The 72,089-nt window shown below is 40.1% G+C and overlaps 2 protein-coding genes across 2 annotated transcripts; one reads left to right on the top strand and one right to left on the bottom strand.

Annotated features, from left to right (window-relative positions):
• Positions 1 to 21,028: 21,028 nt before the first annotated feature.
• Positions 21,029 to 38,610, bottom strand: Taz (tafazzin, phospholipid-lysophospholipid transacylase). Its single transcript, XM_071584362.1, has 5 exons — positions 38,404 to 38,610; positions 38,067 to 38,195; positions 30,205 to 30,353; positions 27,864 to 28,076; positions 21,029 to 26,749 (listed from the first exon to the last, which is right to left on the bottom strand). Exons 1-5 carry the CDS (start codon positions 38,516 to 38,518, stop codon positions 26,552 to 26,554), a joined length of 804 nt encoding a protein of 267 aa, XP_071440463.1. The 5' UTR covers positions 38,519 to 38,610; the 3' UTR covers positions 21,029 to 26,551.
• Positions 38,611 to 38,769: 159 nt separating this feature from the next.
• Positions 38,770 to 68,165, top strand: Cog2 (conserved oligomeric Golgi complex subunit 2). Its single transcript, XM_071584361.1, has 12 exons — positions 38,770 to 38,974; positions 41,310 to 41,537; positions 41,630 to 41,896; positions 46,513 to 46,841; positions 49,427 to 49,547; positions 49,972 to 50,111; positions 52,237 to 52,449; positions 52,721 to 52,805; positions 58,970 to 59,234; positions 60,959 to 61,289; positions 66,633 to 66,819; positions 67,886 to 68,165. The coding sequence occupies exons 1-12, from the start codon at positions 38,870 to 38,872 to the stop codon at positions 67,982 to 67,984; spliced, it is 2,370 nt and encodes a 789-aa protein (XP_071440462.1). The 5' UTR covers positions 38,770 to 38,869; the 3' UTR covers positions 67,985 to 68,165.
• Positions 68,166 to 72,089: the final 3,924 nt, after the last annotated feature.

Genomic DNA, 72,089 nt, shown 5'->3' with positions numbered 1-72,089 from the left:
TTAAGTATAGAATAATTGAAGCTATTAGAATTCATTTTGATCCTAAAATGTGTGCAAATACCTTCTAAACAACGCTTCAAATGCTTGCGTGCCTCAAATTTGTTTTATCCGGCGTACAGGTAACTTTATGTAATTTGCATAAAATACTGCAATGAAATGAAATAATTGGCTTTTTAATTCAACGCACTTGATTTAAAAACACGATCCAGGTTTCGACATTACAACATCATCAAACCTGATGATAACGTTTAACGTCGAAACCTGGGTCATACTTTTAAATATAGTGTGCTGAATTACAAAGTCAATAACAAGTATTTCGTTTCATTTCAATATTTAAGTGTATACTGACTTATTTCAATAATTATGTGCCGTTTCAAATTCATGGATCAAGTTTTCAATTATTAATATACACGTAAAAAAGACCGATAAACCAAGGATCAACCCGAAGGTTGGGTTTACAGGAAGGAGGGTAGAAGAGGTTCGCTCCGTGCTATAAGTAAGCCCTATGCGGCGTGTGAAATTCACACACCAGCAGGGTTCAAAGGGGGGCCTGCTCCTTTCCCTGTGCCGCCTATGGTGTCCCAGGGATTAGACAAGTGTGTAGTCTGGTAATCGAAATATCACAAAGCTTGGGTCAAACCCGGGAATCGAACTCGGGTTCTTCCGGAACCCTTTACCCACTGGACTACTCCGCTCTTTGGATTTTGATTTTGTTAGTATATCCATAATTTATTCATGCGATAGCATTTTCAGTTTTTTACAATAAGAATGATTATCTATCTATTGCATCCCTTAAGTTATTGGTCCATAGTTTTATTTCCAAAAAAATATTTAGGAGTTAGTTGTGGAAATTAATAACGTCATGTCTGGAACTTCCGTTGGTTGGGTATGATTCGAACACATGTCCCAGCAAGAACAGTCAGCATTCACTACCTCGGTGATGGTTAGAGCTAAATGCATTGATGATCTATCTCAATAAAATTACTTAGGTATTCATCACTAGTCATAGCTGTTATCATGTTATTCACAATTGAATTGGTAGTGGCGCGTTGCATATATTAATTGACAGTTTGTATGTGTATTGCAGAACCACCTCTATTGTGTTCCACAATCTACTTAAGTGCTGGAATTTCAAGTGATTTTTCAGTTCCTTAAACATATTTGCATTCATCAAAACCTAAGTTTTCAAACAAATTGTAAAATGGTATCATGAACAATCACATACATGTATTCAATCACTTATTCTTTCTAAATCTCTTTCACCACCTGTGGCTCCTCAAAACTACTATATTTCACTTGGTTTGGTGTGCAATAAATGCCAGAATGGCAAATGCTATGGATTTCCTAATCGTGAGATTGAGTCTTCCAGTTCTGCATCAAATAATTGTATCGTATCACCCGGATATACGTATTACGCTGAGCCCCTGCCAACTGCTTATGCAAGCCAAATCTTGCAAACAGAAAAAATCAAGAGCATTCGCTTCAAATTTTCCCAAAAGAGTATTCTACGATTTTAGCAAATCAAAACATAAATTTTGAACATTAATAACTTCAAGAAGAGTACGAGGTCTGTAAATTAAGCGAAGAGACTGATTTTTTTAAATTTTTTCAATCAAATAGAGTTAAAATTTTGTATCGTCACCATCAAAATAACTTCCTTCTGAAGCCACGCAGCGCTGGAGACGGTTCTTCCATTCCGCATAGCAGTGCCTCGAACTAAGATATTAAGAGCCGAAAGCCGAAGGTTCGAACCACTGAGGAAAAATGGAAATATATCAAAAAAGGGATATCGAAAGCCACAAAGGAAACCATAGGAATTGATAATAGGAAAAGGACAAGGAAACCATGGGTCACGGATGGGATGTTTGTAAATATAGATAAGAGAAAGAAATGGAGGAATGTAAACATAGACTTAGGCAGAAGGAGGTACAAAGAGTTTGATAATAATTTGAGACGGGCAACAAATAGAGCAAAAGAAGCGTGGTGGAAGACGAAGTGCGAGTATATGGAAAGTTTTCTGAGGAAGGATAAATTGGTGCACTATGCAAGAAGGTTGAAACACTATCGGGAAGTAAGAAAGGAAGATCTGTGTTAACAGTCATAGATTATTCGGGTAAGATATTAGTGGGAACAGAAAAGCTCCAAGAGAGATGGAAGGAATACATAGAGGAACTTTACTCATATATAGAACTGTATGGTAAAGTATTAGGCCAACAAGGTTAGACATAGAAGGAGAATAGGATGTAGATGAATATAGCATATGTCCAAACTTACTTAACAATGAGATAGAAAGGGTATTAAGGTGTACTGATTCGTAGTATCTATGAGGAAGAAAACTGGCCGGAAGACTTTGTGATATCAGTGTTGGTTCCCATTCCGAAAAAGGTAAAGGCTACATCATATGAGGACTTAAGGACAATAAGTTTGATATCCCATGCAGCTAAAGTTGTTCTCAGGATCATCAACAAAAGGATAGAGAGTAGGGCAAATGATTACTTAGAGGATGATCAGTTTGGGTTTAGGAAGGGGAGAGGCACGCGTGATGCCATTGCAGTAATGAGATTATTAATCGAGAGGAATATAGAATACGACCAGGAGGTATTTGCCTGTTTCATAGATTTCGAAAAAGCGTTCGATAGAGTGAATTGGCAAGAACTAATGAGTATATATCAGCCAAGGGATTGCAAGCATTGCTGAGTGAATTGCAAATGCAGTGCGATATATATGAGATGAGAATCAATGTTAATAAAAAAGGTTATGCGATTTTCCAGAAAGAGAAAGGCTGAGTTAAACGTTTAAATAGCCGGGAAAAAACTAGAACAGATGGAACAATTTACATATCTCGGCAGTTTTCAGGACCAAAATGGTTAAAATGGTAGGGATATGAGGAGAAGGATAGCGGAAGGAAGGCAAAGAAGCTTTCGCAAGGAGGATAGAATTAATGACAGGGATGTTGAGTAAGAATGTTTAGAAAAGACTCGTTAAAACTTTGATATGAAGCGTAGTTATGTACGGCGTTGAATCGTAGACCTTCAGGCAGGATGACAGACGTAGATTGGAGGCTTTTGAGAGGTGTGGGTGTGGAGAAGGATGGAGAAAGTGAAGTGGACTGAAAGGAAAACAAATGAGGAAGCGCTAGGTATGGTGGGCGAGGAGAGGGGATTGTTGGGAGAAATCATTAGGAGGCAGGAAAAAATTATGCAAATGATATTGATCGGCAATGGGATGTTGAAGACTGTGATAGAGAGGAGAATGTTAGGCAAACGAGGAAATGGCAGGAATAGGGTAGATAGGGATGTTGGACGGGATGAAGTATGCGAAGATGAAGAGGGACTTGTTTTAGAGTCGGATTTTATGTTGTGCTTTGTTGGGATATATAAGAGAATTATTTGTTAGTTGTTTCCATCCAAAACCTACCTCAACCTATTGAAATTAAATTAAAGACTTTGTAATTTAACACACACTTTTTGTGTGGAATTCCACACAAAAAGTGTATGGAATTACAAAGTCAATTATCTCATTTTATTTTAATATGCTATGCAAATTCCATAAGGTTATTCAGACGGAGACAACAAATTTTATTCAGTGCACCAGTAACGCAGTTTAGGCAAGCCTCTACAGAAGAAAGTGTGTGTGGAATTACAAAGGCAATTATTAAATTTCAATTACATCTACTTAATACCACGCAGGCCACCGCATTGGCGTGCGGTGGGGGATGTTAGGGTACCATCCATAATTAAGAAAAAAAACCGCATGCAAAAGCCACAAATTCACACAGTCCACAAACAAAACATTGTATGTATTCATGCAAAAACCCTAACATCCCACACACATGCAAACACACAAACTACCAACTAAAATGCACATGCGAATTTCATTTCAATATGTTGTGCAAATTCCATAAATTTACGCCGGAGACAGCAAATTCTACCTCAACTTGTAGATTACCTAATAATAATAATAACTCCTTCCACTTTTCCATCCAAATTGGATGCGTCCCGCAAACCTCCTCTTCATTTATACGTTGACGGCAAATCAGTAAAATTTACACATTATTTATTTGATTGAAATATATACAGTCGCTTAAAAATTAAAAATAAGCAATTTGTATTAATTATAGGGATAACCTTACCACCCCCAGAAAAGGGATGCCTTTTTTACTGAAAGATTTTTTTTTCAAATTGCAGTAACCATTTTTATTTATGAGGAACTTAAATTTCGTATTTGGTTGGACAAATGGTTTCCGACGAAAACATCACCAGATTTATTCGATGGAAATCCTAAGTCGTCATAAAAGGCCGCTTTAAACGATGCCTACTTCAGTTACTGATATCAGGCTGATCAATATTGGATGCAAAGTCGGTGCTAGCACACAATCCAAGGCCGTAATTCCGTCATTCATCCGATGTCACGAATTCTTCGAACGGCGTCGTCATTTATTCTGCAAAAGCGTCCGGCATCACCATCGGGTACGACCGATGGTGCCATTTCTGATGATTCGGAAGCCTACTCTTTAGCACCCTGCAAGCAACTTATAGGGTGTGTGGCAGGGGGTGAATACAAATCAGGCTAATTTTGACCCGAATATTTTCACCCCTACCGCGGTCGGACAATGTTATTCTCTTCCCTTATCGCTCGTTGAAAAAATGACATATTAAATCTATCAGTTATACACTTAATCTCTCTAATTTTACAGACATGAGGTCTCATATGTTGGACGGGATGAAGGGAGGAAGGAAATACTCAGAGAGGAAGAGGGACCTGATGTAGAGTGGGTTGCTGGATTTTGTGTTTTGTTAGGAGTCGCAAAATATTTATTTGGTAGTTGTGTCCATCCAAAACTTACCTTAACCAGTAGATTACTTAATGATAATAATAATTAGCACCTTGCAAGCAACCGCTAGGGTGTGTGGCAGGGGTGAATACACGCCAGACTAATTTTGACACGAATATGACCCTACCGCGGTCGGACAAAGTTATTCTGATCCCTGGTCGTTCGTGGAAAAAAATAACGTCTGAAATCTATCTGTTCTGCACGTGATCTCTCTAATTTGATTGGTATGATCTCTCCTACCGTGGTGCGATGGGGGCAGTAACACATTTTCAACAATACCGCTATAGAGACCTCCTTCCATTCTGTAATTTAACCTTCGCTCTTTTGAGGGATTCCCAGCCTACCAGCACCAATATATTGGACACGCCACTAAGTTTATCTTAACGACGATTTACAAATCTAATGCTGCTCTACGCTGCACGCGATCTAATGCGGCAATCAATCCAACCTCGTTGAGAATCCCATTAATAATAAAAGCACATGAGGCCTAACCAGCGACAGATAACATTTCCCTTTGACCTTTTCATTACATTGACCCAGTCCCCTTCTAATAAATCCTAATTTTTCGCTATCTTGTCCACATATTCCCCGCTTACTATGCTTCACCCAGGAGAGGTCGTGAGTGAGGGTGACGGGAAGAGTTGGAAGTTCGTACCTCGTGGATGACGTTTCGAGTTGATGGAAGTTTAAAAAGAGAAAAATGCTTTCTTTCTATGGATGATACGATTGGCTGAAATCAGTTCCAATCAATGAAAAACAGCAGCGGCGGATCATTTATGTTCCTTGAATAACTTCCGAGTTTTCTCTACATAGGCATTGGTTAAATTTTGGGAGTCGTAAAACTCATATTAACCTTGTGTATTTCATGATTAGCATATTTATATCATGGATTGCTTGTGTTAGGGGATAGTCTGATATGACATTATGAAACAAGAAGTGTCCGGTACAATTTTTTTAAATAATTCAAACGTCCGGTCATATACATTTGCCTCTGCAAACACCACTCACGTCACAAGGGATTTAAGAAATTAGATTTCAATGCGGAAGTGCATCAAAAAAGTGGCAAGCAACTTAAGGTAATCTTAAAAAGTTTAGTCATTTCCATTATGTTTGTAAAAACTCATGCCTTGTTTACTGGTACATATTCGTCATAAATATTAGTCTGAGCGAAAGTTGATTTTATGGTCCAAAATGCTATTTGGTCAAATTTAGACTACAATAATGGAATTCAAAACCCATTCCGCAAAAAAATTCCATGAACTGATTAAGTTATATTAAAAATTAACTTTCCTCCATACGCCAAATAGTAATAATAATATTATTATGCAGTGATAATGTTACAGATTATCATGTGCTATGGAATATATCTATAAACTTGGCGTATTTTTGAGCTAAAAGTCGCGGATAGGTAAAATCCGAGGCATCCCTCAAACTGATGACAGATGTGTATGTTATAGGTATATTAGTCCATAGTAATAGTGTAATTTTCGCTATTATTATTGCTATCTAATGGTTAAGGTAAGCTTTGGATAGACATAGTTTATTAAAAATCAAAACGATACATTTATAATATATTCCAACAAAACATTACCTGAAATCCGTAACTACAAGAAACCCCTCTTCAAATCCGCATACTACTTCTCCCCCCTTCATAAAAGCCAACATCCCCGTCCCATTCCTACCACATCCTCGTTTCCCTAATGTTCTCCTCTTTATCACCGTCTTCAACAAGCATGCATGTATTGTAGTGATGTTCGTATGCTCAAGTAAGTCCGTGCATACGTACCAAGAACTCGAAAACAGCGGAGATAATCTTCGCCGCACAGCACGAAATGGTCTGGTTGATTCCGTAGCCTTCTCTTTAGAATTATTGCAACTCATCGTTTTACAGCCTGTAGCAAGTGGATGAAAACCGGCTCTGAATTATACTTCAATTTCACACTAAGAGTATACGTCGTATGGCGACTCAATCCTTGATGCAATTTCAGCGATGCCATTAAGTAAGGCCCTCGACAGCCCGACGCTCAGATGGCGTCCAGAAATGGCATATTGGCACTTTTACGGAATAGCTACTAATGCCATTTCACGTAACCGATGCCATGATGGCAACTTAAAGCAAATAGGAACGGGCGACATCGTTAGGGAATAACTCCTTTGCATGGATTCATGGTATTAAGCAATCCAAAAACGAATAGTTCCATTATAATTTGTTAATTGCCAGAGTAGAAGTTATTTCTAGTCGTTTTAAACGCTAACCTTTCTCACGAGGGACCAAAAGCGTAGGCATTATAATTGTTGGAGCAGAAGCAGGTATTGCATGAGAGCATCTCGATTTCAAGCGGAATTACATCGTGTCACGCGTATAGATACAGGGTGCGTTCCAAATGTAATGCAATTGAATTTCCCGCGCCCCTCCTATTGGTCGGAGTGAGATCAAACCACTTGGAGTAGGTGGGGGAGGGACGCTAAGCCTTGCCAAAAAACCATCGTCAGTGCTCTCCATGCTGTGGAAGCGGCAGGACGTCAGTTATTGTAAACCTCTGCGCGCCGACCGTGTCACGAACAAAATGGAACCGACAATTGAGCAATGTTACGTGATTGCTAAGTTTTGCGCTTATCTGAAAAATTCTCTCTCGAGGAGACAAACAAAATGATTCGCGGGGTTTACGGGGACTCCGCTCTGTCCTACTCACAAGTTAAAGGAGGAGGTCAAAGGCCTTCATAGGAGGGCAGAGGGAAGAGGTTCACGACGAACAACGATCTGGGCGACCGTCAACCAGCAAAACCGACAACAACGTGACTCGTGTTCGACAATTTATGGACTCTGACCGTCGATTGAGTACCAAGATGGTTGCCAATGAACTGAACTTGTCGTCTACTGTTGTGAATTTCATTGTTACTTGTTAAAGGGGTCATGGGGACGAGGAATGACATCTCCGCTATCTGGCAACTCCATCACGACAACGCGCTACGAGTTCCTGGCCAAACACCAGGTGCCCCACCCCTTCTATAGTCCTGACGTCACCCCAGCAGACTTCTTTTTGTTCCCTCAGATTAAGGTAGCTGTGAAAGGGGCCATTTTTTCGTCCATGTTGAGATCCAATCGACCGCGACGAAGACCTTTGCGAGAGGTCCCCGAAGACGCCTTCCAGGGCGCGCACCGGTCATGATAGAGTCGCTAAAAAAATTGTGTAGAGGCCCAATGACAGTACTTTGAAGAATTTTAAGTGTTTGCGCAAATCTGTTCAATAAATTACTATTGGAAAAGAATTCCATTACTTTTGGAACTTGCACTGAAGATTAGGTACATAGAAATCGATTGGCTTTTAAATACATAGATGCCCATTTCCCAAGCTGTTATTCATGTCCATTTTTACTTAATTGTTGTCTACGGCAGCCATTAGCGAAAGTTTCGAAAAATAAGTAGTAACAATATATTTTTCCATAATGTATCGGCAAAGATGAACTAGAATGGTTTCAAATATCATCGTGTTTTTTTCTGCGTACAAGAGATTCTAAACGGTTCGCCGAAAAAGTATCACGATTTTCATGCACGGAGAATTCAATTGACTGAGAACAACATTAACTTTAAACAGTTCCACCTTAATATGCTTGCAGTTTCACATTCGGCTACCCCTAAAGAACCAATTAATATGATACATCTTTCGATTCAAACCGCAAATTTTAACAATTTTAAAATAATCGGCGTAGAGTCGCACAATGATATTTCCCGCCGATAGGGTATACCATCACATTTACGAAAAAATATACGACTGGGAAAACGTTTCGTGGGAAATTGTAATTGATAAAAAACAAATGAAGCCTCATGGCATTTCCCGCGTCCGTCAATCAAGTCTTCATTGTAGTTGCAACCAGGGGAGCTGTAATCGGTGATTAGTACTCCAGTCTCATTATACATATGCGGCAGTTTAATTTCGAAGAATTAATGCATAGGAGGAAATGTATTTTGATCATTTTACCCCCATATCCCCCCAGCAAGCCAGAGGGCAGCAGTGAGCCGAGTGCTGGGTGAGGGAAACATTAAAATGGCGAAAAATGGATCAAAGTAAAGGGAAAATGACAGAATGGATGAAGACCAGAGAGATAATGCATAATTATCGTACACCAAAGTTGTGTGTTTCAAGGAGAACCCCTGGCGTGGTCACAGAACCTTCACGCAAATACTAGAGATGGCATTAAACCACCGTCGTCTCCAACCCCCACTCCCCCCGTCTGAGCGGGCGATACCTTTGCGGACAATACTATTCACAAAAAATTCATCTTGGCCTAATTCGGATGGCGTAGGCCCAACTAAGGCAGGTCAAGTCGAGAGGTTTTGGTGTTGTTTGTCGCCATCTGTATTGAGACCTGGAGAACTACTTCCATCTGCACATGTCCCTTAACATCCGGCGGATGATGTGATTTGCGAGGAGTCATCTGTCCAGCTTGGAACAAAAGTGCAACAATTTCAGAGTGTAAAAATCATTCACCTTGACCGGGATTCGAACCCGGATCCCTCGATGTCCGCCCTAGTGCCAGTGAAGCTATCGAGGCGTTCCCTTAAACTCTGAAATGTTGGGGGAAAGGAACAAGATGTTGAAACGAAAACCATAATCACAATGTCACAGGAATTCATTCGTAGTCGTGCGCGACGCGTCACAGTCCACGAGGTCAACTTTAAAATCTTAGGCTTTTTTTACCTTTGACAAATTCAAAGAAACTGCAGGAGATGCCGCAACATTAACTGTCAAGGCGAATGATTTTTACACTCTGAAATTTTTGCATTAAGATGCATATTAGCGGATGACTCCGTTAAAAGTTACTGCAGCGCCATCTCCCGCAATTTCTTATAATTTGGCACAAAAGTGCTGGTTGACATGATACGAAGTTAATAAAATCCTTCCAGATATTTTTCTTTGATAGAATTATTGAGGACCGACTGCTTACACGAAGGAGAGGCGCGTTCTGTATTTATTTCGTACTTTTTGGCACATCTACGTATTTATGCAATACATTTTTTCAGTCTAATTCAGTTAAGTCAGTGAGCTAACGAATTTGCCACGACAGCAGATGGACTGGACAAATTATTATTTCAATTAAATAATTGTAATAATATGAGTATGATATATCAGGATATGGATTTGTACAAGATTTGAATAAAAAGTATCGGATACAATTTTTTCCTGGCGAGGTCGTGAAGTGCTGAATTCAGACCGTCGGTTAAGTGTGCGCATTATCACAGACATCATATTATTGGCATTGATAAGATGACAGTACCACCATTACCAGTGAAAATATGACGATGCGAAAGATCTGCGCCAAACTCGTCCTCCCGAAGGTCTTGACGGACGACCAAAAGCAGAGTCGAGTGTCTGCTTGCGAAGACCTTCTGAAACGGCATCGCGATGATTCCCCAACTCCTTACAGTCTCAATTTGGCACCAGCACAGTATTACTTCTATTCCCATGCGCGAAATCCTCCCTCCATCAAAGGACATTACCATGGGGCTAAGTCAAAGAAGCTTGTGCGCGTACCCTCAAGGGCCTTCCGGAATCCGCCCACCAGGGAGCCTTCGACTCGTGGAAAAAATGCTGGTAAAAGTGTTTCAACGGTCAAGGGATGTTCTTGAAAGTTTTCGGTAAAGCAGATTTTATTTCAGATATTGCAAGCATGCCTCAGAATTTTTCAATTTTTCCGAAACTTTTCCCAATAATGTTAATAAAAAACCATGCATGTTGGGAATAATAAATCTATGGCTCATGTCATAGGTATAAGCTTCACTTTTAATACTCAAAAAACCCAAAATATATTCTCAAATAGAGGTAAAACCACTATCATGAGACCCATAACAAGGGAAGGTTTAGAGTTTCCAACTATCTTGTATCAATTTATCAAGAGTTTTCTATCTTGTATCAATTGGCATGGTATTTGCACAGGCTCAGGAGAGCAAACATGTTTTTCAAGTTTTTTAGGTAATTTCCTAGAAATTTTTGAACAATGCTTTCCTAAAAAAAATACAAAACTCTATGCCCACTAAAAGTAATCTCTGGTACACTGGGGAATTGTTAGCTCTTAGAATTGATTTACTTAGTTACTATCACTCTTACAAAACAAGTGGAACCCTGCATGACGTGGCACCGAGGCCGTACCACAGGCCTCTGTGCTTGGCCCAATACTTTTCATCATCATGATTAATGATTTGCCCTGTCATATGAAACCTACATCTGTTTTATATGCTGATGACACTACTTTAGAGCAAAAATGTTAACATCTAGAAGATGCAAAGGTATGATCTAGCACTACGTAAAGACAGGCTAAGGAATGGTTTAATGTTAATCATTTAAATTAAAATACTAAGAAAACTCAGCATATTGTGTGCAGTCTTAAATAAAAAATAACTGATGTTGAAACTGTTCAAATATTAGGAATTTATATTGATACAAAACTTAACTGGGAGACTCACACCAGTCAGACTTGTAATGAACTGAGTAAAGCTATTTGTATGTTAAGAAAGCTCAACTTTCTCATTTCCAATGAGTATCGTTTAACACTTAGCCATGCCTTCTTTCAATGTAATTTGAATTGTGGTGTTGAGTTATGGAGTCATTCCCCACATGTTAAACAAATTGTGCTACTATAAAAGAGCTATTCGCTCTCTTGCTAACATACCGCCGGCGTGATTCCAGCAAACCCTTTTTTATTGGGTATGGAATCATGACGGTATTTAGTTTAAATATCTTTCAATTCATGGCTCTATTCATGTAAAAGTTAATCTAGAAACTTACCAATTAAGATCTAATATCCATAACTACTCCACAAGAAGTAAATCAAATCTAAATACTACTTATTGTAGATTGTCATCAACTTACAACACATTTCATAATATGAACATACGGCTGTTTAACTATCTGCCTACTCAGTTGAAATCAGACGGTATCCAGAGTTTCAAGAATAGAGTATATACCTGGTTACTTGCTCACCCACTTTACTCATTGGATGAATTCTTTTGTGATAATCTTCATTGCAATTAAGAACTTACATTTGTATGATAAATAATATTTATATTGACAACATTTAATTTGGTTGTACCATTTTTCAAAATGAATTAAGTATTATTATTATATCTTGCATTGCATTGAACGTATTTATTGTTGGCACTAGCGGCGTGCATCTGGGCTTTCGAACGAGGTGTAGGGGCGATTTATCAGGCATGTTTTGTGGCGTGGTTTTTGACCGCTCGCGTACCGCATGGAGGGATCCTGTGGGATATCTGTGCAAGGGAAGGGTAGGAGAACACTGAGAAGCACACATTACACATCGCATCCCTCGCCCGTTTTTGAACTCATAACGTCCATTCCCACATTAATCATTTCTCTCCTTCTCCATCCCCTAACTCGCTCTCCTAATACCACCACAACTGTGTGAAATCAAACTTGCTGTTCCATTGTCTTCACATATGCCTGCCTTTCCCTATTTTGCAATGGCGACTCATACTGATACAACGAAACCTTCATATAATGCTTCATAGTCTACATATAATGAGGTCCTTGATGTCTTTGAAATAAAAGCCCATTCACAAATGAATATTTTGCAGTGACGGAAATAAGATCATCTGCCGATTCCTTCTTTATGGTCAGCGGTTACTTTCCACCGAGCCACGATATTGACGAGTATCTCACGAAACTACAAATTATATCAGCAAAATTCACTAATAAACCACTATTAATATCCATAGACAACAACGCCAGAAGTGAAACTTGGTTCAGCACTCACTCAGACCTAAAAGTTAAAATCTTCGAAGAAACCCGAACTACCGCAAATTTGTAAATACTTAAGCAACCTGGTGAATCAAGCACATTCCACAGTCTAAACGGTTCCTCCAACATTGATTTTGATAAATGCGGCAATCGTGAAGCGATTGAAAACCAGTCACGAGCTACCACCGACAAGCAACATGGAAATACAAAATGGCAAAAATAGTGGTACACATATTTGTGAAAGGTATATAACTTTGGCAATGTTAACTGGTCAAAATTAAACGATTCTCTCCTGTAAAAGCTAGTCAATATCGACAGAGAATTAACTTGTATCCCACTCTCCTGAGCATAATTGACAAAAGAGTGGAGAGGTTCACAGCAGGCATTCAAATAACCTGCAGTGAAAATTCTCACCGAAGCAGGGGAAGGGAAAATCAACACCCATGGTGGAGTGCCACATAAGAAAAACTGAAAGATTAAGTCAACAAATTAAGGTTGGCCTATCAGAAAGTAATTCCAGGTGGCAAAGATATCCTCCATTACAGATTTCGGAGGAAACTTCGGAGGCAGTAAAAGTTAAAAGTGAAAGAAAACAAAAAAGATCATGGGAAATGTTCGGCTAGCATAATTTAAAGCCAACACGTGAGGATTTGTATATAAATTGTTTACAGATAAGGTCAAATTACCATCTATTCTCGCCACAACTGAACTTACAGATGGGAGAATGCCCCACATCGAGGAAAATGTTCAAATGTCGAGGAACTTCCTTCTACCAGATGACACCGTGGACGACAAGGAACACCGGAGAATCAGACTAGATTCAAACATGTCCCCAAGCACGGCCAATGGTTAACCCTTCGTGGAGGACGAAGTCCTAGAGGTGCTGACATCGATCAAGCCCAAGAACATGATCAGATCCCCGAGATAGTAATCTACAACCTTTCACGAACCTTACTTCCCTTCCTATTATTCAATGACTGCTTGCTTGTATCCTACTTCCCAGACTACTGGAAAATCGGTTTATTACACGCAAATTTAAAATCAAAAGATAAGGGCACATCAAATTCAAGCTCGTTCCGTCCTATAACTCTGCTCCCAGAACTGGGGAAAGTGCTTGAAAGAGTCGTAAAAATTAGGATTCATCTACATCAATACCCTGCAAGCCACCAAAAAGGTGTGTGGCAGAGGGTGCAGCACCAGGAGGAAAGGGTAAGGGATGAGGGGTTTATGGTTTTTCAAATGGATGGGGAAAGGTAAAGGGGAACCTGTAAAAAAAAATGTAAATATAATCGTAAAACCATGCGCAGTCGCTACCTTGTAGGTTAATTACTTATTATGCCGAGCCAACTCATGGGGGATTTCGATTACAAACATTCTGGTCTCTTATTGTTCTTGGAAAAAATGACCATTTAAATCTGTCTGTCTTGCAGTCAATCTCTCTAATCTTATATTCGTGATCCCTCCGCCCGTAATACGTTGGGGTTCGTATTATGTTCTTGATGTCATCGGAAAAGGACCCATATTTAAATGTTTTTAATAAGTTTAATCTATATTGTAAACGCCGCTGTGTAAGGGAATCCCAGCCTAAATTTTCTAGCAAAGTAGTTACGCTACTGCGTTGGTCATGACAATTTTTGACAAATCTAGCCCCCCTCCGCTGAACTCGTTCCAATTCCGAAATTAAATTTATCTCTTGAGGATCCCGTATACTGGCAGCATACTCTAGGTGGGGCCTGACTAGGACAAGAAAACATCGTTCCTTCACTTTTTCGTCACATTTACCCAGCACTCTTTTTACAAATCCCAATTTTTTATTAGCACGACCGCATATTTCCCGTATGTGCTTTCCCCAGGACAGATCGTGAGTAATTGTTACACCCAAGTATTTAAAGGAATCTACCCTCGCGATTTCTGTTTGCTTCACTTTGTAACTAAATGGTGGGGTGTTACTCTTTTCCCAAAAATGTATTACTACGCATTTCTTCAAATTTAATTCCAATTGCCATGTATCGCACCAAGTCTGGATTGCATTTAGGTCGTTTGCTAACGTGACTCTGTCATCGCGACTTCGAATGTCCCCATAAATCACCGCATCGTCAGCAAAAAGACGGAGCCTGCTATTACCCACGGCGCTGAGGTCATTTACGTAAATAAGAAACAAGAGGGGTCCTATGACACTTCCCTGTGGTACACCCGACGTGACCTTAACAGTATCGGATGATACACCGTCCAGGACGACTGTTTGAACACGATTTTTAAAAAATTCTCTAATCCAGCATATAACACTCCCGTGTATTCCATAAGTTTCCAATTTCGCGAGTAACTTGCAATGAGGGACTTTATCAAAAGCTTTTTTAAAATCTCGAAATATCGCATCAACTGGAATATTACTTTCATCGGAATGCATTATATCATGAACAAAGAGTGCGAGTTGAGTTTCGCAGGATCTACCTTTACAGAACCCGTGTTGGTTATTAATCAACAAATCTTGGCTATCGAGGTACCTCATTATGGAACTAACAATGATGTGCTCAAAAATCTTACAGGAGATGGAGGTGAGCGATATTGGGCTATAATTACTGGGGTCCTCCCGGTCTCCATTTTTAAATATGGGTGTCACAGAAGCTATCTTCCAGCCGCTTGACACGCTTTCTTCTGCTAATGATTTCTTAAATATTATATTAAGATAAGGAACAATTTCAGACGACAGTTCTTTATACACGCAAGCCGGTATCTCATCAGGTCCCGGAGATTTGTCGTTTACAGCCCTGTGATCACTAAATCCATCAATAACTCCTACATTTAAGACCCTTTCGGGTATATTAGTAGCTAATAGATCAAGAATGTTCTTTCCCCTTGTTGGTGCAGTGACTAATTGATGTAGGGAATTTGAGGTGAACGTCAAAATGAGGGACTCGCATAAATCCTTGTCTTTACCTCCATTTATGAAACTGTACGACTCCCAATCTACTGTGGGAACATTAAAATCGCCACCGATTATTGAACTATGCTCATTGTTGTGGGATGTAAAACTTTTTATCTGCCTTTCTAGATCTAGTATTGAGTTAACACCAGCAGGATTAAGACAATATACCACAAGCCTTATATACCACAAGCCCTATACCACAAGGTTCCTGCAGGCGGAAATGGACAACAGACGCCATCCAAAATTTACTGAATAACCTAAACAACAACAGTAAATATACAGTGGTTATTCCCCAAGGTTTAGTCCTTGACCCTATGATTTGGAACCTGGTGATGAATTAACTTCAGAAAAGAATTTTCAGCAGGTACTGAAATAACTTCTTCAGATGATAAGGCCCTTTGTATACAATCAAAACCTCTCTCCGTTGGTTGAGTCAAAATTCTAGAGGTATGGGAGACTATAAACAAATTAATTATTTCCACAAAAAAAACAGAATATTTAGGCTTCAGGAAAAATTAAATAGAAACCTGACAGTAAAAATATATGGCCGCAATATTAAATGGGTAAATGCATTTAAATGTCTTGACATCATGTTGGAAGAAAAATTAACACATCAAGCTCACACAAACTACATCATGAATAAAATGAAAAGGATATTTCAAGCTACCCGTAGATACTGCAAATGTACATTTGGCTTGAGCTCAATTGAAACCATCTACCAAGGCGTCGCAATACCAATAATTTCCTTTGGCTGTACAATCTGGGGCCATAGGGTTAATCTATCCAGAATAGAAAGGAAGCTGCAGGAGGCTCAAAGACCACAATTCATTTCATGTTAATGATCAATGATTTTTCTGAATTTGATATTGCATGTGCATGTTACAGCCAATGTTCATGGGTTTGTGCCAAACGTTTATGTAACTACGAGCATCATTTCTTTTATGTATCTTAACTGAGCCTGTGTCTTTGCTCCTTTGTGATGTGCCTTATATCATGTACATACACCACCCACCTGGTCTTTTTGTACTGTGATCTCTGGGCAAATGAAACGTAATAATAATAATAATAATTGCTTCCTAGCCATTTCAAGGGGGTATGCTGCCATTAGCACAAACTCTTTGGATGATTTCGAACTAGCCACCACTAAAATACATAATTCTGGGGAGAATCATTTTAGGAAAAATCAATGAAGGGACCAAGGTCACATGTTATGATGATCAATTTGAAAATAGTAACATAATTAGGAAAAAAGAAATTAAAAATAGGCTAAAATGCCAAACCATACATAAAGTATCTTCGCGGACATTAACAAAAGACTTTAGTATACCTTTCGACTTTTGCAGCCTAATACAAATCCTATCTGGACATGGAAATTTTAAAGAATATATTCATATAATCAAGAAAACACCAAATAGTCCATGTGAAATATGCTCAAACACAGACTCTGCAAAGTATAGATTGGAGAAATGTATAAAGTATAAAATATTAAGGCATGGGATCTGGCACAGTGTACCAGAGAAACAGGGAGCAATGCGGGATATCATCCTATTTTGCCTCGTGTACCATCAAAAACTCTTGTATAACTTTGTAAACTTAAAGTTTTATCATAAAATATTAATTTCTTAAACTAATAATAATCTCTAAATGTGATAAATTTAGGTTCTACATTACTTTTGTGATTCAATGCTATTATATCATCTTGTTTGATATATCTTTTTCTCATGTTGTGCAATTGATGTTAATTACATCAGAATACTAAAGTGAGGTTCAGTGAGACCAGGAACTCCTTCAACATATGTTTTTTTTGTATTTGCTTCTACAATAAATAAAAGGAAAGGTGTCATTGGAGAAACTCCTTCAACACATTTCCTTATTATTTTTCACCGCCTTATTTGATTTCCATTCCCTTTCTATCGCGCCATCATGTCTGGACACAAGTTATGCTCATCTATGACTAACCTTGCTGGCCTAATGTTTTTACCACATAGTTCATCAATGTATTCCTTCAATCTCTCTTGAATTTTTTCTTGTTCAATTATTAATATTCCTAATTTATCTTCGATTGCTTGCATGGGTTTCCCTTCCTACTTCCCGAGTTCTTTCACCTACCTATTAACTAGTATTGCACCCATTTTTCACAATTGCCCATAACCTTGCTCTGATCCCTGCACCACAATTATTTCATCCTCTTACTTGTACTTGACCCTACCTCTGTTCACAATTTTCCATTTCCTTCTCTTGTTAATCCTTCCAATCATCTCATTCGTAATCAAATGGTTTATTCATCCCTTCCCTATTTCTTTTCCTACAATTTCATTTTAAGGTTATGATATCCCTGTTTTGATACATTCCCATTTAATTCTATTGTACTCTTCTTTCTTTGCTCATTCACAATTGTCTACATAGCCTGCTGATCTTCATTCTTATAGCCTAGGTTAATGATCCTGGACTCAATTTCCTCAACATTCTTTCCAAATAAGTTCCTTTTAAATCTGGCATTTCACTTCATTATCATAAAATTATGATCTGAATCCGTATCCACTTTCAGGAAACTACGAATTGTTCAAGCTGCCCTAAATTCTGTGCCACAGTTTAACTCTATTTTGGGTATTTTCTATGCATGCCTATTGTGGTGTTTAAAACACCTGTTGGTTATTAAATATAAATTAAATAAATAATAAACAGATACTTCAAATGCAGACATAAAAAATATAATACTCATAGAGGTTCTTTCTGAATTTTCAGCAGATGCACAACCACAATCTTCAGAAGGGGAAAACTGGAATGAAGGACCCTTTCCTCCAGGAAGAAGGAACAATGGGCAGTGCAGAGAGAAAGACTTGAGGATAGAACAGAGGGGAGGAGTGCCTGGAGGGGGAGAGTGCTGGGAGGGGAAGAGCATCATGGGAAACTGTTGTGGGTGGAGGGATCCTTCCCAATAAAAAATAACTCTATGCAACAGTCGATGCCGCAGTTCCATTACCCATTAACCAGGCATCTAGTCACCCCCCAATGCCTCCTCAAATTCCTCCTCCCCCTCACTATAAACCATCAGTAGATCGTTCACCAAAACATACCAGTACATCCTCCATACAAAAGGTAGGGAACCCAATTAGAGCTCTGAAATCCCTATCTGACCATGAGAAAACTCAGGGGAGTTCCTCCATACTCGGAAATTACAATGGAAAGTATGCTTTGTATTAATTGAGGATGTACTCATAATTTGGGATCACAGCAAGGAGCCATTACAGACAATTCTCCCCGAACTTAATTGTTTCTCATCCATCCGCTTCACCTCCATCATGGATTCAACTTCCTTCATTTAGGCAATCACTAATGTGAAGAAAACCACAAAGACACACCAAACCCACAAAATAAGCAATTTTACCAGAATTGCAGCAGCTGTCATGCTATTACACATGATAAACATTTCCAACCCATAAGATACCTATGATGATTGCATTTGTGATACTTGAGTGGTATTAAATGAATATTTGAAGAAATTACCGAGTTCCCTCACCAAATCCACATCACCCAAGACTACTATTTAGTAAACACATTTTACCATCATCGACCAAATTCCCTCCAAGCAACACGAACATTAATATTAATAACCTCAATTTACACCCAACAATGCACATACATGCTTTCATGCATTACAGATGTCTTCCCAACCGAGGCACCATGCTCAATCCCAACCCTTCTCCATCACACAATTTCAACACAACCCTTCTCCCCACCAGTCATCCAGAAACACGAGCATCAAAGACTGAGATGGGGAAACATGCCCAAGTTTTTGATGGATCCCCATAGTTGGCAGTCCAAACAGTAACATTCTGTACAGAGTGTGCGCAACTGGTGCTTGAACCACACCCAATGTGGCATATCTTTTACAGTGCCGAACATGCCCTTTGTTTCATGCAGGGGAATACACCACACCCCTACCATAACACATCGGTGACCATAGATCTTTGTGCTAGGTATTACCAGCCCACACCCATGCCCAAATTCACAACAAGCGTTCCATGACTGCTTTACCATTTCCATAATCCACTCCCAACCAACCAGCACACCTATGAAGGTCTGTTCCCAAGAGACAGCAACTACAGGGTGCGGTGCTTAAATCCAGACAAGCACGCGTTTCCTCGAATTAGATTTCCTTGCTGGGTTAGCGAAACCTTCCCCAGACTTCTTCTGAAGCATTATGTCACAATATCGTGCAATACAGTTGTTCTGGGGTACCACTGGAAGAATCAAGCTATTTCGAAATATAATGCCTGGCGCGAACACTTTCGATAACAGTGGCTCTTCGATTGTACTCCACACTTGTACAAAACATCTCGGCCATTTTGAGGTTATGACTGTTTACTAGATGCCTCCAGCATTTAAGAGGTGCCAATTGCGACCTCCAGCGGAACTATGATATGGCGGAAAATTCAAATTGAAATTTGTACAGATCCAGGCGCTGCACCCTATTTATGAACCCTCAAGAGCTTTTGATTGGCCGTGATTGAACATTACGAATTGATCACTCATGGTAGTTTTATTTATGGGAGGCGACCGACAGCTGCGGTCACTTATGCCGTTAAGGATGGACAGGAAAGGATGAAGGGTCTAGAGAAACCCATCTTCGGCATAAGCCTACTCTTTTAACAAAATGCACCAAGGGGTATGCAACTTAAAATCCCATTCAAAGGACAGCATACTCACTCAAAGTGCCCACAAAGCACCTCAAGCAGGGATCGGGAACCCACTGAAAAATATCTTCCACCTCCGGGATTCGAACCCAGGCCCTCTGGTAGGGAAGTCAGCCTCCACGCCATCTTGACCCTCTCCATCTGCCATCCAATGAATAAAGCGGTAGCAGCAGGTTTAGCAGAAGCGAATTACAGCTAGGGTCATTAGAGCCATTTGGGATGGATGGGAAGGGAGGAGAGAAACCTGGCGTCGGCCTTAGGCTAATCTTAAAGAAAGGTGCCAAGGGGTCTGCAGTTAAATGTTCCATCTGACGAACAGTGTACCAACTCAAAGTGCTCTCCACAAAACACTTTAAGTAGGGAATGGGATACCACTTAAATATATCTGCCATCTCCAGGATTCGAACCCAAGCCTTCTCTGTGGGATGCCAGTCCACCAGTCACTACACCATCGCGATCCCTCCAGCTAATTCATTCTCAACATTCATCATTCACTACAGCCAACACACACACATTCGCCTCAATCTTTTCCCTATCCCCACCTTCACCTGGGGCTTCAGAAATATCTCTGGAAGAAAGGACAACTTAGTGTAAGCAAAAATGTAGTTAACATTAAAAAGACCAAGAAGCCTCAATAGGAATTAGGGATGTATACTAAATTTAATGTTTCAAAGGAGAAATCCATTCAATATTCAATCTTATGAATTCTGAATTAATGGAGCAAACTGCTTCAGCCTTTTCATTTTGGTATTTACACATCATGGTGTCAACTAAAAATCCGTGTGAAAACCACTTAATGACTTTATTGATACAACTCAGATTATTTACTACAAGATACATATGACGCTTCTGCAAAGGATGGAGTGCAAGTGCCAATGAAGGATGCATACAGTGCCCCACCAGGCCATTGTTATCAATGCTGAAGTCTTCATTCAGCCAACCACACGTATCAACAATTTTGAAAGAAATTGTAGGTTTAATGCAGAGAATATAATCATATAAATTAAGCCAAAAGATTTTTGTATATATGCTTGGAACAGCTAAACAGTGGACAGCCCAAAACTTTACTTCTAAAAATGTTAACATCAGGTCACTTGGGTACCTCAGTGCATGCATATCCTGCCAACTGAAACATACATTTCAGAATTTTTCACATGAATTAATTTCCCTTACATGATGGAGGAGGAAGGGCTCATGTGTTCTGATGATCCCTAAAGCTGTACTGGTGCTCCTGGTGGGGACACTTATGTTGAGGCTGAAGGGGTGATGAGTTTAATTTCGCATGCAGCATAGGCAATCCTGAGAATCATTAACAGATTGTCTAAAATAGAGTAAACAACTGAGTACCTGGGCAAAGATCATCTTGAGAGGTGAGCATGAAGCCAATGTGAGAACATTGGTAGAAAGGAACATCGAATATCATCAGGATGGGTAATGATTGGCAGGGGAGGGAGATAAGGTTACTTGTCATTGCTGGTACATTTCAAAATACATATATGGTCAGGATATGTTAAGGGCACCAAGAGAAGAGTTTACAGCTGGCGCTGGTTTGCGGGTGGCGAGATGATTGATTCAGGTTTGCAGATGGTCCAGCAATAGTTAGTCAGCCAACCAGTAAGATTGCATGCATTACTGAATATTTAACAGGAACAATGAGAAGTATAGGAGGCTGATTAACCAAAATAAAACAAAATTAATTATATTTTCAATAAATAAGGAAGCAAGGTTCAACATTAGAGTAGTAGTAGTAGTAGTAGTGTTGAGGGGAGGCGACCGACAGCTGAGGTCATTTGCGCCATAGGGGATGGACAGGAAAGGATGAAGGGTGGAGAGAAACCTGGCATCGGCATTAGCCTACTTAAATAAGGAAAGGCGACAAGGGGTCAAACAGTTTAACGTCCCATCCGACGGACGGCGTACTCTCTCAAAGTGCCCTCCACAAAGCACCTCAAGTAGGGATCGAGATACCTCTGAAAAATATTCAACACCACTGGGATTTAATGGATAGCTCAAGTGGTTAAGAGCCTCCGCCCGGCAAGTGGAAAGATTCAACATTAGAGAAGGAGGGAGTTAACTAGAGTAGCAACTAATGAAAGAAATTAGATGACAACACCTCACACAGGATACAAGTTAAAATATTCAAAATCTGTTTTCCATCACGTTTAAAGCATTAAAATTCTAAGACAAATTGAATTTGCTAATCTTAAATTTGACAAATTCCAAGAAACTGCGGGAGATGCCATAACAGTTACATTTAATGGAGTCATCTGCTAAGTGTGCATTACAATGCAGTGATTTCAGAGTATAAAAATCATTCGCCTTGCCTGGGATTCGAACCCGGATCCCTCAATGTCTGATCAAGGGCTTTACTTGCTTAAGCACTCAGCCAGACATCCGAGGGATCCGGGCTCGAATCCCAGTCAAGGCGAATGATTTTTACATTCTGAAGTTGTAACCTTATCTTAAATGTGATAAAAAGGTTTTCTTTACTCCTTCAAACCTCTTGAAAATTCTTTACATAGTATGGAAATATTATGAAAAATTCACTGCAAAAGAAGAGACAAGCAGACAATGCAATAACAACTACAACTCAATTGGTTTACAAATAGATGGAAAAAATTCAATAAAAATAAAACCATTTCCTTATATAATACACCAATCAATCTTATCATACCAACCTTGGCAACCAGTATTTGATACCTATGTCAAATATTTTGGACCATCTGGGCAACAGCAAGAAAGGAATTTTTTGGTGAATTGGATGTTATTTTTGTTTGCTGCAAGTGAAGAAAGAACTTAAAGTTGAAACTTTATGGTTTATTGCATTTCAGGATAAATTCCATTTTCTTTTAACATGATAGGAACTAACACGGCTGTCAATGATGGGTAGTAAACATGAAAGAGGCACAAAAGTAAACCTCATGAATCAAGTGAGGTGCTTTTAAAAGTGAAAGGTAAGTTTTGATTGTTCATCACATTATGTCCACGAGTACCACCATAAAGATTCACAATCTAGAAATGCAGAAGACCCTGAGTTAAGAGAGAAGACTGTGATTGGTATAAGCAACCCAATCACTATGCACACTTTCACAACCACTTTCATGTGGAATTCAAGGCTTCAGAATTCACAGAATTGATTTCAGGAGGATCATATTTTGCTTTTATAAAAAGTAAAATTTTAGCAATAGTTCCCGTGCGACCCAACAGCAAGCCCAGTAATATTAGGACTGCTGTGGAGTGGACATCTACACGGAGGGTCAATAAGTGTGAAAGACATACACGCCCAGAACTGGACGCATCACCTAAATGCAGCAGAAGAAATACTGAAGAGACAATGCACGTCAGACCCACCAATGCTACTCAACAAACTACAATCCCCTGCCCAACTTTTCCGGTAGACTCCATCACCAGAGAGGGCGACACATTTATAAGGAGAGTGCCGAAAGAGTGACGGCAAGCATGGCATCTTGCAGTAAGGTACCACAAAATATGTACAGCATGCCAAATCTCTAGAACGGTTAAAACACAAATCCACTGACATTGGGAAATGGTAAGGAGCTGAAGCAGGAGAAGCACAGACAGAAGACTCACAGGGGGAACAGAAACCAAGCAACAGGGGTCAAAACTTTTGAAGAATACCCCTGCAGCCACTATTCAATGCCAATGCCAGTAATAAATGAAATATTCAGTGCTCCCACTGCATACACACAATCACTTGCACATGTACAATACACTTATCTGTCCACAATTCTTCAACCTTTGAACGGCCATGCCCTTGCGAAAGGCATATTGGCTGACAAAAGCAACTACAGACAAGAGCACAACATTCATGAATAACTGCATTCGTGGTGTCCTTCTTGCCAAGTGAACCTCTCATAGCAATCAAAATTGAGCAACAGGGTCCGAGAATCATTTATATGTCATACCTGCATGTGGTTAACAATTAACGTGCTCCCTTCAGTTGACTTTCAAGCATTTAATGGCAAACAAAGACAAAAATCATTGAAGCAACATAATGAATTGCAAGATTTGATTAGAGAACTTATAGCTTTTAACCATGGGTGTAAATTTTACAAAATTATTCATTGGAAAATGTAACCAAGCACAACTATTAGTTAAGAAGCAGATGCAAGCACGCATATTGAATATCCCGAAAGTACAAATTCCCTATTTAATAGGTAAAGATCCTAAGCCAGCTTCAAAAAACATCCCAACATTGGTCACTGAGGGCATCACTTCTTTCGCTAGAAAAGTGAAAATCAAGCTATATATTAATGAAAAATCTTCCTCACTATTTAAATTTTAGAGATGATAACAGAGGCACTCTGAAGTACCATTGGCGACATAAAACAATTTGGATGGTTGAGAGCGCAGAGCAATATACACACACTTCAGCTGCCGAAGCAGCATGGAAGCGCAAAATCTCAATCTTCCTTCTCACACCACCAACTCCCACCCATGCCAAACGGACTGCATTCAACACCCACAGCAACAAAGCCCATGTGTGAGGAGTAGATAAAGCAAAAAGTTGGCATCAGATACTGCATCAAACATGCCAACCGGGCACATTCGAAAGGGGAAGCAAGATGCACTGCAAAATGGTAAGGGGGCAATTGTATCCATCAGCAGGAACCACACTCTCATTCTATCTCAGAGTTACCACAGTGATGGCAAAGACCACTGCCTGGGGTGTTAACAGCAAGGGCTAAGCACATTTCAACCACATACCTGAATGAAATTGGTTTCTTCCAAAGGAGCCATAAGGTTAGATTTTCAAGATAGATTATCTCTTCCTTGATCGAATAGCTTTCAAAGAATCCCAAGGGTTAATCCCACAAGCATTTTTGAAAGCTTGACCTTAAAAAATTAATTCATAGCTACAAAAAAGTGAAAAATTGATAAAAACCAGCACATACTCCCAGAGAAAGTGTGTTTTTTCTGAAAGTTGACTAATTATCTCTGAATTGAATTAAGCCTCTGAATTGAAATTCTGATAAAATACTCTATGGGAAGTACATAACAAGCACTCTGGAATCATCAAAAAGACAGTGACATCAGGGACATATAAGATGCAAGGGGTTGCCAAAGAAAGATCTGAAGTTGTCTGAAATAAAATTGTTTAAAATGATTTGAGGCTAATGCTTGAAGATTCAACTGCTTATTCTTGGGCAACCTTCATAGCTCATTAATCAACGAGGCATTCACATTACCAATTAATATTTAAAATTGAAGATGGGTCAAACTAAGAGAGACAAAGATGAATAAGATCATTTTATGCACAAAAACCTTGGGGAACTAGAAAATGAAACACTGAAGCTTACATTTCTCACACATGACACATTTTGGTAGATAACGTATGTTAATCGACTAGCATTCATATAGGCAGACATCACTACAGTTACACAATATACTTGGCCAAGTGATGTAATCCCAGAATGCGCTTTTCTTAGATACAATATTTTAAGAATAAAAATTGGGCACATGATTTATGGACCTACAAGCCACTCCTGGTATAAAATCATCTTTGGAAATTTTAAACTCTGCCAATGTCATGGATGAAACTAAAGGTCAAAACTTTCATTAGCAGTCCACTAATAAATAATTTAAGGGGTGTGAATACAACAAGTTTGACTTGCATTTCATTTCATGATCTAAATAAACAATGCCTGTTAACACTTAAAAATAGTTATAAACCAATTAGCTAACAATGTAACAAAAGAAGAGTTCCACCATTAATCAAGTTCAACTGATCGATGGTGGTCATCATAGACAATACAACAAAATGGATGCAATAAAAAAGTGAAAATATAACAGAATAAAACAATAAAACCCAAATTGACCAATGATATTGACCATGAATGAATTCCGTGTGTCCATAATGAAATGCATTGAAATCATTTACATTACATCACATGCAGATATATAATGTATGTATGTATGCATGCATGGATACGAATGTGCACACATGGTTAACTCCACAATTTAGGAAAACTCCTGGCAAAAGCCTTGTCTGCAGACGTGGCGGTGGGCACCCACGAAATATCCACTCCCACATTCAAACCACAAACATTCCTTTCAGCCAATTTTGGGAACTTATTAGACAGCATCCAAAAAAGGATGCCATTGGCATGACAACCAGAAAAATGTACTTCTGGAAAACCAAATTGGACAGCTATGGTGACCACGAGGAACTCTCCATTTCAGCAGATGACAGAGCAGCATGGAGCGGATGGAAGACTCCCTCGCGACAACACATTTTGTGACGTGTGTTTTGGTCCATGTGAGTGTTTGTGTGTGGGCGTGTATAAGTGGTATGGGATGAGCACCACGGTTTTCATCACGATGAGCTTTTCTTGCTTGGGCTGCTTGAGTGGAGCGCTTCCGTTTGCCCCTTGAGCAGACGCAGTTCCTCCTGGATGCGATTTGTCAGCTGGAGCCGGGCCTCCTCTGGGCTGGCACCCTTGGCCCTCAGGGCCCTCACCTCGCCCCCCAACTCCAGGGGCTGGCCCACATTCAACGTCACACGGCGCCCCACCTGTAGAGCACCAATCACACCCCCCCCATCAATAGCCACATCAAAATGTGAGCATCTATCATATTTCCCGGTCCATAATGCACACTTTGTTTAAACTACAAAAAGGCTCTAAAATCAGCAAAATCTTATGGGGTGCATGGGTGTAACTTTAACCTACAGGTATAAACTGTATAAACACAAGCCGAATCGCCAGAAAAATACTTACCATTGAGTATTTTGTCCTACCTCAGGCATAGAAAATGGTTGCTTTTATTTAAAATTTCAATAAAATCACTGCTTTGAGTCGGTAGTTAGTAACATGGGTTTAATATTTTGCAATTAATCATAAATGTATACAGTGTAGTGCGTTTAGTCTTATCTCACATGTGGTGCTGCTGCAAAACTTTATGTGCTTAGCGCTAATGGGGATGTTGCCCATTTTCTAATTAATGCACTGTATCTCTCCCACTATAATTGCAGGGTCTACAGTCATTCAACTTCAAGTAGCATGAGAGTGTTATTAAAGCATAGAAAACGGTTGCCTTCAATAAATATTTTGGTAATACCGAAATATTACCAGAAGCTAAGCACAGCACCACTGTCCTCCCAGAATCAGCAGTGGCAATTGGCTGAACACCTGGAAGTTCCAAAGTGCCAAGAAATTGCGGGAAATGCCGCAACAGTAGCTTTTAATGGAGTCATCTACTAATATGCATTTCATTGTAATAATCAGCATTCGCCTTGACCAGGATCCTGGTCAAGGGGAATCATTGTTACACTCTGAAATTGTCGCATTGACCTGGAGGTTGGTAAATATTTGATTGCACATTGCCCTGGCTAAACCAAGCGCACTAATTACAGAGTCAATTCCTTCCCCACCAACACCAAGACACTCCTCCCTGCCCCCATCCCCTCTCCATCCTAAACCAACTCCCTCTCACCTTCAACCCAAGAACGCCAACCTTCTATCCCATACGTACAATGGTGGCCTGACCACTCAAACTTAAAATATCTCCAAGCAAGTCCCTTTCCCACGTGTGTCCATGTTTCAAAATAGAATCTCTAATATGCATTCTGCGTTGTCACAGCTTGGCGTTTCCTTCAAGAGAAGACTTATTTATAAGAGGTGACCCACCTGCAAATAGTATGGCTCCTGGTTGGGGAGGACGGAGTCCATGCCCACGTGCCAGAGGGGTAGGATGACGGGCGGCTGCGGGGAGTCCAGTATCAAGCGCCCAACCCCCCACTTGAGGCGCATGGCCTCCTGCGTCATATTGACGCGCCCCTCAGGGAAAATATGCACCCAGCCACCCCGACCCAACTGCTCCAGGCAGAACTCCATCGCCTCCTGCAAACACACACGCCACGTCAACCAGCATCAACGAGTTGCCACCAATGACGTGAACATTCCCTGCTACTTGCTAGATTATTAAGCTCAATACTTTTGCCTTTCTCACACACGTTGGACTACAGGGCAGTTCATGTCAAAGTGTACTTTTCAGCCAAAAATAAATTGACTCAAATGTGAGTTGAGAGTGTGTCAAGGGCAAGTAAATGAGCAAACGTTAGTTATGAAATGGAATATGAATCAATTAAGGTTCATTAATTAAAATAATTACTTAAAATAAAAGCAGGAACATATTAAGTCAAAGCCATCTAGTTCTATGTACAATGTGGTCTCACTAATGCTGGACACCCACTCAATCAGGAGGGGGCCCAACCATGCAGTGGTCCCTCATGAGGTCACAAGATGGCAGCACTATAGCACCAGGCCAAAAAATACATTCTGCTCATAAGTTTCTTTAGATGTTGGCCTTTTTGACAAAATGTCCCACCAACTTATCCAATCTTTTAATTTCAACCAATCCTCTCATTAAATGCCCGCCCCATCCCAAAGCCACTCCCGGGCCCTGCAATAAAACAAGATACAAAACGGGTCCTATATTCAAAACCCAAATCCCATTCCTCTCCCACCCACTTTTTGCACCCCCAGCTATCTAACTTTTGCAGCACTTTAACAAAGAGGGTAACGGCTTTCTTGCAAGAACTGTTAGAGGAGATGGAACCTGGGCCCATTACCACCGACCCTATACCAAGAGAGCAAGCAAGGAATTGGTGCCATTCCTCAGCACCAAAACTCAATAAGTCCTGGGTGCAACCATCTGCAGGGAAGGTAATTATATGACTCTCTTTTGGGATGAAAAAGGCGTTATCTTGAAACACTCCCAACTAAGGGAACCACCATCATCTGTGCCTCATATTCTGATAGGTTGAAAAATCATCTTCGGCCTGCAATCTAATCAAAGCAGTGAGCAAGGAAGCATTTCGTGAGATGACAACCATGGGAGCCTTGTCTCTTCCACTGCCAGGCATGACACACAGTTGATTGGACCGAGTCTCATAGTTGCCAGGATTCATATTCTCTATCCTGTCCATCCTTCAAATCTTGGGAATGATAGTAGAATGATTTCCCATTGACTTCCTCAATAGTGTTTTTAATGTGACACCATCACTCAATGGCCACCTCACTGAGGAACAGACGCTGCGTCAACTGCTTTTCGTTTGACTCCTAACATTCTACCTATCTGGCATGATTGACCCTACCAGGAGCAATTATGATTGCTCCCACCAGCACAGCTCTAGGGGTCATTGGAGTGCACAAGCCCTTCCACCACATCAAGGTTGTAGTCCACAGGGAAGAAGTAGAAGGGATATAAGATGAAAGTTGCATTATGCAAAAAATTTTTCATGAGAAGGAGGGAATTGATGACAGGAATGATGATTAATGACATGGAACATGGTATCGTAGATTTCAGGAACTTGGCCATTGAAGGGAGATGATAGGCATAGATTGGAGACATTTGAGATGTGTCCGTGGAGGAGGATTGGAAAGGTAAAATGGTCTAAATGGAAATCAAAAAAAGAAAGTGTTAGGCATAATGGGAAGTAGAGGGGATTGCTGGGAAAAATTCAAAGAAGGCTGAAAAGTTGGATGAAGAGCATTTTGATTGGCAATGGCATACCAAAGGTTATGATAGAGGGGAGGATGTTAGGAAAACAAGGAAGGGGCAGGAATAAGATAGGGATGTTGAGTAGAATGAAGGGAGATAAATGTACACAGAATCGACGGACAGATTAATTTTGTGGTGGTTTTGTCTCGTTAGGTAAGGCCAAGACTGTGCTAAATTAGTGCTCATCCTAAACCTACCTTAAATGATAGATTCCCCATATAACAATAACCAAAATTTAAAATTTTGTTAACTAAAATAGCTTGGTATTATTAAGCTACTTCTCCTGCAAAACTCACAGATAGAGAAAGAAATGGACTTTGAAGGAGGATATACCTCAGTGAAGTTTGAATAGAGTCATAAGGACCAGCAGAGTAATTTCTCCGGCAAACATTAGCCAAAGGGGATAGCAAAAATAGCAAGATATACTGTAAATTGGGATATTGCCACTCAGTTGCACACCATTACCTGATAGACTCCTTCTCCCCTTATAACCGGCACACACTTCCCCAGCATGAAGAAGTACGAATGGAAGGTGTTGGTGAAGCAAATGTCATGGGCTGTCAGGGACCATCGCATCTTGTCACGCCAAAACAACTGCTGAAAACTGAGTGTCCCTGAGAAGGGGGAGGGGGATGTGAGAAAGAGAGAAATACTGCAAACTGATGTTTTTTACAGAATATATATTCCTATTTACACTCATCAGATCTACAACAAACATAATGTAATTAGAATAATTTAATATACTTATAAGTAATAATATACCATTAAACATAATGAATTTAATCTGAATTGATAATGTTTCATTCATTCACATTTCCACATACACAATTTTTGCTAAAAATGCTCATGTCAACAATATGGAGAAGGCCTAAGTGGCCAGGTATTTCCCTCACCATGTGGCCATGGAACTTCCGTTAACAATATCCCTGACTGAACACTTGAAAACACTTCCCCATATTTCTACTAATGGCCAGTCCCTATCTCTCTCCAGTCTTCACTGAATGCTATCCATGGATGATGCCTCTTGAAAGAGCCAATGCCCCACACCTGAAAGGCCCAAGCCACTGTATTTTTATCCCTTTTGTTGGTCTTCCGCCCACCCAGTGCCTGTGTGCCTCAGTTTGGCACACCGTGCAGTTCATGTGTGCGGTAAACCCAAATACTGCAATATTTGAATACAATGTCAACATCCTGGAAGGGCAAAAGTTCTTGCATAAAGCAAGATTGCAATGCATATTTCCAAAACATAATAAGCATGCCATTCAAGATTATGTACACCTAGGTAGACATAATACCTAGGTAGCTACTAGCTAGCGCATAGGTATACATGGAAAATACCAGTTGACTTCGACAGGTATCTGTTAGATTATATTATGATTAGGCACATATTTTGACCACTGTGATCAATTCACTGAGTTTCCCAAGGGCAACTGCGGACTCTGATCACAATTTAGTGCTCATGAAGTGTAGCCTCCAATTAAAAAATATAAGGCAGGGGAGGCAGGTAAAGAAGTGGGCTGTAGAAACATTAACTGGAATGGCAAAGGAAGGAGTATCAGCAAGCTATTGAGAAAATCATGAGTGAGCGAAAGGAGCCGAGTGCTATTGAGTAAAAATGAAAATACATCAAAAAAGGGATTTCGAAGGTGCAAAAGCAACTATAGGAACTGTTTATAGGAAAAGGAGAGGGATTGCGGATGAGATGATTGGAAAGACAAATGAGAGAAGGCAATGGAAGAATGTAAATACAAGGTTAGGAAGAGGAAAGTACAAAGAGTTAAATAATAAATAGAGACGAGAAGCAAATAAAGCAAAAGAAGCGTGGTGGAAGACGCAGTGTGAGGATATGAAAAGTCTGCAGAGGAAGGGTGAAATCGGTGCACTATACAAGAAGGTTAAAACACTATTGGGAAGTAAGAAGGGAAAATCTGTGTTAACAGTTAGAGATAAGTTGGGCATAATAATAGTTGACGCAGGAAAGATCCAAGAGAGATGGAAGGAGTATATAGAAGAACTTAGGCCAACAAGGTTAGATATAGAAATAGAACATGACGTAGAGGAAGATAGGTTAGGTCCAGGCATACTCGATGATAAGATAGAAAGGGCATCAAGGGAGATGAAATCAAATAAAGCCGTGGGGATAGACAACAAACCTGTGGAACTACTAAAAGGTTTAGGAAAATGTGGGAGGAACAGTTAATATGGACTATCTATGAGGAAGGACCTGGCCGGAAGATGTTGTTAGATCAGTGTTAGTTCCTATTCCCAAAAAGATAAATGCTACACCATGTGAGGACTACAGGACAATACGTTTGATTTCCCACTTATCTGAAGTGGTTCTCAAGATCATCAACCAAAGGATAGAGAGTAGGGCAAAAGATTACGTAGGGGATGACCAGTTTGGGTTTAGGAAGGGGAGAGGTACGCATGATGCCATTGCAGTAATGAGATTACTAATCGAGAGGAATATAGAATACAACCAGGAGGTATTTGCCAGTTTCGTAGATTTCGAAAAAGCGTTTGATAGACTGAATTGGGAAAAACTAATGAGCATATTGCAGAAAATAGGAATAGATTGGAGGGAAAGGAGGCTAATCCGCAACCTTTACATGTCTCAGACTGATCAGGTGCGGGTGGGGAACGGGGAGTCCGGATGGGCAGTATTAGGAAGAGGTGTAAGGCAGGGTTGCCGATTATCACCGTTGCTGTTCGACCTGTATGCAGAGGAAATGATTAAATAGGCATGGGAAGAACTGGAGGTAAGAATGAAAGTTGGAGGGAATTTCATAAAATCAGCTAGGTTTACTGATGGCCAGGCTCTAGTTTGTCAGTCAGCCAAGGAGTTGCAAGCATTGTTGAGTGAATTTGATATATTGGACTTCAGTAGGATATATATGGGATGAGAATCAATATGAATAAAACAAAGGATATGCGATTTTCTAGAAAGAGAAAGGCTAAGCTAAACATTAATATCCATGGGCAAAAACTAGAGCAGGTGGAACAGTTTACGTATTTCGGAAGTGTTTTGGACCAAAACGTTCAAAGTAGTATGGACATAAGGGGAAGAATTGCATTAGGCAAAGAAGCTTTCACAAGGAGTAGAGAACTGATGATGGGGATGTTGAGTAAGGACATTAAGAAAGGGCTCATGAAAACTTTGACATGGAGTATGACTACATGATATGTAGTTAGATGGGAGAAAAATGGGAAAATAGAAAAAAAATTTAAAAGCTCTTAGTTTTCCTTAAGTTTACTTTGTGGCATTCAATATTCTTTTTTGAAATGCTCCCATTTTTCCTCTACTTCACCCATCTCTCTTTTCTTGCTCACAAATATTTCCATTGCCCTCTGGTACTTCTCCTTTTGATCCCAGGTTATACTTCTGAATTCTGATCCCTCAACTGTCTTACCTGTTTAATCCTCTTGAATCTGATGTTTCACTTTATTTATACCAAATAATGAACTGTAAATCAATTAAACTATTGCTAAATATGTGCCTAACCATGATATACGAGTAGTCTAACTGATATCTATCTAAATCTCTGACCATTTTCCATTAATGCCTATTGTTGAGTTTAAAGCAAGTGTTTGTTAACATTAAACCATTTTTTCAGCAGAAGCATATTGATCACTCCCTGTGGAAAAGGGCCTAGCCACGTTGACACACCACTGCCCATTAGGCGTTAGGTAACAGTAGGGGCAATACAGGGTGCGGTGATTAAATCCGGACAAATTTCAATTTGAATTTCCTGCCATATTATAGTTCCACTGGAGGCTGCCATTGGCGTTCTTGAAAGCTATAGGCATCTAGTAAACAGTCACAGCCTCAAAATGGCTGAGGTGTTACGTATAAGTGCAGAGTACAATCGAAGAGCCACTATTATCGAAAGTGATCGCTCTGGGCATTATATTTCGAAATAGTTCGATTCTTCGGGTACGCCACAGATCAACTGTTTACAATATTGTGGCTGAGTATAATGCTTCAGACTAGTCTGGGGAAGGTTCCAGCAAGGAAATCTCATTTGTGGAAACACGTACTTGTCCGGACTTAAGCACCGCAACCTGTATATTCTCAGCCTTGCACGTGAGACGTTAAATAAATAAATCAAAGTTAAGTGACATAGGCCCTGGATGGAGGGCCCATGACCTGGAGGGAACTCGATGACCTCCAAACCTTTACCTTTCTGTTCGCAAACTTGAAGAAATGGCTTGGAGGTCAAAGATTTTCCAACCCTGAAGACGTGATGTTGGCAGTTAATGGCTATTTTGAGGAGCAAGACAGTTCTTATTATAAAAAAGGTATTGAACTTGTTGAGCATCGCTGGGAAAAGTGTATAGAGCTGAAGGGAGATTAGGCTGAAAAATAAATACATTTTTTTCCAAAAGATTTGCGTTTTCTTGGTTGGGTTGGGTACATCTGGGACAACCCTCGTACTAATGGGCACTTCAAGTAAAGATCGAAGAGGATATGAATACATAAATAATTCTCTTTGGGAAAAGACTTATTGTAACCTTGATTTGAGATGGCCAGGACAAATTATTCGCCATTAGTATCAATTGTGCGGTATGTTCATTTTGAAATGACATTTGAAACTTTAAGACTCATATTTTTAGTGTTTCACAATAAAAGTGCTTAATTTGGAAATAAACAGGGAATCAGAGAACCCATCGCCCATGAATAATATAAGTATTTCTTGCAATAAGGCCCTGAATTAGTTTTTTTCAGATGAAAAGAACCAAAGTTTTTAAAAATTGTATATCCCATTCCAATGCCTGAACATCTTAAACAATGGTGTATTCATGTAACATTATCAAAGTTGGCAAAACATTGAACAAGCAAACGTGTTACTTCATGGAGAAAAAAATTTGCCTTGGCAGAGTCAGTTAATTTCCTGAAATCTTTCTGTATTTCGATTGGGACTTGATGAAAACAACTTTTGAATGCACTCACTCACATCTAGAAGTCGAAAGCGCTGGGATGTGAGGCCCTCCATGAAGAGGAATTAAAGATCCTATCATGTAATTTTATTGCAACGGAAACAAATAGCTAGGATTAAATTACATTATGCGACAATTAAATCTGGACAAATTTCAATTTGAATTTCCCGCCATATTGTAGTTCCACTGGAGGTCGCGATTGGTGTTCTTGAAAGCTATAGGCATCTAGTAAACAGTCATTCCCTAAAAATGGCTGGTATGTAAGGTAGAAGTGCGGAGTACAATCTAAGAGCCGCTATTATCGAAAGTGTTCACGCTGGGTGTTATATTTCGAAATAGTTCGATTATTCTGGCACCCCAGATCCACTGTTTCTGATACTGTGGCTAAGTCTAATGCTCCGGAGAAGTCTGGGGAAGGTTTCACTAACCCGGCAAGGAAATCTCATGCTAGGACATGCGTGCTTGTCCGGATTTAAATGCCGCACCCTGTACATGAAATTAAAGGGGTGTATTTCAAGTGTCCAACTGTACACCATGAAAATGTTTTTATTCATAACTATATATATTTTAGTGATGGAAAAACCTCATTTGAATACAATATTGCATGAGATAATATATAATTGAAAAAAATTGGTGTTATCTTAAATCCTCTTATCTTAACCTAACCGAAATAATAGCATTATCAGTACTCACTAACAGATAAGATAATGAGTTTAAGCAATTATATGACATCAATTTAAAACAAACGCTTTTTACTCTTGATCATAACGATTTGCTATATCTTATAAACCTAAATGCTGTCTCATAAAATAAGTCTTTCCCAGGTTGCAATGGAGATAAATTAAAGGCATTAACCATAACATACAAATATTCCTCCACAGTTCAAAACACACAAATTACTTTCTGCATGCAGGAAATCACAAAGAGTTACAGTTTGTTAGTATTTAACTTAAATTTAAAATTGACAGGGCACATCTTACACAGATTTTTACTGTGTGTGTAGCCAAAGAGAAAATGAGAGAAAGCAACCTGAATGTCTTTTCATCAGCTGTGAACCTATGGCAACAATCCCCCACCTTCATCACTCCCACAACTGGCATTGGCTCATGTCTCCCATGAAGGCACATGCCTACCTCTCCATGGAAATCCTCCTGGGCATTATCCAGGCAATGGCTCAACATTTAGTCTCGCTTATTACTAAAGACTAGGTAACACAGTTAATGCCTCCTTGACAAAAGCAGCACTATTTTAACTCCATGAAGATGAGCCTGGACAATTGAAGCCCCCCCCCCCCACCTATCTGGGACTTGAACATCCCCATGGAGCTGATCAGTGATAGTCTTTGTCTCTGTGTAATGGTCCTTTTCTAGGAAAAGCCATAAACAAGGAATGGTTTTCATTTTAAATTCACTTCTGCAGTCATTATACAGTGGAATATTTTCAAAAGCTTAAAGGCTTATTAGGAAGAACCTGGAGGGCTAGAAAAAGTGATGTGACCATTGTTACCTGAAGGATTGCGGTAAAGGTATGTCCACACAGGCGTACCAAGTGATTGTACAAGTGCACATATGTTCATCATGGTGAAATGTTTAAATTATTAATGCCAAGATTGTTTTACAGCTCTTGGCATCTTCTTCATTTTTAACAGACCTTTCATTGGATTCACTACTTTAATCACGTTGAAAAAAAGATGTCATCCTTATCTAGATATGTTCAAGTGACTTCTGGAATCTTTGTTTTCCAATGAATAACCTCAACAGTAACTAGTTTACTACGTTAACTTAAAATGACTAGAGCTAGCAGCATATTTCTTTCATTAATCCTATAACATTAATTGCACATAATGGTTGCCAACAGTACTATAATTAAATACATCACATGTAATGATAATGAAAACTGAAACTTAATGACAAATGTAGCAACATTTGTCATTAAGGTTAGAAATTCCTTAAAGGCTGCTATTTGGGAATGCGCCATGCTATTGTGATTCAAAAGGGTAGAGGGAGGGTGAGGGACACAAGGTGTCTAATGAAAAAGATCAAAGGAAAGGAGATAAAAAAACCCTTTTCCTAAAGAGGCCTTGTTCCCATCACAACCATTCTCGCCCATACCCTTGCACCAAGTTTTTATACAGTTCCTTTACACACCTGTAGTTTTGAAATTTATATGCAAAAATTATTTTCCCATCCTTTTGCCACATATTGTTGCATTTAATAAGAATTAATACCACTAGCAAAAAAAGTATATCTCACCTAACAAGTTAGGAATGCAGATATCACTTCAAGGAGTATTTTAAGGCAAATATATATTATTAATCTGGAATGTGCAATTTCAGAAACAGTCATTACCTGGAAAAGCACTGTAGCCAAAGATGAACTTTAGTTGAGATTTCTGACAAAGAAGTAGTCAAACCTAAGACGATTAAACCAGGATCATGAATTTGAGTGATACATATATTCATGGGGAATCAAAAGCATGGTTTACCTAGGACTACATGTGCACGCGAGAAAAGGACACCCCTCTACAAATTCTGTTCACTAAAACCCTTACTTAAAAGTACCATATGGCAGATCTATGACAATGAAAGAATACCAAGTAATTTGTTATGTTAATCTTGAGTAGAAAATATCAAATACGATTTTCACAAGTAGGAACATTTTTCACCCCATGGAATGGATACTGGGATTTACTACCGAATGAATAAATTTATAAAAGAATGAGTAGTGGGCCGATTTTTAGTATTCCAAAGAATGTTTTTCTTGCCATAAAATTGATGCACATATGAATTAATACGTCATTAATAAAGTGATTGAATTTTGTTTGCATTTAAGAATGAATTAAAATTGATACTATGTATATGGACTCGTCACTTCAAATTGGCCTCTTTCCTTGACACTTTAATCTTCCAGAACCATAAGAAAAAATTGATTTCACCAGTTTGCATAGCAAGAAAAATTTAGCTCTTAATTGCTTATTTTTAAAAATTAAAAAAAACACTAGGTGTAATTGCATTTTCACCATTGATGGCACCCTCAAACAATCTCGAATGATTCTCTACACATAGAAAGACCTCCATTAAAATTAAATAGAGCATCTGAAGTCCAAAATGGTAGTTGAGCACTAAGGAAATTGCACACTCGACATTGCCCTGAATAATTCAGGGACATTTGCTAAACGTACATTCGCAGCGTAGAAAGGTGGGCTTTTCAAGGTTGGCCTAAGACAGCTGACCTTCAATCACTACTTCCCAGTACTGGTTGTAAATGGCACAATCACTTAGACGCATGCAAATAAACAATCCCGAAATTTGCCAAAGATGACGGATAACTTTCATATACAACAAAACATACTATCCATTAACTTCTTTACCATATGCATCAACATATTACCCCATAATCCGGGATCGTCGAAACACGAGTAATGATTGGATACAGTGATCAGCGGTACACCTGGAGGTCTCCTGTCAATTGCTCGTATCAGCACTTCCCTATTGTGCACTGTAGTTGTGTTCAGCCATTCTATAAAATAACACATAAAGTATAACAGTGCTATTATTCCAATGAATACTTAACATATGTTTCATTTAAATAGCTATTAGCAAACACATGGCATACAAAAGTTTGAGCACAAATGACAACCACAGAGTAAGACCACCAAAAGGTTATTAACACGTACATAATAAATATTTTAACTGAAAATATTGAAACAGTTTCTTTGTTGACTCACCCATTACAATTTTGGCGAATAAACCCACGGTCGAGACTGCCAATGTACTAGCAATATTCCATAGTCTATTTGATTGCCTGAGTACTGGGAATACCCAGTCAATGTCGTACGTCATGCTGCTGCCTTGATACAACTCGATTATGAACCCACGCCCTCCAAGTGCCTTCTTATAGCTGACGACATTTTGAAATGGAAAACAAGTTGTTCACGAAACTCACTAACGAATCAGATGTTTCTACGAAACTTCAGAAAACAATGTCCGACTGCCTTAGTCGTTTTAATCGATATGAGCGCCCTGTACGTCAAACGTATGCAACTAATTAATAAGACCGGAAAAGAAAAGAAATAAGAAAATAAAGAGGACGACTGTTGATTGTTGTTTACGTGTGTTAGTGGGCAAATGGAAAAAGTTTGTGCTTCTCGAAATTATATCATTTGGATATTGAAAATGATTTAATGTGATCGAATGGTAGTGTATTACAAGCTACTAAAAATGTCTGGTGAAGTGGAAAGTTATACATTACCCGTTGGCTCCAATGAATTATGTTTCGATAGCAATGCTTTCATACAGGTGAGATACCATTAAGTTAATCCAGACTAATTGCAGCTGTATGATTTTCGCCAGTTTAAATTTGAGAACACTGTCCATTTGAAAGAAATAAATCCCGGTTTATTAATATTCTAGCGTGACTTTACATTATGCACATTTGGGACGGTGTAAAGTAAAACTTGGTTGCATCTATTAATTTATATAGCTTTTGTTTGAGGAAGGATGCGCTTTTTAACTTACGAAATATATTTCCCTAAAATATTTTTTGGTGGTTAAGTATTTAATGATAAAATTAAGTAAAATTTTACGAATTATCTGACGACATCCTTCTACCTACTGCTGTTGTTTTCACGCATAATTGGTATTCCTTCGTATTTTTTTCAAAATGTCGAATTATAGAATTTTATGTAATATTCAGTGCATATTTCAACGAGCTATACTTATGTTAATTATAAACATAAAGAACATGGCGAATCATTTGGTGAAAAATGGGGATTTTGCTTATAGTTTATGGGCAGTTCCTCTATTCAATCAATTTATAAAAGTAAAACAGTATAAGTTTATTGTTAACACAAGAAAGTGATGGTAAAAGGAATTTCAAAATAAGATTCAAGTATATCATGCTGCTAACGACAGGAGGGATTATGTTGTAGAAAATGAGTGTTATAAAGTTGATTCACTGTTGGAAAACTCCTAATTAAGTAGCATTTCCTTCACATGGTTCATGTTTTACTTGAGTTGGCTGCGAAAAGGAAAATTCATCCACCTCAGAATTTAGCCGATTTTAGTTGAGTACGGGAGGCATTTGGCGAATCTTTAATGAAATGTCCTTGCCTATAATGTACTAAAATGTCTCCCTACACTATATATCTAATTTCACTGACATATCCATACTAGCCTTATCCAGCTATATTAAATGTTTGTTGGTTACCCCCAGTGTTTTGTTGAAACCCCCGGTTTTGCTTTGTGTACTCCCAGTTCTACTTTTTGATTCAAAAAACTGCGGGAGATTAGCGGATTAGCTTTTAGCGGAGTCATCCGCCAAAATGCTTTAACATCTTGAAATTTCAAAGTGTAGAAATCGTTCACCTTGACTGGGATTCAAATCGGATCTCTCGATTCTCGAGGCCGAGTGCTTTCGCCTGTTAAGACCTCGTTAGATTAACTAGCTGAAGCACTCGGCCGGACGTCGAGGGATCCGGGTTCGAATCACGGCGAATGATTCAAGAGTGAATCAAGGCGAATGATTTTTGCACTTTGAAATATCTGCGTTTTATTACTTTTACAATTGAAAGTGTGACTACTTTACACCTTTTCCTTAGTGTAATTTCCACTTTTTTGGCCATCAAAACTTTTTTACTCTTACAGTGATGATCTCAAACTTTGATATTGGAGTTGGTGTTCAGTAACACCTCCTCACTACAAATTGTGTATTTCCGGGCAGGATTTGTGCAATTAGAGCTTAATCCGGGTAGTAGTCCGGAGTCAGTCCGGAGTTCAGTCATGATTAAGCTCTACCCGGAGTAATTCGGGTAGAGCTTAATCATGACTGAAATGATTCCAATTTTCGTATAGGTGAAGGGTTCCCTTCTGTCCAGGTTTGGATGCACTACATCACCTTCAGGCCTGTCTGTAGAAGGTCAGACTTGAAGATGTTTAGTGTGTAACCCATCGTTCAATAAGTCCCGGCATTAACTAAGAAAACAACATTTGTTTTGCAAAATTTATTTTTATTCGTCAACTTTATCACCTTCAAGAGCTATTCAATCATTCCAAAGCTACTCTAACTTTTTGATACCATGCTTGTAGAACGATTTGTCCTCAAAATAAGCTCCAGTGGATCAGCCATGACTTCCTCATTCTTTTGCCCAATCTTTTTCCCCGGAGCATCTTTTTGAGATCACAGCAAACAGCCAGTGGTAGTCGCTGGGGACTAGATCTGGAGATATAGTATGGTGGGTTGGGAAGCAGATTGAAGCCCAGCTGGTTCAATTTGGCCATTGTTTTCATTGACTTGTGGCACTGTGGTGCATTGTCTTGATGAAAGATGGTTTTTTTTCTTCTCAATGTGTGGTCTTTTTTTTGCAATTTCGTCCTTCAAAAGCACCAATAACTCAATTTAATAGTTGCTATTGATAGCTTTTCTGTTTTCAAGGTAGTCAATGTAAACCTTGCGCATCCCAAAATAATATTCCGTTCAATAAGTCCCAGGACTTATTGATAGATGGGTTACACCAAGGTCTATTTAGAAATTAATTCATTGACCAAAATGTCTCATAGCCAACATTGAGAGTCAAACTTGTGAAGCTTATTCCGTTACTTTTATTGTGGCACTGAACTTATAATTGCTTTGTAGCCTTCCTTTTCAGCTGATCGATTCCTCCAAGAACACAGGGGGAGAGCAAGTTTGGAAACCATGCGTGATGATCTTGGGTCATACCTGAAAGTACTTCGCTCGGCTACTCTGGATCTCATTGACCATGAATATGCAGATTTTGTCGGGCTTTCAAGTAGTCTTGTTGGACTTGATAAAGCTGTGGGAAAAATAAGAGATCCCCTCGGACAACTGCGTGAGGAAGTTATGGTGAGCCTATTGAAGTATTGTAGAATATTCTTATTCAATTCAAAATCAATGTGTCCTCTCTAATTCCAACATTTTTATCTTTGCATTAAAAGACCGTGAAGAGCAGCCTGGAAGAAGCCGTGAAAGGTATAAAGATGCAGTTGGAAGTTCGTAGAAATTTGAGAGAACGTAGGGTCAAGTTGGAGTCCTCATTGCAAGCCGTCAAGTGCCTGGAGCAACTGGAGAACTTGCTGGAAGTGGAAATGCAGGGTTCAAGTGGAATGAACCACAAATTGTCCATTGCCGAAAGGGCAGCTGCAGAGTGCAACCACCTCCAGTTCCACTTGGAAAGATGTGATTCTCCGAATCAACTGGAATTGGTAATTCTAATCCTACACATTTCTGTTTTCAGCATTGTGTCATGCCCGCTGCAAATTTTTAATAAATTAAGATTTAAAAGAGAGGCACGTGTGGGGGGGGGGGGAATTATCTATTTCAATACCGTTTCAAAATAGAAATTAGTTCTACCATCATTACTGTACGGTTGTCTCCTGTCAAAAAATTTAATGTTATACATGCACAGGGTGATTTCCAAAAGTAATGCAATTATTTTTTTTTTAAGTTTGTTATTCTTCAGTTAAGTATATTTTTTTAAGTTATTCTACAGATTTGCATAAACACTTGAGATTCTTCAATGTTCTGTCCTTGGGCCTCTACGCATTTTTTCCAACAACTCCACCATGACCGGTACGCACCCTGGAAGGCGTCTTCTAAGACCTCTCGCAAGGTCTCCGTCACTGCTGATTGGATCTCTTCTATGGACGAATAAGAGGTTCCTTTCAGGGCTACCTCAATCCGAGGGAACTAAAGCAAGTCTGCTGGGGCGATGTCAGGACTATAGGGGGGGTGGGGCAGCGTTGGAATCTGGTGTTTGGCCAGGAACTCGCGGACTTGTGGCGCGTTGTGGCAAGCACCTTGGGAACAAGCTTGGCACACACTTTCCTCATCGCTAAATCTTCAGCAACAATGCGGAATAACAACAGTAGACGACAAGTTCAGTTCCTTGGCAACCATCTTGGTACTCAATCGACGGTCAGATTCCATGAATTGTCGAACACGAGCCACGTTGTTGTCGGTTTTGCCGGTTGACGGTCGCCCAGATCGTTGTTCGCCGTGTACCTCTTCCCTCTGCCCTCCCTAAAGGCCTTTAACCACCTCCTTTAACTTGTGAGTTGGACAAAGCGGAGTCCCCGTAAGCCTCACGAATCATTTTGTCAGTCTCCTCAAGAGAGTTTTTCAGTTTAGTACGAAGCTTAGCAATCACGTAACATTGCTCAATTGTCGATCCCATGTTTTGCGTGACACGGTCGGCGCGCAAAGGTTTACAATAACTGACGTCCTGCCGCTTCCACAGCATGGAGAGCACTGAGATCTGTTTCATGGCAAAGCTTATTGTCACCCTCCCCCACCTACTCCAAGTAATTTGATCCCATTCCGACCAATAGGAGTGGGGCGGGAAATTCAATTGCATTACTTTTGGAATGCACACTGTATGTATGTGGTCAACGATTTATTGAAATGAAATAAGTTACTTTGCAATTCCACACACTCTTTCTTGAGAACCTGACCTAGGTTTTGACTATGGACATCATCATCAGGTGATCCCCCCCCTGAAACCAACTTGAGTATACCTTCAGAGCAGGGGGTTTGGTCTGAGACGGTGGAGAAGTGAGGGGGAGGGGTGAAAAGGTTAAAATGTAGATGGGAGGGAAAGGGGAGTACAGCTTTTGGTGCCAATCATTGGGTCTTAATGGGGGTTTGTTTTGAAAGGGGATACCTTCAGTGGGGAGCACTGGGCATAATCGTTTGATGCGAGTGATAGAGATTGTTTGAAAGAGTCATTGATAGAGGAGGGAGGTGTGGGAGGAATGCAAAATTTTGTTAGCAAGTTCATCCTTGCAACAGATACATCTTCAAATTTCTAATTGCTCCGATGCCATTATTTTTTAAATGGAGAATTTCAGTCATAAAGTAAACTCTGCAAAAAGAATTGTTCTAAAAGTAATCAAGAATTGACCCAAAGAAAAAATTAAATGTGCCTTTTGCAATAATTTATGCCTTAAGAACCCAAACCCATGCTAAAGACAAAGTTCCCAAAGATGAGTGGAGTTGAGTGTATGACTTAAAGTGTCCTGAGTGTTCCACTAAATATATCGGACCAATGGAAGGGAAATTTAAAGAAAGAATAAAGGAGCACAAAACATGTGTAAAGAGTAGGAATAACATCCCTTTTCACTAAGAATATACTGAAATGTGACCACGAAAGTGACCCTCACTCTGAAGGTATACAAGTAGAGGGTGCGGAAGCATACCGCCCTTTTTTCAAGGGGTTTTGTCTAAACTACCCTGTCCAACAAATATGCAAACTGAAGCCATAAAAACTTAATTTTGCTAAATTTAGTCAGCATCAATTTTGTCCCCTTCAAAGTACTCTCCATTCGTAAGGCTATGCACTTATTCCGTCTTCTATTCAAACTTGTTTAAAGCACCCTTGGAAGTCCTTGGCAGTTAGGGTTTTTAGTTTTCTCGTTGTTTCTTGCTCTATTGTGTCCACATCTTCCCAGTGATGTCCCCTCATCACATTTTTGGGAATATGAAAAAGGCGTTAGGGGCGATATCAGGCGATTAAGGAGGATGATCAAGGATCAAGGTGATTGAATTATTTGCCAGAAACAGGCGAACAATCAATGCTGAATGAATGGGCAGGTGCATTGTCATGGTGAAGGATACATCCATAATGTTCGGTTAAATTTGTGTGCACTGTTGATTTTCCTATATTCGGTTCATCAGCTACGATAATTCAGATAGTTTTTCGACTATTGGTAAGAACCAAGTCACGATGCACACCATCAATGTTGTCGTCAGCACAGGTGGTTGAAGGTCGTCACGGCCTTGCGTCATCATCCGTGGCGTCTTGTCGGCCATCTTTTAAAACGCTTATCCCACTTGTAAACGGATGTTTTATTCAGACAGCATTATAACCGTAAACAGCTGTCAACATAACAATAATTTCATGATAACTTTTACCGCATTTCACCAAAAATCTTGATGTTGATTCGTTGCTCCATGGTTTTCTCAATTTCCACTTTCGACAAACAGTAAAAAACAAGGACAACAGAAACTAACATAACTGGCACCATTATACGCACAGCTCGATGATCCGCCAAGCACAAATGGCTCGTTGGGGGTCTCAGGCAACTAGCGCCGCAAGTGGGCGGGGGCTATATGTAGTAGTCCATGTCATGGCCACCAAATTGCACCAGTTTGCGCTTTTTTTGGGCCGACCCGTGTAAAAAAGAAAATTATGTTGCGGCACCCTGTATATACCAAGTTGGCTTCTGTGAGGACCATCTGGTGATATACATCGAATGTCGAAAACCAAGGTTGTGTTCTAAATAAAATGTTTGTGTCATTACAAAGTTACTTATTTCATTTCAATATATTATGTAAATTCCATAAAGTTACACCGGAGACAGCAAATTTTATTGGTCAGCAATTATTCATTGTTACTAAGAACCTATAAATGCATGAAAAGATTAGGAATTGTATGCTTCTCTTCTTAATATCATAGTTATTGACTACTTTGTCATTATTGACTTACTGTGATGTGGAGAAATGTCAGGTGTATTCAAACGGATGAAGATTTTCATTCATTATGTTGGGGAACTATGTATTGTTTGAACTGCATATCTACATTCAAGCAAAAAATTTGATCGTATCCTCCATTCGGAAAACTCAATCTTATCAAAGCAGGCAAAAAGTGACTCTTAGGGTATCTCTTTCTTAAAAGATTTGTTGTTCACACAATTCCCCAAAACAATTTTTCAAAAATATCTTATACAATTTTACACCTGTGTATTTGCTTTTACATGACAACAGTGGTTCTAAAATGTTGGAACCTGACCGTTATCTAACCATTTTCACCCAAGGCATCATGCAAAATTTATGTATGAAACTTTTCATAAACCCTACAATAACTAGTAGTAGTAGTTTTGAGGGGAGGCGACCGACAGCTGAGGTCATTTGCGCCATAGGGGATGGATAGGAAAGGATAAAGGGTGGAGAGAAACCCGGCGTCGGCATTAGCCTACTCTTAACGAAAGGCGCCAAGGGGTCCGCAGCTTAACGTCCCATCCGACGGACGGCGTACTCACTCAAAGTGCCCTCCACAAAGCACCTCAAGCAGGGATCGAGATACCTCTGAAAAATATTCAACACCGCCGGGATTTGAACCCGGGCCCTCTGGGTGGGAAGCCAGTACGCTAGCCCCCGCACCATCTCGATCCCCCCTACAATAACTTCTAAAACTACAGTGATACAAGGCAAAGGTTGATTTGATAGCTGTAAGGGTAGATATCACCCAGGCCCGTCCTGATGGCGTCAAATATTTTTCAGAGGTATCTTGATCCTTACTTGAGGTGCTTTTTGGAGTGCACTTTGAGTGAGGACGCCATCCGTCAGATGGCACATTAAGCTGTGGACCCCTTGGCGCCTTTCGTCAAGAGTAGGCTAATGTCGATGCCGGGTTTCTCGCCACCCGTCATCCTTTCTTGTCCATTCCTAATGGCGCAAATGACCTCAGCTGTCGGTCGACTCCCCTCAATACTTCTACTACTACTTAGCCCTGTGTGAAATCCACACCTCAGAGTAGGAGGGGGCCAGTTCCCAATTCCCCGTACTGCTTTGGTTCCCCTGGGAGATCTGATAACTGAAAGACATTTCACAGCTCAGAGTGAAGCCGTGGGCGTATGGAATCAATCAAATGTGGGCCTGCTTTGCGTACTTTGTGTACAGTGCATGGTGAACTCTCATGGGATTATTTTTTAATTAGGTTGTAATATTTTCACCGTTGCCTGCATTCATTTTCTTTTCGCTGCGCCATGCATTCATTCCTCCCCCCTCCTTGATGCGCCTCTTGGCCCCTTGCTCTTTCCAGCGTGCTCTCTCTGTCAGGAGCAAGTTGATGAAACTCTTGGAGGGCATGCTGCTGCTGGCAGTCACCCAAGCAGAGAGTGATGCACTGCACAGTGGCGCGGGCACCCTCTCCCGCCTCCTCTCTGCCTGTGCATCGCTCAACGAGGTGCAAGCTGTGGAGCGTCTCGTTGGAGAGTGCATTGTGGGGCCAGCGCTTGATGCCATCGTCAGAGCTCCAAGTGGGAAAGACGGCAATCGAAGCGGGAGCCTGGCAGAAATATATGGCAAGGCCCTAAATACCGTGGATCAGAAGCTTGGGAGGCTTTTGGATTTGACTGCTCATGGAGCGCGGTATGTAATGTTGATGAGGCCCCACTGGTCAACCCTCTGGGAATAATCTGGTGTGGTTACGCTTCAGGGAAGGACAAATTCTTGATTGCTCTGATTGGGAATATTGGCGTGGTCAATAGCTTCCATTGTTCATTCCTGTTGTTCAGGTGATATGTACAGGGTATGGCAGTTAAACCCAGATAAATGATACTTTTGTTTAAAAGCAATTGTATTAAAAAAATACGAATGAAAATCCTTTTACATTTCAAGTAGTGGTATCTGTCAAGAGAGTGACATTCCTCAATGCAATTACCCCCTTCAGCTGCAATGACCGCCTTAGATATTGTCCTCCTGAATCGATCGCACGCACTCTTCAAAACAGAGCTCTCAATAATATATTAGCGAATGCTGCTACGATATCGGTGCGTAGAGATGCGACATTAGGGTGCCTCGTCTTATTGGTATTTCCTTTCGACTGCACTCCAAACATACATAATAGTCGAGGGGGTTCAAGTCCGGGCTATTTGGGGTGGGGCCAGAACTCCTTTGACCAGAGCATGTCAATGTCATCTGAGAGCCAGTTTTGGACTAAATGACTCATATGAGCTGGTGCACTGTCTTGTTGGAAGACCTGTTGTTTCTCTCCGAGGCCAACAGTTACCATCAATGGTGTCACGACATTCTTCAACATTTGCTAATTCGCTAGCATTTGCAAAATTCCTCTGAAATCAGTACCTGAGCGTTTTCTCGAATGAGATTTCCTCGCCGGGTTAGCGAAACCTTCCCAAGCAGACTTCTCCGAAGCATTATACTTAGCTACAATATCATAAACAGTTGACCTGGAGTACCAGAAGAATCTAGCTATTTCTCTGGGCGAACACCCAGCGCGAACACTTTTGATAATAGCGGCTCTTTGATTGATCTGACAAAGGTAGAAGCAAAATGAAATGCATGCACCCAATGTGCAAATTTGCTGAGCGCCTAGTGGCACTCCAAAATGAGCAGGGCCAGTCCTTTGATAACCAAGGGCATGACATGCAAGACCATAAAAGACTTTGTGATGATAGATATGCAAGATAAAAGGTGCAGTATCTGCTTTTATAATCTCCTGTTGCAATTCATTGTCGTATTTATTCAAAAAGGAACCAGTTGTGAGTGGGCCAGGAAGTTATCTTTTGTGAGAAATGGAGATTAAAAACTTGCCTTAAAAATGTGCACATTCAATTTTCACGATGATTAAACCATAAAATATCTCTTGGTGATCAGTTGTAAGTAATTAATATGTTTTTGAGTCATAGGGCCAGATTTCAAATTTCAATTAGATAGAATCAGTGTACCCAAACTAAATTGCATTGCATTCAGTTTACTCAGTACTTTGGGTTGAATAAGAGCAAAATAATGATTTTTTACTGATCATATGGACTTCAGGAATATGAGTATCAACAAGAAGAAAACAAAAATCCTTGTGTGCGGAAGAGAGTAGCTGAATGCAGATATCACCATTCAAGGGGTGAAACTAGAGCTAGTGGTATCCCTCATCTATTTGGGCAGCAGCACAACATGGAATGGAAGAAGCTCGACCGACACCAAGCGAAGAATAGCCCAAGCAAAGAAGGCGTTCGTTGAGATGAGGCCACTATTGTGTTCAAAGAACATAACATTTTAAGTAAGGAAGCAGTTCATCAAAATATTCGTGTGGAGCATGGCACTCTACGGATCGGAGACATGGAAGATGAAGTTCTCTCGGGTCTTCCACCGGGTCAGGGGTTCCATGTTGGCCGACGTTTCGATGCCCTACTCGTGCATCGTCCTCAGGGATGATGATTGCCACTCGGTTTTTGGCCGCCTTATATGCATGTGCGGTCGGATATATATATAAATGTATATAAGGCGGCCAAAAACCGAGTGGCAATCATCATCCCTGAGGACGATGCACGAGTAGGGCATCGAAACGTCGGCCAACATGGAACCCCTGACCCCGAGAAAACTTCATCAAGCATATGTGCCGGGAAAGCACCAGATCCTACTTCAGGAGACATGGAATATTGGAAAAGTGGACCAGCGATGAATAGAACCAGTTGAAACATGGTGCTGGAGGAGAATGCTGAAGATTAAGTGGACAGACAAAGGGAGGAACGATGAAGTATATAGAAGGGTAAAAGAGGAAAGGACCCCCAGGTATGGAGAGCCCCATGGTAAAGAAAAACTAGATGGATTGGACATGCATTGAGGCACAATGGATTAGTTAGGAACATAATAGGAGAGATTGTGCGAGGAAGGCCAAGAGGCAAGTATGTAGGGCAAATTAAGAAGGATGTAAAAGAGGGAACCTATCAGAGGGCGAGGGAATTGACACTGAATAGGGAAGAATTGAGGGTTGCAGTAAACCAATCTAAGGATTGAAGTACTGATGATGATGATTACTGATCATACAGTGTGCAATGATTTAATCGATATTTAAGTAAACTGTATGTATCTATACAATTATGTACACCATAGTTGATAGTGCATGAACTTTTGCTGCACATGGTTTGAGGATAGTGGTTCTCAAGTCAGGTGGCATCATTTGGTTACACTTCTTAAATCCATTTTTTTCGTGACCACAGGAATTCCAATGTGGAAGGCTTTGATTTCCTGGTGCACAGCTTCTGGCCTCAGTTTGTAAAAAAGTTGGAGCTCAACCTGCCGAGCATCTATGCCCCTGGGAATCCAGACATTTTCCATCAGGTGAGCATGTGAAACCATTTACAAAGCTATGCATCCAATCCAATCATTGGTATCCAGGCAGATGAATTCATGCATTGCAGTCCAAATGTGTGAGGATGTGCATGGAGATAGATGGTGCTTATAGTGCTGAAATTCAAATTGAAATTTGTCCAGATTTAAGTGTCGCACCTAGTATAAGGGCCTTCATTGTTAATTCCTCGCCACATGGTAATATTTTCTTTGATTTTTTCATAGCATAATGTTTCCCTCTGAAAATGGAAAAAAATATAGATGGTCCATGGCTAGAAACAATGCAGGGTGGTGGTGTTTCAATTCCTTATCCCTATTCTCTCCCCTACTTTCTGTGTCATTTCTGCCCATTACCTTCCTCTTCTTCTTCCTTTTTCCTCACTTTTTAAATTTGATTTTGTTTCCCGATGAAAAGAGATTTGGTGAAACGATGGAGTTTCTCGAGAGGCTAGAAAAATGCTGTGGGAGTAAGGCTGCCATCGGGAGGCTTCGATCACAGCCCTCATACCAACACTTCATCAACTCGTGGAATCTTCCAGTTTACTTCCAAATAAGGTGAGAGACTTGTCAATTCCTTCTTGTGCTGAGGGCCGGGAGGCAAGATGTAGTCTGTAAATGGCAATAGGGGTCAAGGGTCTAACATGCTTTTGATCATATGATTGCTAAAATATTCTCATAGGTTTTATCATTCTCACTGGGTTTTTGCAGATGCAATAACCTGCTCAAAATAGAAATTTCCAGCATGTATGATGCATAGAATATTGCAATAAACATGATCAAATTGAATAGAATGATTTGAGGTGTCACTTTGTGGAAGCGATTCATATCAGAAAAGAAAATACTTGATAGAGGAACTTCGTATTATTAAATAAATTGCAGTCAAGAGTGGTTACAGGGAAATAATGATTGACAACATGTACATTAGAAAACAAACGCAGATAGCCCAGAAATCCATGTACCACACTTCTAAACTTGACTGGCACCGAGGGCGAAGAATTCCATTTCTTGGCCACATTTCGTTCAGGATAAAACAAATAGCCTCCAAGGAGAAAATCAACACAGCTTTTAACAACACACATACTTTTAAAAACATAATAGGTTCACCCAAAGAAAAAATTGACATAATGCAGCGAAGCGAGATTTATAAACTCAATTGTGCGGACTGCAACGCCATCGATGTTGGACAGACAGGGAGGACGTTTGATAATAGGATCAAAGAAATTCGTTCATGCCTCACAAAGAAAGACAACAGATCTCAATTTGCCAAACCCCTCTTAGATAAAAGCAAACTATTAATTTCACAGCAGATATTCTTCACGCTGAAATGAAAGGACACAGGTTGAATGCTTTGGAGGAGTTGGAAATTTGGCAATCCCTTCAGTCTGACAGGTTTGAGGTGGTCAATCAAACAATATACATCTCCTGTCTCCCTCCTAAAATTCTTAAAAGACTTTTTTGATATCTTAAAAGACTTAAAACTTTGATATCTTTCCGCACCAACACCCCCCCCCCCCCTCACCCCCCCCCCCCCCCCTAGACAGTGATGACCATCAACCGTCTCTTAATAAAGGTCAAACCATTGTAGACAAACACCCCCACTAATTACATGTAGAGCACAATGTATTCCGCCGCTATTTCTAAGAACGGTGGAGTGCTACATTGTGTTCTTCATTCAATGATCACTTAATTAGAATAACTTTCACAAATATGAGCCAGTAACCTACCAATACATACCCTCCCCCTCCCCTAGACCACTATAGGTTGCTGCACCTGCGCTCAACTTACCCCCTCTCCTCTCCCTTACTCCTACCCCCACCGTACGCCCCTCTTGGAGCCAGGCTATAAAAGTTGATAAATTGTTGATGTATGTTACCAGATGATGATGTGCAGCATCGAAACCATGGTCATGACTTATTAAATCTTTATCGTGGAAGTGTTGAGTTTCTTTTTACCCTCATACAGAAAATACTTTGTTCTTCCTCATATATTTTATTATTCACGACCTAGGTTTCAACTTACAAAGTCATCCCTATGATGGCTTTGTAAGTTGAAACCTAGGTGGTGAGTAGTAAAATATATGTGGAAGAACAAAGTAGTTTCTTTTCCGATATGATCAAATTGAAATGATAATGAACTTTTCATGGAAGAATGATACCAATTGCAATCTAAATATCTCAATTTCTGGCAAAGTGTCTGCCATCAGTGCAAAGGAATACCCCTCTTCAAGGCTCACCTTGAGAATTCTTAAGGGTTCTGTAAAATATATGATGATGTAATTATTAATGAAGTTTTCTTGGGTCTTCCACCGGGTCAGGGGTTCCATGTTGGCCGACGTTCCAATGTCCGACTCGTGCATCGTCCTCAGGGTAGATCTACCCCGAGGACGATGCACGAGTCGGGCATCGGAACGTCAGCCAACGTGGAACCCCTGACCTGGTGGAAGACCCGAGAAAACTTCATCAAGCATATACGCCAGGAAAGCACCAGATCTTACTTCGTGTAATTATTAGATTATGAATTTAGGATTTTCATTAGAGCAACTCTGCCTTGGGATAATTTTGGACAAAAGTGCAGTTGGGTCCTCAGTTAATTTTGAAGTTGATGGGTAATGGAAGGAAGTGCGTTAATAAATACAAGTGTGTTAACGAGAAAGCCTTGTCACTCTCGCCTTTGGAATCAGGTTCCAAGAAATAGCGGGCTCCCTGGAAGCAGCTCTACCAGGGCCTCCTTATCCCAGCAGTGGATTTGATGCCGGCTGTGTGGGGGAGCTGATGGGGCTGAGGGGCAGCCAACCATCGCACGACGGCTTCTGGCTCCTTCAAACAAGTGCCTGCTGGGAATGCATTGTGCGCTGCTGGGATGGCAACACATTCATCCCCCAAATTGGTCACAGGTGAGGACGAGGACTTGCGTGAGGGGAGGATGATTGGTGAAAGTTCTTACTTGAGTTGCTAAAAACTTGATCTCTTTTGGGTCAGATATCCAACTTGTGAACGGGGTCAGCTCGTTTTTGTCAAAACAAGGCTGTTGAATCATGCATGCCTCATGCTAGTATACTTTCATAGTTTTCTTATTCGACTTCCCGTGAGAATACAGTTCTATCCTCATGTAAAGTTGGCATTCAGTTAATAATTCATCATTTTTCTGTTGTTGCTCCTATCTAGGTTCTGGAAGATGAACTTACAGGTTATAGCCCGATATCGCCAGTGGGGCCGAGATATCCTTGAGCATCAGATTCAAAATGTGAAGGTGAGGGTGAGAGCAATTCGTGTCTCGTCTGACCAATCTTCCTCGATGGAAGTGACCAGATCCTTAAGTCTCAAATGAATTTTTATTTCATTTTCATAGATAATTTTAAAGTGTTTTTAGGCTGCAGATGTGGTGTCTTTTTATGTTTATGCTATACATGTTCAGAGTTGCTATATTATTACGTAATTTAACATGTAGTATGGGGTCTATAGATATTTTGTAATTATAATGAGAACTGAGAGTTCAGCAGTGTTTAGTCCCAGGGTCCATCTGAAATCTACACTAAGCCAATACACCATAAACACAGTAATCAACCTGAAGGTCGGTTTGGTGATGGTGGAGTTCACCCAGTACTAAGCTCTATACGGCGTGTGAAATTCACGCATAAGCAGGGTAATAAAGGGGGGGGGAAGTCATTTCCCTGTGCCAGTTATGGTTTCCTAGGGAGATCTGGTACACGAAAAATCACAAAGCTGGGCCCTCCGGTCCAGTAGTCCAACGCTCTACTCCTGGACTACCGCGACCCACAATCCTAAGCCAATAAATTACTAATAGTAATTTTTTCATACAAATTACCCTTTTTGGGAAAAATCCTTATTGTTTTCCTTAATCATCCATTGTTGTGATTTTCTTTATTTTCCATCAAACATCAATAGTTTTTGAAGCAACAAATGAGGCATGTATCTTTCCCAACTGATTTGGAAAGATAAAAAAAATTTTAATTTGTAGTTTAGTTTTTAGTTTAAATCATTATTACTGTTGTTTATTTGAGCAATTACAGTGACAATGCATATGAGAATAATGTCTTGGGATATAAGAGATTTAATAGCTAAAAGCATTCCAAAAATATTACATACTCGTGTGGCCATTCATCAATACAATGAAGGAATACATCATAGGAATTCAAAAGAGGTAATACACACAAAGCATTATAGAAATGTAGTAATGACAATCCTAAATATATATGTAAAAATCTGAAAATTAATTTGTTTCTTTGGGATGCAGCACTTCATGATGGTATGGAGTAAGGGCTTCTAATTTTTTGCATAAATAGTGTAAAAATATGCAAAGTAGCATAAGCGAGGTCCTATTTTGAAATACCTTTCTGGAAATTTTTTAGATTGAAAAATATTGATTTTAAAAAATTCCCACGCACAGATGGCAGTACATATTTCACTCAAAATTAAGATTTCCAATTATTCACTTCAATGAGGCGTGGCAAATGTTGCATTCATTCTTCAGCAATTACGTTATATGCAAAAACTTATGTTATGAGCTATCCCCACGGCTGAGCAGACACTTCGTGCAGTGCAAACAGCTTTGTAAAATTCGATATTCTCCGATTATTTCTATGAAGTTCATCTATAAAAGGGCATCATTTTTTTTGTAAAGTGCTTCTGAGAAACTCGATGGGTTCCTTTGAAGAGTATCAGTTCATTTTTTCAAATTCAGTGTTCATTATGCTTGTCAAAATCAAATCGTATGTATTGCATTAATGATTCAAATATTTAAATTAATGTTTGTTACCATAGCAGTACTTCAAAATTACTTCAAATATTAATGAAAGCAATTATTTATTATAAGTAATTAGGTTTTTACATGCACAATACTACCACCGTAAATGCATACATAAAAAGGCATACGAATTCAATCCAGTCACAGCTAAGCAGATAAATTTTTTACGGAGAAGCCGAGCATAGCCGCTAGTAATCATATGAATTGGTGACCCATGCATGTAAAGCATTATAAAAAAGGAATTGAGAAGCTCCCACCCACACTTAATCCAGTCAATCCAAAACAAGGTCGCTTTTCTTGTGATCCCCTGCTGGGAAATTTTCATTTTTTTTAAGAGTTTTTTCATTTAAATATTGCATATTAATAATGTTTATTGTTCCCTAATGGACATGAATGGAGCACGTCACATTGATTATTGCACATATCGCAGGCAAACTCAATTCATTGCAGTTAGAATTGGAATTCAAATATACAGTCACAAATGAAAAAATCAGTAAACAGGAGCAGTAAAACCAGAATCAGAATAAAATTATTTATCTACAAAGAGAGATTTGATGAAGTCATCCACCATGTAGGATTGATTTTCGCACAGGCACTTATAAATGTTCAGATTTCAATGACCAAAAATTATCCATTTCCCCTAAGTTTCCCTAAGGTAATGTTTTCAGAAATGCAAATGGCTTCTCTCTGTCTGCTGATACTTGTACATGGTGGTGCATCAATTGTTTCTTTACGCATGCAGTTCACACTTGAACTTCTTGGGCTCCATTATCGTGTCGCATGGCATTATAGGAGCCTGTGCAGCGTTTGCAAATTGCCCTAAGAAATAGATATGCATATATATATATTGATAATGTGCCTCTGAAATCTCTCAGAATTTTCTTTGCATGCTTTGGCCATGCACCAAGAGCATTTCCTCCTCATTCGAAGGCCATCTAATAGTACTTTACCAGTCAAGGTTGGTTTGAGATAGACTAATACAAGGGTAATCCCAGAAGTACCCGACCCAACTTAGAAAACAAAAATTTTGAAAAAAAATTTATTTATTTTTCAACAACACAACCTTTCAGCTCTATACACTTTTCCCAGAGATGCTCAATATCCTTTTTATGATAAGAACTGTCTTGCTCCTCACTTATCTTCGACCACCAAGCCATTTTTTCAAGTTTGCGAACCGAAAATAATCCGAGGGGGCTAAATCTGGCGAATAGGGTGCATGAGGTAGCAACTCAAACTTTATTCATGAATTTTGGCCATTGAAATAATGGATTTGTGAGCCGGTGCATTGTCTTGATGAAACAGCACTCTCTTCTAGAGCCAAATACGGCCAAGTTTTCTTGATTTCTTCGCTCAAACATTGCAATAAGTTTGCATAATACTCGCCGTTGATAGATTTTTTTGTCTCAATGGTGTGAAGTAATGGACCCATGTTTCATCCATGCTTATGAAACGGCGCAAAAATTCTGCTTTGTTGCATTGAAACTTTGCTAAACACTCAATTGAATCATCTTCATGACACTGGTTTTGCTCTCGAGTGTGAGCAAACGTGGCACCCATCCACCACACAGCTTTCTCAGGGACCATTTGGTCTCAATTTTGCCCAAATAAAGACCTCTATCTATCTTCTCATGTTCAAATTTTCAGTTAATATGCGATGTACCGCACTTTTTGAACTGCCTACTATGTCTGCTAGCTCTCTCACTTTCTGACGACGATCATCCAGCATCAGGTTGAGGATTCTCTTCACCGTTGTGTGTGGAGTCGTCACCTCATTTGGTCGACCAATGCGATGTTCATCTTGACAGTTCAAAGGTGCTCATTTAAAATCTGCTACCCAATATTGATACTGTTGTAAACAAAGGAGCAGACTCACCCACAGTGGAAACGAGTTCAGCTTTTATATGGGTTGGGCTAGGTCTTTCAAATAAAAGTATATTATCACGTAATGATGACCTATTTTCTCCATTTTCCCAAATTCACTGAAAACGTTCACTATTGATGGCTGCTAAACAAATACTAAACAACGTGGCACCTTCAAACTTGATACATATGCTTTCTAGAATGCTTACTTTCTAATACAGTGATATTTGCCAAACAATTACGCCATCTGTAGGTCAGTCCAGGCACTTCTGGGCCTTCCCATGTACACTTTTAAGCCTCACCTAGCATGGCATAATGCATCATTTAGCACTCCAACAAATTTAATCGCATATACATTTTGCCTTTGTCCACCGTGACAGTTTCCTTCTCCCCCATCTCACTTCTACAACATTCTCTCCCCTTCAGCGGCACATTGCCTCTCAGAATCTCCCTCATTCACTTTCCTTGCCTCCTTTCAATTTCCCCCAACATTCCTCTCTCTTCCCCCACAGCACCCACTACTTCTCCATTTGTTTTCCTTTCTGCCCATATTGCTTTGGTCATTCTCCCTCAGAAGTGCATTTTAATGCTTTTTAGTGCCATTTTGCTTCAATGACTTTCCAAGTTTCCAAGCTATGTTCCATGTCAAAGTTTGCTTTATTCTACTCTTATCATCCTTACCTTTGTACTTTGAGTGACTTCATCATCAACTTCCTCCCCTTTGGAAACATTTCTTTGCCTAATGCATGTCTTCTTCTCATGTCCCAACTGCTTTGACTTGGCCAAAATATTTCCTCGAGAGATGAGCCATTTTACCTGCTTCAGTTTATGCTCTTTTTTTTGACTTAACTGGAAAGAAGTAGGGAGGCTAAGTTGAACTTGGTAGCCATGTACTACATCAGGTGGAGCCGATAAAATGTTTAAGAAGAGAATGGGAAACCTCATTAATTAATTAAACCCCAAAATACAATGGATAGAAATTTGATAAATTATTTTATAAATCCCCGCGTTTTGTCTTTAGTTTCACCCAGTGAATTGCAAACTGGATCGTGGTTTGTGAGCTCAACATTTGTGTCTACATGTTTGAGTATTATATTTTAACTCCATGTTAGTGTGGATTCAAAAGAGAGCAAGGTACACTAAATCCTTATCAAGCAAAAATCTAATGACTTTAATTTGTTCTCCATCTACCTTAGTACAGGATTTATACAAATATATTCTAACCCATTAAATTCTTCAAAATAGGACCCTTTGACATTAACAAACTTCTGCCAGTGATTTTTCCACTTTTGGAAGGTTCCCTGGAAGTCTTTTTCCAGAATGTCCTTAAAGCAGCTCATCGAAGCCACTTTGACCTCTGCTGCAATTGCATGGCGATGTCTTTTGAGGAGTTTTTCCTCGGGTTCGTACTTAAAAAACCATATTTCAACGCAGGTTGACCATTGTCCAAAAACTTAGGATCTGTTTGAACACGCTACAAAAGATCTTTGCAATAGCACACAGGTTGAGATGAGCTTGTCTTAGATTTTTCCCATGGGCGAGACCTAGAGGATTTCTCTGTAATGTTGGTGTGCACAGTCTTTTCATCAGTTCCCATGTGTTCTGTGATCATTCGAACACTTAATCACCAGTCTGAGTTCTACATCATATGCGCACGTTGAACATAGTCGTTTCTGCTCGCGAAGCGGTGTCCTGCTTGGGGTTCATCTTCCGCACTCTCGCACCTGTCTTTGAAGCTCTTATGCCATCTCAAAAGGCAGCTTTTGAAAGTCCTTCTCTCCCAAACACTTGCTGAATCATGGCCTTATCCGATGTTTGGAATCCTGCACAGAATGTAATGGCATGGGGCTGTTCGATGGAATGCTGCATTTTTAAGCTTCAATCAAGCCTATAAGCCAATTACAGCAAGGAATCTACTAAAGTGATTATGCAAACCACACAAGAGCTTGTTGGTGGCTGATGCCTCTTGCGTTTTGAAGCTCACCATCAAATCTGCATGGAACAAGCACACCCTGACGTACAGTCACACGAGGAAAAAATAGGTCTCACTACATTTTATACAAACCCTGTCTCTCCCCCAAATTCTTGCGTTGCTCCCCCTGCTATTTCCTCTTCTAGTGCATTAAAAAACACTAGCAATAATGGAAACCCTTATCTGAAAGCCCTGTCCATCATGATCTATGCCAATGTCCACCATTCACTTCTGCTTTCTTGCTTTGGCTTCAAAGGAGACACCACCCCCCACCAATCTACTTGGATATGTTCCACAAAGTTCTTTTATTAATTTTGGCCACTTTATTGGATGAAGATGAGAGAACTGGAGGGAAGAATTTCGGCAAAGCCAGGTGAAGGGAGGAAATGAATAGGCAGAGTGGATGAAGTTAAGGAAGGGAAAAAGCTAAACAATGAGAAGTCTGTGATGCAGTATTGCATTTGAGGATATTTTGTGTTGTGTTGGGCAGAGCTTAGAAGTACAATACCATGTGTTGTGCCTGGGTTCATGGCATAGGGCCGTTCAATAGATTTGGCCCTATAACTGGCAATAATAATTTTGTCAAGCACCGTCACAAATGTGCATAAAATGAGCATACTGACTTCCTGCTTGTATTCTGGGGGTATTTGCTCAAGTGTTTTCACTAAAAATAAGGTGTTGTAATAAGGTTTAGTCAGTCATTCCTTACTCTTCCCAATTCCTAGCCGAGTCTCTAAATTCTTCACCCTCCACGACCCATTGCGAGTCCAATGCAGCAAATTCCCTTTCTCACCACAATGCCCTCCTCCTCCCACAGCCGAGGGATTGGGGGGCGGCAACGGTTGCCGAGGTAGCCGAACAGCCAGCGGCGGAGGCGGTGAGCGACAGCAGTGTGCAGCTAGGCCATAGCAGCGGCCCAAGAGCACTTCCAGGGGCACTCCTGCTGCCCCTGTGCCTGCATCGGGATGCCTGCCAATTGGCAGTGCGACTCGAGCAAACTTTGCTCCCCATGGTCACCTCTGCCCTCACCACGGCAACTAGAGCCAGTGGCCAAAACAAGGGCGTTTCTGATATCTTAAAAAGTAAGCTCTTTGCCGTTTTGGCACTCACTCCTGAGGTGGTGGTCGTGGACCATCATGTCCGACTCAGTGTCAATGCTAAGGCCATTCTTCATCTCCGCAGTCCCAACTCGCTCTCCCTGGGTCATCCCATCTACTTTTTTTTAGGAAAGATAGTTAGGTACTTTGCTCATGAAATATATTTTTCTGTTAATAGCCAATACTATTAGTTGTTACTAGGCTAGCTACATTTTTTACCGAATACAACTTTGCGAGTGCTATAGTTCACACATATTAGCAGTCATAATATATGATTCAAGCTGGATATGGCTGCTCTAGTGTTGGTAATCTCCCTTGAACTGTGAAAATATATTTACTACAAACAGCATCCACAAAGCCCTGCATTGAAACATAACTTTTGAATGCACTTGATGACTTGAAGCTGATATAGTTTCCAGATTTTCTTTGTGGAAGCAATCCATGGCTCAAAAGAGTACACTTTGTATTTTCACATAAATTATGAATTTAGACGACCTACGTTTAGACGCATAGCATCATCATCAGTAAACAATTAAAAAAACATTCTCTCCAACTGGAAAACCAATTTGATTGTTTCTGGCTCAACTTCGTGGAAGTTCATTTTCATCAAAAGAAGGACACTATATATTTTTCCACTGTTCTTGAACTAGAAATAGTTTTGCTCAACAGACAATCTCAGTAGTGACATAAACTCATTGAGGAAGGGCCCCAGCACTTATAGCCACTTAGTCTGCCACTACCGAAGCTTCAAACACTGGGATATTTGTAAAAAGGTTTGTAACAGAGCAGTGGAAAGTTTGTTTGTTAGAACAGAGGAAAAATACATTGTGTTCTTCATTTTATGAGTAAAGACCAAATCCATTTTCCAAAAAAAGTGGAGTGTAAAAACTCAAGTGCTATAAATGCTCAGCAGTTTACGTGGGCCAAACCATAAGAAAGTTGAAGGTAAGGGCGATGGAACAGAAGGGCCTGTTTCCTGAATGGGAGCCATAATATGGTTAGGTGACCATTTCCAGAAGGTGACTTCATTCCCAAAGTTTCGCATGTGGAAAAGAAAGGACCTCAGCTCGATGCCCTCAACCAATTAGAAATAATGGAAAGGTGGAACTCTAATGTGGAAATATTTAATGATGTGTTGTTTACCTCCAATTTGCCCCTTGTCTAAACCCCCCCCCCCCCCCCAGCTTCCAACACCACGGTTCCTCCTCCCCCACTCCCTCCCATTGACATTCCTTTGTCGTCTTTCCTCCCCCGTATCCCCTTTCCTAACACCCACCAATTCCCATCACCATCCACAACTCTCACCCCAACTCCCACCAAGGGTATGTGTCGAATGCAGTCTGTCTGTGTGCACCTGATGAGGATGCTAGGCACATGAACCTAGGTCATCTAAATATATAATTAATGCAGAAATACGTAGTGCATTCCTTTGAGTCATGAGTTTGAAGCTGATATAGAAGCTGAATGTAGTTACGATATCCAAACCTACAAGAGTTGAATCGTGATGCCTAGAAAGGGGGAACGTGGCTCCACTCTATTTTTCACTGGAGCTTAGAGCATGAGATGAGAAAAAAACATTTGTCATAAGAGTAATGTCTGTTCAGACTCTGTTTTTTGAGATGCTAACTTTGTGAAGAGATCTTTCCTCGCGTGGAGGATGTTTTGCAGGTCTCCACTCGAGTGACATTTCTCCGTCTCTCTCTCTCCAGGGAGTCTGAATGATGGGCTGAGGGCATTGTCCGACATTGCACCACTGGCATCACGGTGCTTGGTGCACATTGTCTCCCAGGGGTCTCTGCCACACCTCCGGCAGTGCCGCGACATCCCTCGCTTCTACCGGAGGACCAATCGCGTGCACCCAACATGTCCGCGCCCCTACGTCTCATCCGCCCTCGCCACCCCACTCCGCTTCCAGTCCATCATCCTGGCCTCCTTCTCACCGCCGCCCGCTGCCACCACCACAAGCCAACACGCGGCATGGGTCGCCTCCGACCTCCTCACCCACTGGATGCAGGAGATATTCTCAGAGGTCACCATCCAGTGAGTAGCTGCTGTCTTGTCCACTCCACAATTTGTAGAGTGTTTCAAAAGGGCAACGTCCGGTAACTTTCCAATTGAATGTTGATGGCCCTGCTGCATCAGATTCATTCCAGAGACCGTTGGGCATTTGTAATGGTCATTGAAGAAGAGTGCATGGAAAATGTCATTACCAACTGTTTATCTTTAAGAGATGAAAATGTGCATTCAGAATGAAGTCTGATCAACACAAATTTGCACCTCTCCTCAACTTATTCATGTGAATTTTGCACCATTATTCATTAGCTGAAGGATGCATCTATGAAGATGTTCCTAAAAGTCTTTTCATTATTAAGTCTATAGATATATATAAGTATAATTATATATAAGTAATTAAGTATATATATATATAAGTATGACTCCAAAGTATTTCCATGGTTTGCCGTTTTCATTTCTGCTTCTGCAAGTTTATAGATGTTTTCTTTTCCCATAAATGTATTGCTGTACAGTTGTTTTTTCAGATTTTAATGAAGATCCCACCTGCATTCCAACATTGTTGAGATTGCTAAAAAGATTCTCAAACTCCATCTTATTTCTTATATTTCAGTAGATAACACTGTTTTGGTCTGATGGTTCCGGGTTATTTTATAAATAATGTCATTGATTTAATGAAGAAATAGACCAGCCATGCTTTCATTGGTTTCATGATGTCATTGGCTACTTTCTTCAAAATTGAAACTAAGCCCATCAGTTATTGTTAATTATTTTTTGCTCAAAGAGAAAACCTGAACCCAATATGCCTTAATGTAATAATCCCTTTCATCGTGGAATACTTAACCTATGTGAGAGTTGAACAATTATGTCTAGAAATGGGGAAAGTGGATCCAATCTATTTTTCTCCAGACCTTAGTACATGGGCCAAGTACTAAACAAAGTCATGCTCTATATGATTATATTATTAAATGTAGGAGTATAGGTGTATATTCAGACAGGTTTGTCCTACAGGGTCCGGCGCTTTAATCTGGATAAATTTCAATGTGAATTTACCGCCATATCATAGTTCCACTGGAGGTCGGGATTGGCGTCCTTGAAAGCTATAGGCATCTAGTAAACAGCCATAACCTCAAAATGGTCTAGGTGTTACGTACAAGTGCGGGGTACAATCAAAGAGCCGCTATTATCGAAAGTGTTTTGCCGCTGGGCGTTATATTTCGAAATGGTTTGATTTTTCTTCGGGTACCCCAGATCAACTGTATTGTACGATATTGTGGCTAAGTATGATGAAGTGTGGGGAAGGTTTCGCTGACCCGGCGAGGAAATCTCAATCGAGAAAACGCGTGCTTGCCCGGATTCAAGCGCCGCACCCTGTATATTGAAATATATTTAACCTGTGCATGAAGGAAAAGGTGGGAGATGTTGAGGAGTGCCATGGGGAGATGAAATTACTCAAGGAGTAGTTTGTCATGCACATGTCAATGATAATGCTGCAGTCTGTTAGCCGGGTAGCTAGAGGAAAACAAAGGTAATAAAATGGCTAATTCATTAAAGACATGATGAGGGTGCAAAATATCATTGAAAAAGATTATAGAATGTCCTAGTTTTTTCCATTAACGATAAATTACAACATTCCTGAAAGTTACATCTATTGCCGAACTTTTAATGGTAAAACAAAAATATGAGCCAATGCAAAAAACTGGCTTCCTAAGACTTCATAAGAATGAAGCATCTTTTCTCTTTGAGTTGCATGTCTCCTTTTTTCGCTCAGCACTTTTTTTATCCCAAAGGAATGGGGATTTTTTTCAAGGAAATGTTATCCAGACAAATGCTTCACAAATTTTTTACAACTTTCTGATCACAACTTTTTTCCTGGTTGCCTAAAACACGCGTTAATGTTTTGATGTTGTACTGAACAACAACTGGTAGCTTTTGCCTTTTCAATACCTCTGTGATTATTGAAGCTAATCATTTCTACAGTATGTCAGGTCTTAAGCATGTATATATTCCATTCATCCTTTCAAACATAGAGGCAGTTTACTTTTTCTGTGAGTAAAATGTGATCTTCATGCTTCATCAAGTTGAGGATATGAAGTACCAGTGGCATTTCGCAATTGTTCTTTTCAACAGTTCCCGTTTAGGACCCTCAAAGAGACCCTCCCACTCAATAATGAGAACAGGCCAAATGTGTGACTCCTGGAAATCCCTATTAACCATTCCTGGGAAACCTGTATCCACAAATTTTATATTACATTTTCATAGTATTTTTTTTCTTGATCTCCCTGTACGTGAGAATTCGAAATGTTATTAAAATCATTTCCTGACCTCATATAAGCCTAGAGCAGATTTTTGCTGGCATATACAATGCAAGTAACAATGTGTGAGCAGGGGCATTGTCATTGTTGCAAAAGCCAATTTTTGTTCTTCCACAAATCCGGGCATTTGTGGTGGATTGCACATAATTGCACATAACTTGCAGGTAATATTCCTTATTTACTGTTCTACCCTGTGGCAAGGACTCACGCCCCTGTAATTGAAGGGAACTCTAAGCAAAACTTTCACATTCGCCTGAACTTGGTGCGTTTTCGGTCTCGGCTTGTGCTGCAGCTTCCATTGGGATGATTAAGCTTTGGTTTCCACATCATAACCATGCACCCATGACTTGTTATGACCAGTTATGACCCCCTGGAGCAAATTTGGGTCGTCGTGTACAGAGTCCAACACCTCCTTATTAGCAATGTGAATGCGTTGCTGTTTTTGGTCGAAATTGAGCAAATTGGATACGAATTTCTCGGCAGCCAGTGTAATGCCCAAGGTCCTCAGCAACTTCTCTAACGGTGATTCGACGTTTGGCCAATACTATTTTCTTCACTTCATCAATGTTTTCGTCTGTTGTTGACGTACTCAAGCATCCGGCACGCTCTTTGTCCTTTGCGGCCCAAGAGAACACTTTCTGCCGCTGATAAACGTTGCTTAGGTCAAAGGTAGCTTCTCCATATGCCACAGTCAGAATTTGGAATGCATCCGTGCACTTAATTTTGTTTTTCACCCAAAATTCAATACAGATTTTTTGATCCATTTTTTGGAACCGGCAAAAATCGAAGACAAGCCAAAACACGCCCCTGCAAAACAGCTGTCAGCAATTAACTGAACTTTCAAAATGGCTGAACTTTTCTGCATAAATGAGAGACATAAGTACCATGCATAACGCCACAAAAAATTGAAAATCAAATGCACGTAACCTGCGAAAATTCTAAATTTGCCATTGTTTTTGAACAGAACTCGCAATTGGGCTCGACCTTAGACTTTATCAAGCTGTCATCATTGGCATAGCACATGTAAACCTTGTCATTTTGAAAAATTGGGAACTTTGCAAAATAATTTCTTACTGTTCCATTTATATCCAGTATAATGATAATGCAGTCTTGTCTGCACTCGGAACTCTGGTAAAATTGATCTGACAAGTTTGTAATAAATTGTTATTTAAGTCTATTCAGGAAGGAAGAACTTGTTACTATGAGTATGTTGTGAAAAAATACATAATGAATTCCTACCCATAGGTCAATGAATCAGTATACTGTGAACTTAAATCCAATTACGTTAGCCCATGAAATCAGAATCACTAATGCTTTGAGAGAAGATGTTGAAATGTCTTGTATCAGTTTTCTATTTCTACAGGCACTACACTCATTCCCATTGAAGGGTGGAAGTGATTCATTCTGCTTCTTGAACTCTGGCAAGATTCTATTTCATTCTCCCTCCCAGAAGGATACTCTATTTATCTGGAGTCAGCCCTATGTCTACCCTTTCATATTTCCTCCTAGCAATCTTGGGATACCACATGAATTTTGCAATCGTCTCAGTTAATATTTTTGCCTCTTCTTTTGATAAAAAAAGCATTTTCCTGCATCAATGGTTTTCTCCATGAATTAAGCCTTAAGTGAATTCTTTCCGGATTACACGCATTTGTTGAAGGAAAATTTGCTATGATACAATTGAGCCATAATATCAGCACTAAGATTAATAATGGACAGTAGTGGTTATTAAGGTGATAGCAACAAACTGCTGACCTCATTTAATCCATTGGGGGAAGGCCGATAATAAGTAGAGGTCAAATTTTCAGGAGTGGTGGGAGGTTGTGTGGTAGGCTACGATTGGCAAAAGGTGCCAAGGGGTCCATAATTGAATGTCCCATCCACTTGAAGTATTCTCCCTCAACCCATTTTCTCCTCCATCCAACTGCCAATCAATATATCCACTTTTCCTGTCTCCTTATGATTTCTTCCTCTCGCCATTCCCGGCACCCACGACGGATGCTAAAAACTGTGAATCAGGGGATAATGCCTGGCAATCGAGGCAGGGCAAAGAATGGGCATGTTGGGCTTAACGAAGGGGGAAGGAAGTGTTTGCCAGTATCTAAGTAACTGTGGAATAGTTTATTTTATTGTCAGGTGTCAGGTTGTGTTTTGGTGGGAGAGGCAAGGAAATGTATCAATGCGTAGGATATGTGTCCACTGAGAAACCTACCTTAAACGGTAGAATAGCAGTAATAAAAAATATGAATTTCTCTTATGGCACAATACAAATAGAGTGCTGTTAAGCATCGCTTATGCTCCTGCGATTACTAGCTGCAAATGATAGTAAAAAAAACCATAAACATAGTGATCAACCCAAAGTTCAGTTCGATAGGTGATGGTAGAGTTCACCCAGTACTAAGCCCGACGGCATGTGAAATACACACATCAGAGTAGGGGGGGCAAGTTCCTTTCCCTGTGCCGGTTATGGTTTCCCAGGAAGACCTGGTACCCGAAAAATCACATAGCTTGTGTGGAGCTGCAGGTGCCCAGAGTGTCTTCCCCGAGAATCGAATCCAGGACCCTCCGGTCAGTAGTCCAACGCTCTACCCCCTGGACTACCACAACCCACTTTGATGTTAAGTGATTTTTAAATAACGTCGTAAATTTTGTCTTGAATGATCTTGTCAATGAACCTTTAATTTGCAATCAAGTCACAAGATTGAACTCCCAAAAATGCTCCTACTGTTTACTTAGAACAAAGTCCAAAGGGAACATTGCTTTGTTCTCAAGAGAAGAATCACCAGTAAAGCTATCTTTTTGTAACTTTTCTAAAGTTTCATTTTGAAAGGGTTTAATTGAATGATTGCAATTCATATGTGCCAATTATTTCTCTAACAATTGAAGACTGCCTGAAAGGTGTGCATGTTTTTTTAAGGAGGGGGAATGTTCTCCAAGGCATTACCTTCCTTCACCCGTGGCCATTTACCTCTGATGTGCAATTCTAAGTGGAGTCAGTCAAATCGGTGGAAATGCCTGACTCTCATCTAACCTCCCTTGCGCGTCTCCCATCCACAAGGTATCACTTGGGCGTTTCCGAGGTGCTGACGTCAGTGCACAAGATGGAGGAATCCCTGAGGAGACTCAAGAGGATCAAGGGAAGGGTGAGTGCCGATGCCGTGCAAACTGGCGAATCCCCTGCCACCGATGATGATGACAAGATCCGGGCACAGCTTGCACTCGATGTGCACCACTTCTGCAAGCAGGTAAGTGGTGCATGCCATTGCGCAATAATCCCCTCAAAAGATTCACATGCGTATGTCCCTCATACATGTGTGCATTGATATTATCTGCCAGCGTTAACATAACAATTTTTTGCAATTTTTTTGCTTGCAATTCAACATTTATATCCGTATGTTTCCCAACCCTTTCCAACGTTGAATATTTGATATTGAGGGTGGGCCCATGGCATGGAATTGCCCTGAAGTTCATCAGCATCTTGTACCTTTCTACCATGCATCAACATATCGTATATTTTATCAAATATTTCTGGAGTTCTGACCTCAGCGTGGCATACAGAACATCTCAGCATTAATTTTGTTCGTGTGACAACCCCAAAATTTGAAACCATTTTCTCCTACAGTCTCCACTGTGGAGAAATGGCTTATTTTGATAAAATGACAATTTAGAAAAAGAATAACCCACTCTAATCAAAGGAATAGATTTTTCATAATGTTTTCCAGATCAAACGCTACGTTGCCAGTCTCATTACTTAATTTACTGCCCTCGTATACAATCAGTTTGATAGTTGTGTGTGTTAGTAAAAAAATGTTATAATAGTTCTATTGAATTGCCCTCTTAATCTAACTTTTATATCATAAAAACTCTCATAACGTAGGGTTGAAATACAAACTTTATCTGTCAGTACTTAATATTTGTGGTACATTACCATTATAAAATTATAAAGTAATGAAATGAGACGACATTAGCCTTTCATTGTAAATGTTTTCTCTTGGCCTGGCTTCACGTGGCTTTTTTCTGTGACTGCACATTTTTTCATATTTAAATGCTAATGTTATTGAGATCACTAGAAAGGGCCTTGCAGTTTTACTTAATATACTTCTGCAGATAACAGCACCATCATCATACTCTTTTAAGTGTATTCCTACCTTTTTTCCTCCACATTTCCTATGATTCTTTGCCTGAAATCAGTAAGAAAGTGCTTTGTTGCTGTGCAATTTTGCTCTTGTGCATGTTAATGTGCAAGTAAGCATTTTGCTATGAATAAATGATGAAATTGGTGACACTCCACCCTGACTTGTTTTCTGACAGGTGGAGAGTACAGGGGTGGGCAAGGAGCAAGTCAAGCAGTTACTTGAACTTGTTGAGCTTGTGGACAATGCCATCAATAAAGTCAGTATCAAATCCTGACAGTGAGATGAGTGGCATTAGCCAATGCCATCATGATGAACACCGCCAGCCACGATAAACATTACACCTGTGTGATGTGGACGACTGTACTGGGAGATGATACATGCATAGTTACCTGCATGGCTTGTTGCTGTAAGTTGAAAAGATTGTAAATGTTAATAAAAATTGTTGTTTAAAAACATTGCACCTGAGTGGAAGTTATTTCATATTTCTCCTCCCCCATGCCCATGTTTGCTCAGGCCTCTGGCAGGAAACTCTGAAGATCTGTTTTCATATCCGAGTACCTCCTGTTATGCCCATTCTTTCTCCTGTATACTTGAAACTCTGAAGATCTGTTTTCATATCCGAGTACCTCCTGTTATGCCCATGCCCTCTTTGAGTGGTGGAGTATGGGCAATGGTATGCTGGATATTGAATTAAACCCATGTTGTATCCCTGCATCTTCGTGTGGGATATGGGCGACAATTTGAGATTACCCAGCGAGTCGAGCGGCTGCCTCGCTGGGTAATCTCAAATTGTAACTGAGGGCTTCATTTAGATGGGTGTTGGGAAAATATTAGAAGATAAGAAGGAGGCCAGTCCATTGGTGCTCTGATTTTTACCCCAGACATTAATATGTACAAAAGCAACTTTATGGTGCAAACTTAAACCACACAAATTGTGCTTCCACCAAAGGGGCCCTGCCCAACTGTGTCGCTCGGTTACGAGTCCACGACCGCCTCTCCACCAACCTGGTAGCTTCAGTCATCCGTCAAGATGCACGATAAAGGAGTAGGTTACTCAGGCATGGGCAAAGGGTCCAAATTGGTCACCAACCTCGGTTGCCACTGTCATGGGCAACCAATCACTCCACTTGCATCATCATATGATGCGTAATGACAGGATAGGTGACTCTGACATTAGTCAATGGTCCATGAGGTCACCAGCATCGGTCACAACTGTCACAGGATGAACATCCACTCCGCTTGCATTGTCATATGACTGTTGCCGAGATACAACACTTCCCCCCCTTCACCAGAGAGAAACATGGGGAACACTTGTTTCTCTTGGCATCAAAAATGTAATGGTGCACTAGCCTTTGGTGATAACCAATTGCGACGCCCAATTGACATGCCATGTCCTTAACAAACACTGCATGCCGAAATCGCCATGCGTACACATATAATAATGAAATTACAAAAGAAAACTGGTGGATAGAGACATATTATTAATTATCTTCCACCACTGACATTACCAGAATCACCTGGAGGTAATGGTGTTTGGGTTTTTCCAGTGGGATGAGTGAGGGAGGATAATATCCATGGCATCGGCATTAGACCGTACATCAGTCGCACTGCCTGAAGAAGATAATTGTTCATTTGGAACATGAAATCAGCATTCCAAAGAAAACTGCGGGAGATGCCGCAACAGTAACTTTTAACAGAGTCATCCGCTAATGTGCATTTCAATGCAACAATTTCAGAGTGTAAAAATCATTCGCCTTGACTGGGATTCGAACCCAGATCCCTCAACTTTTCAGAGTTTAAGAGGACGCCTCGGTAGCTTAAGTGGCTAAAGCACTCGACCGGATATTGAAGGATCTGGGTTCGAATCCCAGTCAAGGCGAATGATTTTTACACTCTGAAATTGTTGCATTGAAATGAAATCAGCATTATAACTTAAGGTTTGAAAATGAGGCATATTTCCCTGGAGTCCTTTCCACTCCTGTTCCCTTTATGTATACTGCCCTTTTTACAACAGTATTTACATAAACGACAATGCAAAAGAAAACAGACACATGGGAAGGCCCAGAAGTACCCGGCCTGACGTAGAGATGGTGGCATTTGTTTGGCAAATATCACTGTATTAGAAAGTATGCAATATACAAAGCATATGTTTCAAGTTTGAAGATGTTACATTGTTTAGTATTTGTTTGGCAGCCATCAATAGTGAACGTTTTCATTGAATTTTTTGAAAATGGAGAAAATTGGTCTTCGTTATGAGATACAATTCTTTTATTCGAAAGGCCTCAGCCCAACCAATATATAAGCTGAACTCGATTTTACTCTCATCACATTATTATGATTATGTAACTACCGGTTAAGGTAGGTTTTTGGATGGACACAACTACCAATTAAATATTTTATTACTCCTAACAAAACACAAAATCCAGCATCCTACTCTAAATCAGGTCCCTCTTCATCTCTAAGTACTTCCTTCCTCCCGTGACCCCATCCAACATCCCTATCCTGTTCCTTCCCTTTCCTCGTTTGCCTAACATTCTCCCCTCAATTACAGTCTTCAACATCCCACTGCCGGCCAATACCCCCTTCAGCCACTTTTCCTGCCTCCATAGGATTGCTCCCAACAAACCCCTCTCTCCGCCCACCATACCAAGTACTTCCTCATTTGTTTTCTTCTCAATCCATTTCACCTTCTCCATTCTTCTCCACACTCACATTTCAAAAGCCTCCAATCTACATCTATCCTCCTGCTTCTATGACCATGTTTCCATGCCGTACATAGCTATGCTACACATCAAAGTTTTAACGAGTCTTTTCTTAACATCGTTACTCAACGTCCCCGTCATCAACTCCCTCCTCCTTGAGAAAGCCTCTTTGCCTAGCGCAATTCTTCTCCTTACGTCCCTACTACTTTGACCATATTGGTCCAAAACACTTCCGAGATACATAAACTGTTCTACCTGCTCTAGTTTTTGTCCTCCTATTCTAATGTCTAGCTTAGCCTTTTTCTTCCTGGAAAATCGCATAACCTTTGTTTTATTAATATTGATTCTCATCCCATACCTGTCGCCCTGAATTTCCAATTCACTCAGCAATGCTTGCAACCCCTTGGCTGACTGACAAACTAAAGCTTGGTCATTAGCAAACCTAACTGATTTTACGAATTTCCCGCCCACTTTCATTCCTACCTCCAGTTCTTGCCATGACTCTTTAATCATTTCCTCTGCGTACAGGTCGAACAGCAACGGTGATAATGGGCAACCCTGCCTTACACCTCTTCCTAACACTGCCCATCCCGACTATCTGTTCCCCACTCGCACCTGAGCAGTCTGAGATATGTACAGGTTGCGGATTAGTCTCCTATCCCTCCAATCTATTCCTATTTTCTACAATACACTCATTAGTTTTTCCCATTTCACTCTATCAAACGCTTTTTCGAAATCAACGAAACAGGTAAATATGTCCTGATTGTATTCTATTTTCCTCTCGATTAGTGATCTCATTACTGCAATGGCATCATGCGTGCCTCTCCCCTTCCTAAACCCTAAGTAACCATCCCCAAAGTAATGTTATCCTTTTGTTGATGATCCCGAGAGCAACTTTAGCTGCGTGGGATATCAAACTTATTGTTATGTAGTCCTCACATGATGTAGCCTTTACCTTTTTCAGAATAGGAACTAACTCTGATCTCACAAAGTGTTTTGGCCAGATTCCCTCCTTATAGATATATGAATAAGTCCATATAGCCTCTTCCTCCCACATTTTCCTAAACATTTCAGTAGTTCCGCTGGAATGTTATCCACCCCCATGGCCTTATTTAGTTTCATCTCCCTTAATGCCCTTTGTATCTCATTGTCGAGTATGCCTGGACCTAAGCTATCTTCCTCTACGTCATGTTCCTTTTCTATGTCTAACTTTGTTGTTCTAAGTTCTTTACTATAGAGTTCTTCTATATATTCCTTCTATCTCTCTTGGATCTTTCCTGTGTCAACTATTATCTCACCCGCCTTATCCCTAATTGTTAGCATAGATTTTCCTTTCTTACTTCCTGATAGTGATTTAACCTTCTTGTATAGTGCACCAATTTCACCCTTCCTCTACAAACTTTCGATATCCTTGCACTGAGTTTTCCACCATGCTTCTTTTGCTTTATTTGTTGCCCGTCTCAATTTATTATTTAACTCTTTGTACCTCATTTTGCCTAACTCTGTGTTTACATTAATCCATTTCCTTCTCTCATCCATCTTTGCAATCATCTAATCCGTGATCCTAGTCCTTTTAGCGTAAATGGTTCTTATAGTGTGTTTTGCGGCTTTTGATATCCCTTTCTTGATACATTCCCATTTTTCTTCGATAGTTCTCAGCTCTTTACCGCCCTCCAA

This window comes from Hetaerina americana, unplaced genomic scaffold (genome assembly GCF_022747635.1).
Source record: "Hetaerina americana unplaced genomic scaffold, ioHetAmer1.1.p SCAF_18, whole genome shotgun sequence".
Classification (NCBI taxonomy): Eukaryota; Metazoa; Arthropoda; class Insecta; order Odonata; family Calopterygidae; genus Hetaerina; species Hetaerina americana.
The sequence above is the reverse complement of the archived record's forward strand: the minus strand, read 5'-3'. Positions and strand labels throughout refer to the sequence as shown.

Bases quoted from the DNA above. Each gene is read 5' to 3' on its own strand.
- Taz (XM_071584362.1), bottom strand. From the start codon at position 38,518: ATGACGTACGACATTGACTGGGTATTCCCAGTACTCAGGCAATCAAAT. The intron at 38,196-38,403 runs GTGAGTCAACAA...GTTATTTTATAG, and splicing joins ATTCGCCAAAATTGTAATGG to AATGGCTGAACACAACTACA. The intron at 26,750-27,863 runs GTGGGTCACCTC...GGTGCTCTACAG, and splicing joins AGGAGCCATACTATTTGCAG to GTGGGGCGCCGTGTGACGTT.
- Cog2 (XM_071584361.1), top strand. From the start codon at position 38,870: ATGGTAGTGTATTACAAGCTACTAAAAATGTCTGGTGAAGTGGAAAGT. The intron at 52,806-58,969 runs GTGAGGGTGAGA...CTCCTCCCACAG, and splicing joins ATCAGATTCAAAATGTGAAG to CCGAGGGATTGGGGGGCGGC. The intron at 66,820-67,885 runs GTAAGTGGTGCA...GTTTTCTGACAG, and splicing joins TGCACCACTTCTGCAAGCAG to GTGGAGAGTACAGGGGTGGG.